The sequence below is a fragment of the Lygodium microphyllum genome, chromosome 22 (assembly GCF_053477565.2).
Source record: "Lygodium microphyllum isolate KBCC chromosome 22, Lygodium_microphyllum_v1.1.10, whole genome shotgun sequence".
NCBI lineage: Eukaryota > Viridiplantae > Streptophyta > Polypodiopsida > Schizaeales > Lygodiaceae > Lygodium > Lygodium microphyllum.
The window spans coordinates 121,031,396-121,103,484 of record NC_141156.1 but is presented as its reverse complement, the minus strand read 5'-3'; positions in this window follow the sequence as shown (position 1 = coordinate 121,103,484).

The following is a 72,089-nucleotide window of genomic DNA, read 5'->3' as shown; positions in this document are numbered from 1 at the left end:
TGGCTAACTAAATAGCACTCATAGAATCCGAATGTGGTGTAGGGATAGCATCAATACCAAGGACGTGAACCAAAAGGCCTAACCATATGGTCTCTTTGCAAGCCTCAGTGGCTACAACATACTCAGCCTCAATGGTGGAAAGAGCCATACACTTCTACACCCTGGACATCCAAGAGACAACACCTCCAGCATAGGTGAACACATAGCTATTAGAATATCAAGCTTCCATTACTCTCCTGTCATTATATATAACCGACATTAGCTTTGTCCAGTTGTATCAGCAAGTGTGGGACATTAAATAATTCGGTGGTCTTAGATCCAATGTGAATGGTCCTATGGACCTTAGTACTATTGTATACACTTATGTTATGTTAGTAGTCTATGAAATAATGGAAGATGATGAACGACCTGAAGGTCAGGTTGCTGCTCCATTACATTGTCTCTCTCCCTCTCTCTTCCAATATGGTATCAGAGCCATCATGGATGGGCTCTTGAAGGCATGAAGCTATGAGAAAGACCTGCAACTTGAAGACTGAGGGTAGTGGTTGAAGAGAAGCAGGCTGACAGTGTGCAAGCTGTCATTGTATCTGTGAAGGTATGCATTTTGTCATTTTGGGTTGTCATTATACAAGAGGGTTGTCGTGGCCTGTTTGAAGCATTGTAGAGGCTTCATTGAGCACTCAAGAGCAATCAACTATCCTTGTGGAGTATACCCGCTACTAAAACCCCCAGGGCTGCTGGCGTGTTTGCGCCTGATCTTGAATGGTCATTTTTTGCTACTAATGAAGATATCAATCACTACCTAGTTGATCTCCAGCTTGAAAATGCTTCTTGGAAGGCCCTTTGATGCCTTGATAAGCCATTTCTTGGTCTAGAGCTGATGCATGAGCTGGAACAGTGAGCTTCAGATCTGAAATACAATCCAGGTCTGTTACAAACAGGGAATACACAGTATATATGTATCTCCGACATGAGATTTGAGCATAGATATGCTTATGCAAACATATGTATTGGTTGGTATGATTATGAGCTGAAGTCTTGGTGGCAAAAATATTCAAATCTAGAATTTTATAATGGATGGAAACTATCATTGAACAGGGCAGCATACACTAGAGTCCTCCTGAAGGTTTGAAGCCATTTGATGAGCATTTTGAGCTCTACTGGAGTGAGGGTTCATTCACGAAGCATATGTACTGAGTTTGATGCATTTGGGTTACATTTTACTAATAAAATAATCAGATCTGAAATTTTATGACAGGCTAAAAACTGTCATAAAACTGTCATCATCATATACTCATTGCCTTGAAGAAGTACATGCCTTTTGTTACCTATAGGGAGTTGTATGGTACGGGATATGATTGTTGAATGCTATGAGCATTGAGATGAGCATTGAAGGCTCTTAAAAAATGAAATCTGAATTTGGAAACAAATGTATTCACAAGGTATTGGCTGGTCATAAATAGTGAATGCATTATATGGCATTGCCTCTTACAGATAGAGTGTCTGCGGATGCTTGTTTGGTCATGTATTGACCTGTACACACAGTGGCATATGTATGAAGTGGCTTGAGGATCTCTTGGGCTGAAATACATCTTGGTTTGACAGTTTATTGGCTGTATACAATCTGTGAGTAGATTTATGTCAATTGTACTTGCTAGATATGCATTGTTTTGTGCCCGTATGACTATGTCTAGTTTCCTACATATACCAGCAAATGTTTGGGAAAGTTTGGAGCATGTATGACATGATTTAAAGTGGTTTTTTGACAGTAAAATCACTGCTGGTTACTGAAAAATTGAAGGTTTCAGACTGCGTATTCTCTTTACTGCAATAAGCTTGCATGACACAGAGTTACAGTACCTGCGAAGTCTATGTACTGACTGATATACCTACGGATTATACCACATGTTTGTGGATGTTTTTGAGGTTGTAAAGGGCTGAAATACCTTGGTTTTTTGCAGAGAATAGTTGCAGAAAACTATCATAAATAGTCAAGGACTGAAGTTGGTCAGAGTGACTTGTTGGCTTGTAGGAAGTCAGGCAGTGACTAGATATTGTCTGGTACAATATGGCTAATGCAGAAAGGACTGAAAACATAACCCAGATAGTGGGGGAAAAGCTTGACAGTAACAATTATGCCATATGGAAGTTCTGCATGGAGGACTTCTTAATAGAGAAAGGCTACTGGGAGTTGGTGACTGGAGTAGAAGCTGAACCTGAGCTCCCAGAGTGACCTACGGCTGATCAGAGACGACTACACCGAGCTTGGACAGAAAGAGCTCGTAGGGTGTTGCACTGGCTGTCTCTATGTATATCAGATGCCATGGTAATGTAGATAATGAACTGCAGCTCTCCTAAGAATGCATGGGACATTTTGGTCAAGTACTATGGCACAACCACAAGTGCGAGAAAGATACAGTTGAAGCAGAAGTTCAACAACATGGAGAGAAAGAGCATATCTATATAGGATTATGTCACGGAGGTTAAGACCATTGCAGATCAGCTAGTATCTATTGGTTCACAGGTTGAAGATGAAGACATGTTTGCTGTGACTTTGAATGGCTTGGGGCCTGAGTATAAGTCTTTTGACACTTCTGTGTCTGTGCGGGCTGAAATGCCTGATTTCAATGAGCTGGTTGCATTGCTTATCCATGAAGAGGTTAAGCTTGGCTTGGCTATAGGATCTAGCTGTTCTAAAATCAAGGATGCAGTTTTCTATTCCAATCAATGCGGCTGTGGCAACTGTGGTAGAGGCTATGGATCTGGCAGAGGAGGCCAGCAAAATGCATCCTATGGCAGTAACAACCAACAGGTATCAAACACAAGAGGTGGTGGAAACTTTAGAGGCAAGGGGAGATCTAGCCCTAGAGGCAGAGGCTCCTAGCCACAGTAGTGTCCATCTGATAATCCGAATAAGGATAAGGATTGTCATTACTGCGAGAAGTATGGTCATATTGCCAAGGACTGCTGGAAGAAGCAGGGCAATCAGAAAGGCAAACAACATGGACACTTTGCTACGCCTAGTCAGGTAGATGATACTTCAGGAGATAGATTGTTTGCCATGCAGTATGTAAAAGACAAAGCTGTTGAAAAATCCACTTATGATGCAGTTTGGTATATTGATTCAGGGGCATCAAACCACATGACCCCTCACGGTGATTGGTTCACTGATATGGTGACTGAAAAACATGGCCATGTCTGTACAGGTGATGACACGCAGCATAGCATTGAACATAAAGGCAAAGTGCCTCTTGTGGTTCATGATGGCAGAAATAAAAATTTGCATGATGTACTGCATGTTCCATCGATTACGAAGAACTTACTGTCTGTCGGTCAGATGAGGGAGCAGAACTTGCAGGTTAGATTCAATAAGCATGGTTGCTTTATTGAAGAGTTTGGAAATGGATGCAAGTTGATAGCTCACGCTCACAGGAATGGCAGAATGTTTACTCTTGATGCTACTTTGCCAGAGCTGAATTCAACTATGTTTGCCCATGATTCTGGCACTATCAGAGATTTGGAAATTTGGCACAAGAGAGTGGGGCATGTAAATTTGCAAAGGCTACAAACTATGCAGAAAAAACAGCTCATTATAGGTTTACCCAAGTTCCAATACTCATATATTGGTCATGTATGCAATGCTTTCCAGTTTGGTAAGCAATCCAGGTTGCCATTTGTTAGGCATGTAAGATACAGTACACGTCCATTGCAGTTAGTGCACTCTGATGTTTGGGGCCAGCCCATAATGCATCTATGGCAGGCTTGAAGTATTATATGACATTCATTGATGATTACAGTCGCTATACTTGGGTGTATATCCTGAAAAAAAAGGATGAGGTGTTTTCTGTTTTTCAGCAGTTTAAAAAGCAGGTTGAAAAGGAATTTGATGGCTATATCTCTTGCTTGAGATCAGATAGCGGTGGAGAGTATGTGTCAAATGAGCTTGACAATTTTCTAGCTGAAAATGGCATACGCAGGCAGCTTACCTGTAGCTACACTCCTCAGCAGAATGGGGTAGCTGAAAGAAAGAACAGGGTCTTGATGGAAGTTGCTTGTGCCATGATGAATGAGAAGAAGATGCCGCTCTATTATTGGGCTGAGGTTGTTATGACAACCATGTATATCTTGAATCGGACTCCCACTGTAGGTATTCATGAGATGACACCATTTGAGAAGCTGTATGACTATAAGCCGGATGTAACTCACATGAAAGTCTTTGGCTATCTTGCCTATGTGCACATTCCAGATGAGAAAAGGAAGAAGCTGGATCCAAAAGTGCATAAATGTGTTTTCATTGGATATTCACAGGAGAATAAGGCATGCAAATGCTATGATCCCTCTACCAGGGAGACTTTGGTAAGCAGGGATGTTATCTTTGATGAGATGGGTTCTTGGTATGTATCACCGACTTCAGTGCCATTGGATATGCCTTCTACTCATGTATCTATAGTTGATTCATAGAAGAGCACTGCTATGACAGGTCCCAGCGGTCAGACAGTATCCCCATGGATAGGATATTGAGGAGTTCAGTGTCCACTGACACCAGTATGTTAGTGAGGGGGAGATATGATGTCTTGGATAGCAAAGGAAAAGAGAAAGCTACTGAGGATGCATCTGGTATGATGACACCTAGTAGAATGACTTCTGGATATGAGTCTGCTGACACTTTAGATAGTGAACTTGGTATTCCAACTATCTATACGCATGAGGCAAAGCAGGTACATTTCGCCTCATGAGAGAGGGGAATCTAGTAGTGCACCACAGCCTAGATGCTCGTAGAGGGTCAGGTACCTTGTTGACAGGTTGACATACAGTGGCTACTTTGCAAAGCATTATGCTTACATGACAAAAGTGATGGAGATCAAAGTACCAGGTACATATGCTGAAGCAGTGAAAGATGAGAACTGGTGTGCAGCTATGGACGAAGAAATGAATGCCTTGGCTGAAAATAAGACATGGGATCTTGTACCACTTCCTGAAGGGAAAAAGACCATTGGCTGCAAATGGGTCTACAAGATCAAATGCAAGTCGGATGGCAGTGTGGAAAGGTACAAAGCCATGCTGGTTGCTATGGGGTATGCCTAACAGTATGGACTTGATTATGAGGAAACATTCAGCCCTGTTGCCAAGATGGCAACCATACGCATTGTGATTGCTTTGGCTGCTGCTAAAGGCTGGAAATTACAGCAGATGGACGTTAGGAATGCATTTCTTAATGGTGACTTAGCAAAGGATGTTTATATGGTTAAGCCTGAAGGGTTTGTTCACCCTGATTTTCAACATTATGTATGTAAGCCGAAAAATGCATTGTATGGGCTGAAGTAGGCTCTGAGAGCCTGGCATGCAAGGATCAGTAATTACTTTACAGAGCCTGGGATTTGCTGTTGGTAGGGCTGATCACAGTCTGTTTATGAAAAAGATAGACAAAGGCTTGGTAGTGTTGGTTATCTATGTTGATGACTTGATAATCACAGGTGATGATGATTTGGGATACAGCATGTTATGCAGATGCTGAAATTTGAATTTGACATGAAAGATCTAGGTGAATTGAAGTACTTTTTGGGTATTGAGGTGATCAAGGTTGAAAATGGTTTATGGCTGATGCAGAAACATTATGCCATAGAAATGCTGAAGAAATATGGCATGGCTGATTGTAAACCATTAGATACACCTCTTGATCAGAATGTCAAGCTGGACATTAGCACTGGAGCTGAAATTCAGGATGTGACTATGTACAGGCAGATGGTTGGAAGTTTGATCTACTTGACCATCACTAGGCCGGACTTGAGTTATGTAGTTGGGCTCATAAGTCAGTTTATGAAGAAGCCCATGAAGCCACATTTGGATGTTGTTAGGCGGTTTATGAGATATGTTAAGTCCACTATAGATTATGGGCTGTTCTATGTGAGAGATAAGCCCTTGAAACTGGTTGGATACACAAATGCAAATTAGGGAGGATGCTCATATGATCGCAGATCTATGAATGGTTATGCTTTTGGCTTTGGAAGTGGCATGATTAGCTGGAGCAACAAGAAGCAACCAACGGTTGCATTGTCTACTACTGAGGCAGAGTACAGGGGTGTTGCATTGGCAGCATGCGAGATTTCATGGCTACTCAAGCTTATGGCTGATTTGGATATTCAAGAGGATGCTCCAGTGACCTTATTATGTGACAATCTCAGTAGTGTACTCTTAGCAACAAATCTAGTATACCATGCCAGGACAAAACACATAGAGGTACACTACCATTTTATCAGAGAGATGGTTCTTGCAGGGAGAGTAGATCTTATGCATGTGAAGACTGATGAACATGTTGGAGATATCTTTACTAAGTATTTGGGTAAATATAAGTTTAGTAGTTTCAGACAGCTACTTGGAGTTCATAAGATGATTTGAGCTTGAGGGGGCGTGTTAGAATATCAAGCTCCCATTACTCTCCTATCAGTATGTATGACCGACATTAGTTGTGTCCAGCTGTATGAGCAAGTGTGGGACATTAAATAAGTCGGTGGTCTTAGACCCAGTGTGAATGGTCTTATGGACCTTAGTACTATTGTATACACTTATGTTACGTTAGTAGTCTATGAAATAATGGAAGATGATGAACGACCTGAAGGTCAGGTTGCTGCTCCATTACATTGTCTCTCTCCCTCTCTCTTCCAATAATAGCTAGAAGTAGACTTCCTACTATCTGCATGTTCTACATAATTAGAGTCAGTGTACCCCACGACTCCTGTATCCTTGCTACCATAACATATGCACATATCTATAGTGATCTTTAGATACCTTATACATCCCAATGCTTCTTGCCATGTGTAGCCATATAGAGTGCCACAACACCATTTGTAAAATAAATATCTAGACGAGTGGCTATCATGGCATACATAAGACTGCCACTGCGGATGCATAGGGAATCTTGGCCATCTCGGCCCTCTACTCATCTGTCTACAAAAAATCATCATGTGATACCTTCACATAAGAAGGCAATGGATAGCCAATAGTCTTCACGTCTTGCATGCAAAAGCACTCAAGGACTTTATGAATGTACACTCTCTGTGACAAGTAGAGGAGTCCCTGATGCGTGTCACATCTAATGTGTATACCAAGTACGTGAGAGGCCTATCCCAAATCCTTCATCTCAAAGCTCTTCTTAAGCTAAGCCTTAAGAGCATCTAGATCATCATGAGCTTTCCATGCTAATAGCATGTCAAACACATAGAGTACCAAAATAAGCAAAGATCCATCATTAGCTTTCTTCATGTACAAGCACGAAACTGTAGCACTACTGTTGTAACCCTATGACTACATAAAAGCATCAAACTTATGGTACCATTCCATAGGTACCTGGTTCAAGCTATAAAGATGTTTCTTCAGCCTCTATCCTTTGCTTGAAATTGGGTCAATTGACCATGTTTTGACTGTGGCTATAGTTCCACATGTATTTCTTTGGTATCGTCACCTTGGGCACATGTCTTTGAAAGGAATGAAAATGCTTACCAATTGGCAGTATCTTCCATCCACATGTCTTTGAAAGGAGTGAAAATGCTTACCAATTTGCAGTATCTTCCACCCCTATGCAATAAGTGTTTTGAGTCTTGTGATCATTGTTTATATAGCAAGCATACACATATTATGCGTAAGAAGTCTGGCATCAAGCGCATGGATGAGCCTTTGGTTCTTTTTCATTTGGATGTATGTGGTCCCATGCCCTATTAGTCGCTAGGTGGTATGAAGTACTTTGTCACATTCATGACGATTACACATATAGGGTCTGGGCTTATCCTATTAAGCAAAAATTAGATGTCTTGTCTACCTTTCAACATTGGCTTGCTCTTGTTGAGAACTAATGTAGGTATAGACTGAAATGCCTAAGATTTGAAAATGGGGATGAGTATATCTTGAAAGCTTTTGAGAAGTTTTGTAATGAGAGGGATATTAAGCGTTACTTGACTACCCCATATGCCCCTCCCCAAAATGGTATTTTCAAATGCATGGACATGACAATTCAAGAGAGATTCCATAGTTTTCTTATCTAGGAAAGCTTAGCAACAACACTTTTGAATTGAGATAGTTACTACTGCAATACACTTGATTAACTGGTCCCCTTGCACATCTCTTGATTGCTAGGTTGTAGTGGAGGTTTGGACTAGAAAACCTCCATCCTATGCTCATTTGTGTGTCTTTGTCTGTGAGGCATTTTTCCATGTTCCCAAGGACAACTGTAATAAGCTAGATTTTAAGTGTGTGAAATGCATCTTTCTTGGTTATGGGGATGCAAGTGAGATGGGCTATTACCTATGGAATCTATAGGCTTGTATGGTTATCCATAGCCATGATATCATTTTCCATGAGAAAAAGATACATAAGCACCTTGAGAATATGGTTGAGATACATAGGGTGATCTTTCAGGAGGACCCTATTGGTCATATATAGCTAGTTAGACAGCCTGCAACAATTGATACTCTAGTGGCCCAAGTCATGTCTATTGTGCAGAATTAGCTTGCTTTGAGGTGCTCTACTAGAGCTAGATATTAGCCTAAGCACTTTATGCCCTCCATGAATTAGTTATGATGATAGATACAACTAAGTCTCTCTCTTATGATGAGGCTATGGAAAAAGATGACAGTCACTCATGGGACAGGACTATACAGTCAGAGTTTGACTCCTTGCAGACTAACCATATATGGGATTTGGTTTCTTTGCCTAGTGGCAAGAAGGCATTGCCATGCAAGTGGATATACAAGCTAAAAGAAGGTATCCCTAGATGCCCCAAGCTAGCTTATAGAATAGATTGGTGGTTGAGGATTTCAAGCAAGAATATAGTGTTAACTTTGATGAAGTCTTTTCTCCTATGGTTAAAATGATGACCCTATGCTTGGTACTTGTTGAGATGGCAAGCTCAACACATGCGGACATTGATGATGGACCGCCTGGCTAGATGAGTTCGCACATCTACACTTAGCATGTTGGTGGTCATTATGATAGTCACATGGCCATTAACTTATCACTTATTATATTTAATTTGTTATACCTACCTATAGCTGGCAAAGATATAACACCAGTCGATTAGTGTAGTTAGTTATGCACTGTTTGACTTAGAAGGCCACTTTCCTTTATGTTGTATCTTATCTATACTTTATGTACATTGTATAGTGTGTGGAAGAAGAAGAAGAAACCAGCAAGAAAATGTTTTGGCCTCCATCTCTCTTCTTGTGTTCTTGAGTGAGCTTCCTCTTGTGTATACACTTGTGTATATAGTGTGTGTTTGGCGCAGCAGCTCAAGCAAGTCCCCCCACCACGCGATTCTTAACATGGTGTCAGAGCCACGCCACTAAGAGAGGCTGACTTTGAAGGCTGAAGTGAAGGAGAAGAAGCAAGGTTTGAGCAAGCAAGAGACGGGTAAGAAGCTCTCCAATTCTTCCACTCTCTCTCTCTTGAATAGTGCCTGTGGAGGTACCGGAAGCAGGGTAGAGAAAAAATCTAAGATTGCTGTGAGATTTGGTGTGCAAGAAAAGCACTGTATATTTTGTATATCAATCCTTTAGGGCTATCCCACTGTTATTTTGGCCATCTGAGGCCGTTTCAGGCTCTATTTTGGAGCCGTAAGTATTGAGAGAGGAAAACGATTGAATTTTTGGTTTATTTTTGTTGTTTTTGAAGGGGTTGAATGGTTGATTTTGATGGATTTTGAGTAATGTTTAGTTGTTTTTCAAAGTTTTTGAGTGTTTTGGATGATATCGATTATTTTTTGGAAGTTCCTGATGATTTTCATTAGAAATATGAGGCTCTGCGATGATCTGATAGGTTCTGCTGAGATTCTGATTGGTTCTGATACCTTCTGTATGGCTTCTGTTTTGTTTTGATTTTCTTCTATATGAAGCATGGATTGATGATTGATAAATGTTGAAATATTTGGGAAGTTAATTGAATATTTTTTAATAGTTTGGAATGGTTTTAGTATGAGTTATGAGGATATGCTATTCTCTGATGAGCTTCTGTAACCCTCTGTAAACCTTCCGTAGAGCCTCTGTCTCTGTTCTGTCTCTGCTCTGTTCTTGTTCTATTCTATTCTGTAGATCTTCTATAAGTGTTCTATAGAATGTATGTGTGACTTTGGAAAAGTTTTCTAACTTTTGGAAAGTATGAATCTAAATTCAAATGAGCTAAAACAACTGGAAGAAGCAGCTGCTAAAGACTGAAGAGAAGACTGAAGTGACAGTGACAGTGACAGTAGTGAGCTATGAAGAGACACTGTAGTGGTTCTGGTGCCCTTTCATACCTACCATACCTCTTGGGAGGTGCATCCACGACCTAAGAGGGATTATTAAGTGCCATTATTGAGTATTGTAGTGAGGATATGATGTATTATTGAGAGTGTATGAGTGTGTGAGAGATCATATGTGAGGGAGAGTCAAATCTATGAAAACAATGTATCTTTCTATGAGAGATCAAGAAAGAAAACTATGAAGACATTGAAGATGAATGCTACGTGATTAATTTCCATTCAAAAAATGGTGTATTGTTTTATGTTCTTTGTTCTATTGATGGATTTTATGAAGGTGTTGAAGATTATGGTTGATTCTATCAAACCCGTGGGAGATATCTACTATGGTGCTGCATGAAGATTTGTTGTTTTCTTTGTTTTGGTCATCAAAAGTATGAAATAAAAGCTTGTTGATGTTACAAGATAGATTTTCTTGTAGTAGAATCCACTTCTCCTTGGTGTTCCTCTTGGGGCTCCATGTTTTTGGTGCGCAGCTGGGGAAACTTGCCATCAACAAGCATCAGAAGAGGCTGAAAATGAAAGAAATGGCATTGCCAAGAAGAGGAGAATTCAATGGATGCTTCCAAAGTTCCTTCTTCCATTGAAGAGTTAGAGATTATTATTTCCAAAGCCACTTTCCACAAGAATTTCATCCCACAATGTTGGAAACATATTACCATCATGATGTAAGCTCTATGTGGTGGACTATTTCCTCTTCTTGTTGAAGAAACAGAGACGTGCATCTTGGTGGCAAATTGTTTGGAAACAAACTGAAGAGAAGAAACATAGAGAATGACCATTCATGGAAGATTTGGCATTCATTGAGAATTTTCCAGACATCATTAAGTGGGAGATCATGAAGAAGCTTCAGGAGTCATGGCTTGTGGAGGTTCACAAAAACAAGAAAGAAAAGAGTTGCAATTTGTTTGTGGATGCTCAACAACAAGATACGCGGGATGCTTGGTGCATTGACAACCTTTTGTTTGTCCAATTAACAACCCACTGGAAGTTGGTAGACAAAGTATTTTTCACAACATACACTATTGAAACCATAAGAAGCTGGCATTATTACAATGATGGCACAACAACAATCCTAAGAAGAATGAGTTTTGATACTTTCAGAATGGAATATCTCCCCCTTTGTAGTGGTTTGAAAGACGAATTCAGAGATATTGAAAAGAAGGAAGTAGAAGAGATGTTGGCCAGAGAATCCCCTAGAGACTGAAGCCCTCTCTGATTCTATTCTATTGTGTATAGACCAACTGATTGGAGCCAACCCCCTGATGAATGAAGCAATCAAGAGGCAAACATTAGAACGAGTCTAGAGGTATGTGAGAAGAGAGAAGGCAAGAATTAAGACTGAGAAAAAGCTCGCAGCAGGCAAAAGCCTCCTTTGACACCCTAAAAGCACTCTTTACAGAAGTCACCATGGTGACTCAAGGTCCCCTTGTCAAGATTGTGGGAGAGAAGGAAGGAGTCTCACTTGTAGCTTTCTTGCTTGCACAATGGGGGAATACACACAAGGGTGGAGGCTGAAAACAATTTTTCTCTTCTTAGTTGTGTAAGCCAAAAGAACTCAAGTACAAAGAAATAGAAGAACCCTATATATGGGTCTCAAACCAAACTCAACTAACTAAGGTGGCATACTAACTGAGCCACGAACTAGAGTAGATAAGGATAGCTATCATGTAGCTATTATTCATGGGCGGTGTACCAACCACGTCTGCAACTGACAAGTTGGTGACATAAATACACAACGGTCACCCTGGCGTATCACGAGTGGAGCTCGATATCTCAACACCCCTTCCTAGTCAGATTCGTCCTGGAAATATTGATGACAGGCCAGCAAATGTAGTCCCATTACCAATTTTTAAGGGAGAGTAAAATGAAGACCCTGATCTTCATTGTAGCAGAGTTTATGGTAGCATGTGTGGCTAACAATGCAAGAACCCCTGAGCATTGGTTAGCAATCTTCCCCGCCACTTTCAAGGGCGTGGCGTTTCAATGGTATGAGAGACAGGCAGCAAGAACTTTTGGCACATGGGATGACTTGAAGTTGGCCTTCCTTGGTAAATTCAAGCGTGAAGGTTTTGAAGAGCGGATGAGAGAGGAGTTCATGAACCTAAGTCAGTCCTCTGGAGAAAGAGTAGAAGCTTATGTCTTGCGAATGGAATCCATCCTGAAGAGATGGACTAACCATCATCTGGATGAAGGTATCCAGAAAGGAGTGTTCCTGATAGGCCTACAACCAAAAGTTTGCAAGTTCGTGGAATTGAGAAGACCAGCAAGCTACAGTGGAAGGTGCAAGATTGTATGATGAAGTTGAAGCAAGGCTGTCAATGACTCTAGGAAGAGGAGTCTTACCTCCTCCCATGCTAGGAATGGTATACCCACCAAATGCAGTCCCAAGGACAGTTCCCTACCCCTATCCCCAAATGCAAATAGTGCCGCAGTATAGTGCACCTAATCCACTGTGGTCGCCACAAACGATAGTGCCTCAAATGATGGTTCAACCACAACAACAGTGGCCTCAAACAGTTCCTCCAATGGGGACTCAATAACATTGGAACCCTACCAATTGGAATCAACAGCCCCAAGTCTCAACATGAGCTCTGAATCAAAACCAAAATAGAGGACCCTCTAGATCAATCCAACCAGTGTATGTAGTAATTACAGAAGCTTCCCAAAATCCTACTACAAGTACTTCAGGAGGTGAAAATATGAAGGATTACTTATCCAACTCAGTTTTGCAAGTATCAAGAAAGAGCTTATGGATGTGATTACAAAGCAGCTCTACAGACACTGAAGGCGAATACCGCTAATATATCCACCCCTGCGGGAGTTGGGAGAGATGTGATGCATTCTAATACATGGTGCAAAAAGTGTCATCAAGCGGGACATTTAGCCATTGAATGTACATGAAAACCAACTATTCCTGGAGCCTTTTGTTCCTACTGTTTGAGGAAGAATCAGACAGAGGATATTTTCTCTCTGAAAGAGATGCACGAATGAAGACAAAAAGATAAAAATGTAAGATTCAACTTACTAGAATCTAAAATGACAACGCAGGACATTTGACCAAAGCCTAGGGAGTTTGGTCCTAATTTTGGTCCAAGGAGGTTTCCCTCTCAAAGTTACAAAGGACGACAATCAAGCGGTGGTCAGAGATCAGAGGTGGAATGCTACAGGTGTGGAGAAAAGGGTCATATCTCCCCGAATTTTCCAAACCCTAGACGATTTGTGGATTAAAGGCCCTTATGCAATAGATGGAAAGGAGAAGGCCACACTGCAAAGGACTGTCCAAGTCCAGCCCCTGTCAAGGCCAATGCCACTGATAGCCAATAGAAGGCACAAGAGCCTACCTCCAATTTGGTAGAGTTGGAAGTTGCCGCTATCACACACGCCAAGAAGAAGGAACCAATTGTCTAGAAAGAGAGCAACTCCCTTGCCAAGAGTGTGAAGTTCAACCTACCAATAGAGGGACAAAGAAGTATAGGATAGAACAGTGCAGTACAAAGCACTGCAGTGCCACAGAGAGTCACAGAGACAGTACCAGAAACAAGATTAGAGGTCCAGTAGATAGACGATACAGAAGCGCCTCCAAAAATAGAAGAAGTGCCGATGCTGCCATTGCTAGAAGAAAAAGGAAAGATGAAAATGGGTGTAGCCCCATTCCCCAATAGGCTGGAGAAGCTTGTAGATCCTATCAAAGATTATGACTTGGTCAAAGACCTAGACACCTTTAAACCAATCCTTGCACATACAAGAAGTGCAACATTTTTTCATTTGATTGGGTGGGTAGACATTCATGCTCTCAAGACTTTCAATCAAGATGTATAGCTCTATACTATGGATGTATTTTGTCTTAGCCTACACAATTGTTCAAGTTATTGGGCATCAGTCTGGTCTAGCTAGAATCGCAAATAGAATGCCATTTAGGCATTATTAAACATTTCCAGATGTTTTCAATTGAGATTCAAGTTCAAGAGTTAGTTACCAACACTGGTTCTATTTAGATGGTTGTAGACCTAGTTGTCATCATCCATGTGTGTTGTAGTAACTGAGTCGATCATACTCAATTGCAATTAGTAGTATGGTCAGTTTTTAGTGACCTAGTTCATTTATTCATGTGTGACTTAGACCTTTGTGTGTTACTCAATTGAGTATGATGGAGGAATAATGGAAACAATGAGAGTACACTACTCTCTCTGTTGGCAACTCCATGCCTTTGTCTATGTCTTTCCCTCTCTCTGAACATGGTATCAGAGCTAGAGAGCTCGAGTTGGTGGTGCACGAGAGCTAAAATTGAAGGAGTTAGAAGTTTGAGAATGACTTAGATTTGTATAATGTGGAGAAGATTGACTTACATCATTGAAAGCCATAGCTTGAACTTGGAATGGTATGTATCAGTGTTTTGAAGCCTGGGGCACTAGTATGAGGACTTGAAGCTCAAATCTGAAGATGTATTTAGAGGCAGGGTGTTGTCTTGAATTTATGATAGCTTATACTTGACTTTTTGAAGCTCATTGAAGCTTGGTTGGTACCCTACAGATGCTTGGAAAGTGACACATGAGTTGTGGATGGTTAATGAAATGCAATGAGAAATGAATGTTCAAATATAGATTGAGATATAGCTAGTTATGATAGAGAGTTGGCCGTTGATAGCCTATGAGAGGTCTTTTTGATCATTGCTACTAGTTGTATGGAGAAGCATTGATGCTTCTATGGCCATGTATTGACTCCCAAATGCTGTGGTACACACCAAATATGTTTTGAAGCTATTTTGACCTGAGAATATCTTTTTTTTAGCAGAGAATTCAATGCTGGTTATTTCTAATTGTTGTCTATCATTGGTTGGAAGACCTACATTCATGCCTACTATGTAGACAATGAGATCTACATGCAATGTTACTATCCTTAGATGTTAGGAAAAATGTTTGGAGATGTTTGACATGCTTGTGGGCTGAAATATCATTGGTTATTATAGAGAATTTATTGTCATAAAATCTTGGATGACTAAAACTATTCTGTTTGAACAGTGAGCTATCTATGCAACTCGAATGGAAGTTTTTGGGATTCTCATTTGAAGAGACTGATATCTACTACATGTATTGATGAGCTGGACTAAACTTAATGCAAAGTACTTGCAAATACACTTGTGTTTGTTAAATGTTGTGAAAGCACTTTATCACTAAAAATAAATATTGGATTGTAGGGAGTCACACATTGATGGGTTGAATACGACATCAAATACCTTTAGTTGTGCAAATATGGAAAATGCTACAAGTACCAGTATATCACTCAAATTGTGGGAGAGAAACTTGATAATAAGAACTTTGCTCTATGGAAGTTTAGGATGATTTTTTTTTAAATCAGAAGAGGCTATTGGAATTTATGTATGAGAGTTGAAGATGAACCCAAACTGATTGGAAAGAAATCTAACTCTTGATTAGCAAAGGGATCACCGGCAGTGATCAAAAAGAGGGAGCAAAGTGCTATAGTAGTTTTCTTTATGCATTATTGATGCAATGTCTATGCAAATTACTAGTTTTTAGTCCTCTAAGGATGCTTGGGAAATCATCATGAAGAATTATTGCAATGATACTCATGCACAAAAGATACAGCTAAAGTAGCAGTTCAATAATATGACAAAAAATGGTAAGAGTATCTAGGCTTATACAATGGAGATTAAAACCATTGCAAACCAACTTGCTACTATTGGTTCTAAAGTTTCAAAGGATCACATGATTGCAATTACATTAAATGTCTTGGGTAAGGAGTATAAAGCCATTGACACATCAATTTTGTGAGAGCAGATCCCCTTGGTTGTGGGATGAATTACTTGCATTGCTAATACATGAGGAAGTCAAGCTTGGCTTGAATACAAATTCACGTACCTCTCAAAGTAGAGATACCATCTTTTACTCTAATCAGTGAGGTAGAGGTGGCAATGCTCATGTATATTTTTGAGGTTGTGATAATGCTCTACATACATATGGACAACAACAACAAAATTATGGCAGAGTTCAAATGCACATGGCTAGAGAGGATATGGAGCCTTTAAAGGTAGGGAGGGATCACCTAGAGGCAGAGGTGGTTTGTGGAAGTTGCATGATTAGTCAAACAAGGATAATGATTGCCATTACTATGGTAGATATATACATATAGTAAAGGACTATCATAAAAATCAAGCTCACATGAAAGCAAAAGGCACACAACATGGTAGAAAGAACAGTGTGTATGATGTAATACATATGCCATCTATCACTAAGAATCTACTATTTTTTGGATAGATGTCAGAGCAGAATGTGCAAGTTAGATTCAATAGAGATGGTTGTTTTACTAAGGATTATGGAAATGGTTGCAAATTGATTGATAAAGGCAAAAGAGAGGGTAGGATGTTCACTTTGGATGCATCTATTTGTGAGTTAAAAGTAGCCATGTTTGCTTATGATAATGGAGCAATTGGAGATGTGGAAATATGGCACAAAATCATTAGTCATGTAAATATTCAAAGGTTGAAAAATATGCAACAAAACGAAATTGTACTTGGGTTGCCAAAGTTCAAGTCTAGGACATGTCTATTCCACTTGTGAGTTTGGAAAATAAGCGAGGTTTCTATTTGTTAGACGTGTCAAAAAAAATTCTTGACCTTTGCAGTTGATACATTTGGATGTATGGTTTCTTTCCCATAATGCATCTTTTGGTGATGCTAGATATAATGTGCCATTTATTGATCGAAAAGCCTATACGTGCTATAATCCATCTACTCGTGAGACTTTGATCAACATGGATGTAGTATTTGATGAGTTGGTATCATGGTATGGTGGTCAGAGTGCAGTGGTTTTTTATGGACCAACCAACCCTAATCCTACTAAAAATCACCCTTTTGTTAGTGTTACAATGAGTGGACCTACATGTGATGGTTCTTCTACTGTTAGTCCTTGGACCTGACAACTATGTAGTCATGGTTCCAACCACCCACCACTAACACTGATATGTTATAGTGAGAGAGAGATTAGATAAAGGAAAAGAGAGATTTGTTTAATGATGTAACTGGCATGCTTACATCTAGATGTGAGACACTTGGTAGTGATAGTCTTGATAGTGAATTGGGCACACCATCAGTTATGATGCTTGGTGTAAGGCATTGGTGTAAGGCAAAAGTAGGGATGCTTCACCTCATGAGAGGAAATTGCATAGTGAACTACAGTTAAGAAGGTTAGGAAGGGTCAGGAAGCCTATTGATAGGCTAACATATAGTGGGTATTCAGCTGACATTTTTCCTACATGACTAAAGTGATGGGTTACAAAGAGCCTACAAAGTGTAGTGAGGAAGTTGGAGATAAAAATTGGTATGCTGCCATGGATGAGAATAACATAGCATTGGCTGAAAATGACACATGGGATTTGGTTAGTCTACCTGAAGGAAAAACACCCATAGGTTGTAAATGGGTTTACAAAGTGAAATGCAAGGTGGATGGATTGATGCAAAAGCTAGACTAGTTGTTGTTGAGGGTTATGCTAAGTAGTATGGTTTAGATTGTGAGGAGACTTTTAGTCCAATTGTAAAGATGGCAACCATAAGAACTATCATTGCTTTAGTAGTGTCTAAGGGATGGAAGATTTGGTAGATGGACATTAAGAATGAATTTCTAAATAGAGATTTGATTGAGGAGGTGTATATGGAATAGCATGAGGTTCATGTATACCCTCATTACCCGAAGCATGTGTGTAGGCTGAAAAAGGCCTTGTATAGACTGAAACAAGCACCAAGAGCATGGAATGCTCGCAGTAGTATGCATTTATAGTAGCTTGGTTTTCAAATGGTTCATGTAGACCATAGTCTCTTTATAGAGAAGGCAGAGAATGACTATATATTCTTAGTGATTTATGTGGATGACTTGATCATAACTAGAGATGATGACCATGTAATTGTTGAAATTAAAGTAATGTTATAGGCTAAGTTTAAGGTAAAAGATTTGGAAGAGCTGAAATATTTCCTTGGATTGAGGTTGTGTCTACACCTAAAGGTATATGGTTGCTACAAAAATAGTATACTTAGGATATGTTGCTGAAAGATGGGGTGATGGAGCATAAGCCTATGAAAATACCATTGGATTAGAATATCAAACTTGCAGTTGATGTTGGAAGTGAAATAGAGAATATCACTATGTATAAGTAGATGGTGGGCAGCCCAATTTATCTCACTATCACCCATCCTGACCTCAATTATTCAGTGGGGATAATTAGCCAGTTCATGCAAAAGCTTGATAAGCCACATTTGGATGGAGCTAGGAGGATTATGCGATACTTGAAAGATACTACTAATTATGGGTTGTTTTATAAGCATAGAAAGTCACTTGATGGATAGGTTAAATAGATACTCATTGGGCTGGTTGTGCCTATGATAAAAAGTCACTTGATGGATATCCAATGGATGACCAATGGATAGGTTAAATAGATACTCATTGGGCTGGTTGTGCTTTCAACTTGAGTAGTAGTATGATTAGATGGAGCAACAAAAAGCACACAATTATTAGTCTCTCTAGCACAAAGGTATCATTAGGGCCAAAAACGCTTCAAAAAAGGAAATTGTAAGAAAATGATTAAGTTGCTAATTAGTTGAGATTTTGGAAGAATGAAACCACCAAATTTGGTTGCTCAGATGTGATTAATGAGTTGAGATATATCCACCAAATCATCTTCGTCTGCTCCCGCATCTTATTTTCACACACCAACCACTCTTTTACTATTCTCTTTCATCATTCTCTTATTTGTGCTTGCTTTCTTATCATTGTGAGATTCATTTGTGGTGATCTACTAAAATATTTAGCAATATCTCTGCAAGTAATACAGATGCGAGCACATGTAAGTACAAATCTACCATCCAACTAGATCCAATTTATTCATCTTGGAGAAGTATACATCATTGAGTACTAATAAATGAGATGGAGGCTAATAGATTGTGAACTCAAGGAAAGAAACATATAGATTTGTGCGTGGATGGAAATATTTATTCCAGGGATCCTTCCATAGGTAAACCTACTAATTTTTTAAATATTCATAACTATGTAAGATATGTTAGGGAAGGTTATAATGGGATGCTTGACTATTGTACAAGGTTATGCTTTGCATCTTATACATATATGGCTCAAATAAATGAAATGAGAGAAGCATTGTTAATTGTATAAACAAGCATTTTTTAGCTTACAAATAAGATTGAAATTTTGGAAAATGCAAATAAGTCATTACAAGACAAGCTAGCACACTTAAAGGAAACTCCAATTGGATTGAGAGAGAGGAATAGACCATTAAAAAATATAACCAGCTTGTATGAGAGAGTAAAGAAAAGAAGATTGAATCTTGCAAAGAAATATATATCTAACATATGAAGTATTAATATTCAAGAGTGAGGAGAGAATCAGCCTTTTAAAAGAGACCATGAATAAGAATATTATTTTGAGAATTCTTATTTCACCTCACAATGTGGATTTGAGAGGCCCAACTCTCAAAGAACTGGTAAAGGACTTAAAGGACACAATAAAACCAAACAAAATTATAGAGATACGTGATACGATGGGTATTAGAGAAAAGGTTATCATGCTATCTCTAGATTATGGTTTAAAAATCTTAAATGTAATAGAATAATACATTTGGATTACCTCAAGCCCTTGTAGTATCGATTGTAAGGACTACTATGAATTGTAAGATTCCACATATTTTTGGAGAATACATTCATATTGAAGTGTCTATGCCATATGAAAAGAGAAAAAGAAAATCTAGTTTTGAATACAATGCATTTAATAATATATGGGTTGATCTAAGAAGAGTGTAGATTGCAATGGCTCACATGTATAGACTCACATTAGAGGAATGCCACGATGTTTTGAAGTTTACCTTGAGTTAAATGAATCACATATTCAAAAAGGACAAAAGATGGAAAGAGTCAGCATTTGCATCATGAATAGGGTATTGGAGTACAACAATGGTAGGGGTCAAGCACCAGTGCATAAGTTCCAGTTTGAGATGGAGATTTGGTGGGTTGGTGTAGCTCAAGTACTAATTGAGAATAATCAAACATTGAAATGTTTGTTCACTTATATAGGTATTCCAAACATTATTAAGTCTCAAAGTGAAGGAGAAATATTGGTGGTTGATGGGGTTGTTTGGTAATTTTAACGTGGAATGGTACATGAGCACCAACTTGAAAACTATCAAATATATGCTTGAATATGTAATGGAAAAAATGCAAAATATCCTTGTATTTATTGCATGGTGAGAACTGAAAAGATGAGTGGGTTGCCTCTTACCCACCCAGCCTCCAATCCTCACTAAGAGAGCTAAAGAAGGGCACCACCTAGCCAAAGGGAGGATGGGCTAAGACATCCCTTTCCTAAGTGAATGGAAAGAACCAAAACACAACTTCACAAGAGAGAATTGGTAGCCCACCTTAAGGGAAATGAAGATGACAGAAAATTGAGAGAGGTGATGGCTCCTAATTTCTCCCATGAACATATATATAACATGAGGAAATGAGGATTTCCCACCAATAGAGCATATGGTAAGTCTTACTTAATAAGTTTAAGTATGAATGTAGAGGGAGAATTAGAAGAGAGTACATATTATCTGGACACCATATGATCTAGACGTCATATTGGAATATGAGAGAGATGGAGAGAGATGAGAAGAGATGGAGACAAGAGGAGAAGAGATAGAGGAAGCTTGCCATTATGTATTCATGGAATGCTATATAAAAAAAGAGACTCACTCATAGCTTACCTCAAAGAGATGGACTAGCATGAGAGTGTTGCATAATGTGCTCTTAGTGGCTTCCCTTTGGGCTTGGTGATCTAGAGTGCTCTCATGTGCTTGTGATTGTGTCTCTTTACATCTCCATGGGCATCTTATATATGGAGAATAGTGGATGGGATAAGTCCCCACCTTGGTCATCATGCAAGAAGCCAAGGGTGGTAGTAGACAAGCTAGAGAAAGGGAGCTAGATTACAAGAGATGGGTGTCCAAAGTACATTATTATAATATACTTACAAGAAGGATAAAATGGGAAGTTGATGTGATAAGGGTGAAAGAGAGAAGAAAATTGCCTCCAGCCCAGTAGTCTATGTCTTTGTAACTTCAAATCGGTGAAGAATCTGAAAAAAGTTTCTTCTGCAAATTTGTAGAACCCAGGTCAAAACTAGTCAAGCAATGCATAAATTTTCTTGAAATTTGATTTTCCCTGGGATTTATTAAAATTATTAAAAAAGGCTTCCAAAAGCTACTTTGACTTTAATTTCTTATATATATATAAATACATATAAGGATGTGACAGAGGGGGTCCATGCTTGTAAGCTTTTGTGTAAGATCCAAATGACACCATGATGTGGACATTGACTTGTGTACAAGGGTGAGGTATCCTATAATGATGGTGATAGATTCCAAATCTTGGTGATGCAGGTGGAACCCAAGTGTAGATGGAGGCTAGTTCTTTAAAAAACTCTATGCACTCACTCAACCCCTAGGTGTAATCCATTTCCATCTTCACTAAGATAACCCATCCCTTTTACCCTTTACATTGACATCTCTCCTAAGAACTTATTTCTCCACTTACTAGAGTTATCATAATCGAGAAGCAATGTAGCATACCTAGTGCTTGAAGAGTAAACCCAAAGTGATAAGATGTAGGGTTTAAGCTATGGGTAAGGCTCTTGATAGGGGTTTTGGCCAAATTTTGTGGTAGAAATCCGGTTTGTAAAAAACCCGGATCACATGGAAAGTGTTGGGTTTAAAGATTGGAGCAACTTGTGTCCTACAGGAAGAGCTCTGACTAGAGACTATAGATTTGAGTAAATTTAAAAACAAAGAAGATATATTGGATCCCATTCTTTCAATTCCTCTTAGAAATGTTCATATATGTACTTTGCTTACAAAGATTAGAATAATTGACAAAATTCTAAGGCTGCATCTTGACAATGCATAGTCAATTAATCCCTTGTCTTTATCGGATGAGTGTATTGATAAATGTGAGGCATTCTCTTGAAAATAGATTTTCATGGAGGTCAAGTTCACTTAAGAAAAGATCCAACACTTTTAGGGAAAACAAGAAATATCTTAGCTAATGTCTTGAGTGGTGATTTTTGACTCCGAGAAGTGCTTAAAAATGGCCAAAAAATTCAAATTTCAAGGGAAAATGGACTTTGTTAAAGGCAACAACTGCAAGCAGTACGCTTTTAAGCAGCTAAAGTGGTTTAAAGACCCACCGAGCAATGCTTGGGGAATTTTCATAATTTTTCCAAATGTCCGATGAGACTTCAAGAGATGCTCGACAGTGGGGGACTTTGAGATAGATGTGCTGGATTTTTCAGATCGTGATTCCGATACCGAACAATCAAATGGGGGTGCCCAGGGTCCAAAGCCTAAAAGGAACTTATGTGAAAAATGACTTAGGGGGCTTAAGGGGATAAGAGGGGGTGTGAATCTTGGGGACACCCTCCCAAAATTTCTGTGTAAAGGGGGGGACCATTTTTTTCAGCGCGGGTAGAAAAGAAAAGATGCCATGGCTTCCTAAGCGATGGTTTTTTTTTTTGGAGAGGGGGGGGGGAGGCTATGGAGCCTCAATGTAACCCCATAAATCAATTACATCCCTGATCTTCTTGCTTTTTTCGCTCTCCATCGCCGCCTCTCGTGCAAGCAATGGCTACTCGGACATGAAGAACCAAATCTAGTCTTTCTCTCTCCTCCAAATGGTGCTTCACATGGCAAGAATCAAGAAGAGAATGCGATGACGGATGCTTGTCCATGGCATAAATCTGATTGCTCCAAGATCAAGAGGAGACTGAGGGGAGATGTTCAACATTGAAGATTTGCTACTCATTGGTCCATTTGGCGGCCCAAAAAAATAATCAAAAAACCCGCACCATGCAATGTTAACCCCAAGTCAAGATGGTGGAAAAAGGAAGAAAAAAGCATTAAAAAACATGGAAAAAAAGCAAAGACACACAGGTGACCTCCAAAGCTAAGCCGGGGTAAAAAGCGCAATTTTAAATGAAAGGCGCCTCAAAAAACTTGGAAAACTCTTGTAAAAGAGTGCGAGGCTCCCTCCTGTGCCAATTGTAAAATGTTAGACGGGTGTAGGCTAGAGGCATAAGGCTAGAAGAGGGAAATGGAAAAAGGACCTTGCCACAATCGCCGGTCATGTAAAAAAGGGATGGGTGCCCATGGGATTTTAGGGCTTGTATATAAAGTTCAGAAAATGAATGGAAGATCATTCTTTGGTGTGTGGCTAACAAGAGTTCTCTTCTTCTTCTCTTCTCCTCATCTTCTTACTTGTATGTGCTCTTGAAAGAAGGAGTGTGAGAGTGTGAGGGAGTGAGTGTGTGAGAGTGAGGGATCAAGAGGGTGAAGCTCTTCACCATCTCCTCTTCTCTTCTTCTCTTCTCTTCTCTTTTCTCGCGCGTGCGGCTATGGAGGATGGAGCTTGGAGATGGAGGAGGCTTGAGGATGCTTGAGCTCGCATCTAGGATCGCGGAGCTACCGGGGTGTGCGAGAGAGGAGGCAACTCGTATCAGCATCAAGGTAAGCTCACTACACTCATAGGATCAATGGCGCTTCGGCTAGATGAGAGATAGCCATTAGAGCTCGCTTGAAACGCTTGAAGCAATAAGCAGTCTGTGGGTCTTGGTGGTTGAGAGTGAGCTCCCACTACATTTTGGTTCCGTTGCTGGGACAACGAATTCAAGCTTTAGCACTTGTGCGCCTCACATTGAGCATCGAAGTAAGGGATTCATCCCCGAAACAGAGCTTGAGATAGGTAGGAAGTTTGGGTGTTTTTGATCTTCAAAACAAGTAAGTATTTTGGGATATTTTGTTTGTTTGATGATTGGGAAACATGGAGAAATTATTTTAGTTTTTTGCTTTCGGTTCTTGTTGCATTTAGCGTAGGTTAGGATTAGGAAATCACACCGGAGAAGGGTAGGGTTTACTGTTGCAAAATAGGGCAAAACAGGGAAAAAATCATGCAAAAAATGGTAAAAAGCTCGTTGGTGATGCCTAAGATTAGCAAGTGAGTGATTGGGAGCATCAACACCATACCGAGAAGGGATATAAGAGCCAAGAGGCCAAGGGAGAGCTCATTTGTGACCATTTCAGAGAGAGAGAGAGATCCATCGCACGATTCGATCCCCGATCGCACCATCAATGAGCCTACCGCTCTATTTAGGTATATGAATCCCTTCCCCTATCCGCCTAGATAGGGTCTGGAGGTTTATGCTTGCTATGATTGATTAAATTGCAAGAATCAAGCAAAATCGACCTCTCGCTGTAGTCGTCATGCCGCGTTCTACCCGTCCGAGCAGTCACTTCTAGACCGAGTCCCAGAATCGGCCCTCGACCCTCTTTTGTTTGGCCCACTCGGCCCGAAACCCTAATTGGCCCTCGGCTGTCGGCCCGCCCAAGTCGACCATTTGGACCATTGACTAATTCGGCCTATCCGAGCCATAGGATTCGGCCCTCGGCCACATGTCATATTCGGCCCTCGGCCCAAGTGCCTAGGCCGGTCTGAGTGACCTCGTCCGAATTGACCATTCGGCCCGTCTAAGTCTACCCTATCTGAGTCACAAATTTAGCCCTCGGCCCATGTACCTCGGCCCGTCCGAGTGACCCACTTGGACCCTGCAATTTAGACCAGCTAGGCCGAGTGTAAATTTTTATCAAATTCTCAAAAATTTGACCTGACCCGGCTAGAGCTTAGCAGCGCAAACTGTCGAAAGTCCTTCTGATGCTCAGAACTTGATTCTGACACACAGAATAGACGAAATCGTAGGGAGCAGCTGCTTAGCAGCTTGAAGTAGGTAGCAGCGAGACCCAGAGACCTAGATGCAAAGCGCTGAGCAGTTAAAACCTGATTGGCCAAAAACAAACGAGGCAACATATTAGAAAAACCCTGAACCCTGTCAAGGCGGCCAGAAAATTGACCAACAAGCCTATCAGGCCCAAAATAAAGCGAGAGTGCATAAGACACTTGGAGATTGTTTGCTGAACTCACCTTGAATTTCCGCACTTGAATGTAGTTAAGGAAATTGAAAGCCTGATTGAGCACAAGTGCAGGAGAAGAGACACACACACACTGAGTGACCATAAATTGAGGATTGTATTCAATAACTGAAGGAACTCACTCAGATAAACCACTCAGGGAACCCACCAGTAGGAGAGGACCCAAGACGTAGACAAACCATCAACGCACGAAGTAGGACCAAGCAGGTGGCGTCAATGACGTGGATTTGACAAATCTACTCAACCTAATCGACAGCTTGGTGGAGCACGACAACACGACTATGGTAGAAGGAGGCTCAGACCATAGGTCTAATGAGGAACTCGACTTGAACATCTTCTCGGAGGCTATTTAGCAGCTGGTCAGCAGCTACGATGCACATGCCCAGTACGAGCACCACGGCAGGATGGCAGATGGTATCATCGCAGACCTAGAGGAAGAGAGAAAACTAGCCCACAAGGCTTTGCAAAGCATAATCGAATACAATAGGGACCACTAGGCTAGGAGCCAAAGGCAAAGCACGGAGTTGCATGAGGTACAACGAGGGCTAAACTTAGCAGGTAGAAACCGAACAGATCATGAGAGGGCCCTAGAAGGAGACTTGACATTGAGCGAGCTTCTCATGACGCTACTGCTAGATAACATGGCAACAGAGCAAAGTGCCGCGGCACTAGCGACATCGCTGCTCGTAGGATTAGGGGTGAACCAAGGCTCAAAGAGCCAGTCTAAAATCCCTATTGTTGCCAAGCAACTCAACAAATACCAACCCCACGATGATCCATACAGCTTTGTAGAGCAGTTCGAGCAAGTCTGCGAAGCCAATGGCCTTAACGACTTGACTCAATGCTCTCAAGCATTCGGGCTCTGCTTAGGTGACAAGGGAAGGACTTGGTATACAAGCCTAAATGCCGCAGAACAAGCCAACTTCAGTGGCCTCAAGGATCTCTTCATTAAGAGATTTGCCGAGCCCGGATACTTCGATAATCTGCTAGTATGCTTGATGAATGTCAAGCAGAAAGAGAAGGAGGACATTTGCGACTACGTAACCCATGTGAGGAGTCTCTTCAAGAGAATCCCTATGGGTGAGTGATCGACTAAAAGAGTAGTTTTGATTGTATTCATCAGCGAAATTTGAGACGAAGAGTTATATAAGGCTTTGGCAGGCAATTCAAGCTTGCAGCGAGATGTGTTGGCTAGAGTGTTTGAGGAAACCATCAGAGTCGATGATTAGCTCAAAGAGTGGAGCTCCAGGAGCTCGAACCTAGAAGAGACCAACTCGCTAAGCTCAGAGAGAGTGTTAGCCTCTAGTGAGCGATCAGTCCCATCATCCCAAGATAAGGGGAAGGCCACCGAGACAAACCAAGACTTGGCTGATGTAAAGATGGAGTTAGCCAAGTTGCAAGACATGTTGAGACGACCAACGCCCCCACACGTCCAATGCATGTATGTGGCAGAAACCACTTGCCAGCCGAGTGTCAAGACCCTAGGTCAAGACCTTGTGCTAGCTGCGGTAGGTTTGGTCATGACGTCGCGCATTGTAGATTACCAAGAAGACTTTGGTACTCGCAACCCTACGGCCAGCCTTACCTAGCGAACAAGCCACAGCCATTCTTCGAAAGGGGAGCCCCATTGGCCCTTCCTACGCCTAACGACATTAAGCCAGCTATTCCTAGGATGGACATAAACCCTACTGGCATATCCAGACCACCTGGTCCTTATGTGACCCATCCATCGAGCGATGCTCCAGTCCACTACATGGAAGAACCAAATGAGGGAGAAACTTACATATGCCCTTATGTCTCACATAACGATGAGGGCAACGCTATCCTCATGGATTATCGCCCCGTGCCGATAATGGCATTACAAAGAGGACGAGGTAGAGGCCTAGGAGGGTAGATGTAGGATCCAATCACCTGTTGGACTTGTGGTCACCCAGGTCATGTCTCATCATACTGCCCTGAAAGGGAGCAGCAAAACAGAGACAAGGCTGACCAAAGGTGTGCTGAGTGCGGAATCACTCATCTCTTCGTCGATTGCCCAAAGAGAAAGCCATCTTCTAGCTCAGCCAACGTACCATCTATCCCATTGGGGCTATTTGGTGTCGAGAACCTCGATGGGGAGGCTACACCTATCCCATTGCGGGTCATGACCTGTGCCTAGACAAAGCAAGCCGGCATATCACTACCAGGACCTAGCAACCTTGGCATAGCTTCGATAGGGAAGAAAAGTTGCAGGCGGAAGAAGAAGAGGTCGGAAGCTAAAATCTCACTAAAAATGGAGAGTGCTACAACTCTGCCTGCTGGAAAGAAGGTCTCTGACACAGAGGCAGAGACTTCAACCCCTAGGATGGCCAAAAAGGGAAGTGCTAAGGTAGGGGAATACTGGCATTCGAAGCGACAATTAGAGGCCATAGAAAAAGTGAAGGAATGGGTGAAGGAGGCTCAAGAGCATCTAAAAGATGATGAGACCATCATAGAGGACAAGATCGATGATCTCTCCAGCATAAGCATGCCAATATCACCTCCTCAACCAAAGTCGGGAGAAGTAATTGCACCACAAGCAGTGCCGTTAAGGCCAAGCCTTGATGTTACAGGGCCGCAGATTAGTCACACGGCCATTGGCCAGGACAATCCAGGTTAGGAGAAAGACGAGCACCCAACGATCTCTTGACCACATTGGTGACTACCCCTATAACATTTGGCCTGGGAGATTTGCTTAGGTAGCATCCCACCCTATGGGAAGATCTTAAGTAGTGGGTTGACGGGTCACGAGAGCAGGTCACGGTAGACCCTCATGACCATGATGCAGAGACGCAAATACCGAGTTTGATGTTGCACTCTATGCCTAAATCCTTACACGTCAATGTCTTCTGTGAAGGTTCCGAGATGCATGCAGTCTTACCGGTTCTAGCCCTAAGCGATACAACGAGAAAGGGAATTGTGGACATGGGAGCTAGGGTTAGTGTGCTTAGCCACACGGTGCTTCAGACTTGGGGAAACCCGCCTGTCGAAACTGCTAGGTTTAATGTCACATTAGCAAACAGTATGAGAGTCAAGCCATTCGGGGTGCTTAAGAATTGGCCAGTGAAGATGCAAGTGTCCAATTCTCTGTGGACTTTATAGTCATGAAGGGAGTGGACTATGATATCCTATTAGGCCGACCCTAGATGCGCAATGCTAGAGTCATCAAATATTGAGTTAACGGCTTGATCTTCCTTGGCAATAGAACAGATGCCGTAAGAATAGAGATAGACACTTGGAAGACCTCACCAGTTGACTTAGATGCCATCTCTGCTATGCTCAAGGGTAACACTCAGGTCAAGAATTCCTATGGGCCCTTGACCAAGTATATCCCATGCCTAGAGGACGAGCGGGATTGGATGCACGTCCTTGCTACAATCGACTTGCCGTTCTCACATCATGAGGCATACGAGCAAGCCATCAAAACAATCGGTAAGTCTAATGACATACCCTCCATACCAATCTGCATGATGGCAGAAACCCTTCGTGGGAAACCTAAGCCTGTCAACTTCCAAGTCCCAACCAACAAAAGGGAACTCCAAGAGATACTGGAATACTTAACGAACAAGCTAGCTGGCAATCCAACTGCAAACTTCAAACCACTCCAGGATCTCTTAGATGAATCCAAGTGGCAATGGACCAGAGTGCATGACTTAAATCTCATGTATAACTGGGCCCTAGTTCCTGACCAATGACAAGAGATATACCAAGCCCTAGGAGATGACGAGTAGTCTGATGAAGAGGATTCTAACGGCGAATACAAAGACTACCAATCCTTTAGTGAAGAAAGTGAGGGTGAGGTAGATACCGTGGAATACGACACTGAAGGACAAGAAATAGAGCAAATACGAGTAGACTCCAAGCTGCACAAAAAGAGAATCTTCAGGATAGAGCGAGGAGTCATGCGCATGGAATGTGATCGTGCCTGGTTGGAAGAGATAGGAGCCATAGACCTTGAGCAAGCAGGCCTAGCTCAGCCAGGAATGACATCAGTGCTTAAGACAGAGTCACCGTCTGAACTACGCCCACCAGGGGAGACCACCTCTTCTAGTGAGGACAGGGAGTTTGACTCTGAGTCGGAGGTTAGTTCGGATAGTGATCTAGAAATCCCTAGGCCACCCATGGCGAGACATGTTGAGAATCAGCAATCACACTCAAACAGCCTCTTTGTATGGAGTCTCAGGGTCAAGGACATGCAGGCTAACTTATCCCATATGCACAATGGTGCCTACTGCAGTTTCCTACTTTCCTATAAAGCATTGTACTTGCTTCCTTTCTTAATGCAATGATAGTACTCTTTTCATTTCAGTAAAGTGTCAATGTCATTGTCCACATACACAAGATTGTGTTTATGAGTCCAAGTCTCAATCTTGGAACCTAATTCACTTGTGTAACAAACAGTGTCCATTCCATCATGAGTCTACACTTCTCCTTCCATCCTCCATAGCTTTTGGTTATGTCATGCTCTAGATCCCGCATTTCTAACATGGTATCAGAGCCCAGTTGGGCATGGCATTGCTTCTCCAGCCTCTCTTGATTCTTCTGAACCTCCATCCAGCTCAGTGTCAGTGTATGACTTCTTTTCTCAACTCTACTCTCACTGAAGCTTCCATGGCAGCCATAGCCAGCAGCACCCTGTCAGATTGAACTGCTTATATCTCACTCCGCAGGTCAAATCTCTTGGAGCTTCCTTCTGGAAAAGTATTCCCCAACTCATAAAGCTTCCCTGTATCACATCAATCCAGGACATTGGACCATCTGGAGCTCAGCATTGTGAAAATCCCCAATCTCTGTTCTGTGTTTGCCATAGCCAGACAGGACCTACCTTGCTTGGAGCTTCCATAACTCTTCAACCAGGCAGAATTTCAACACGATTTCTTCTGGAGAAATGTTCCTTGGCTCAGGGCGCAGCTTCCTGTCACTTTAAACACCAACATTGATGATCTACAGCTCCAGCATTGCTCAAATTCGACCTTGCTGTCCAGATCTATGCCGATTCTGTTTGCGGCACCTGCGCGCTATATACTGACCACGATGTTGACAATCTCCATGGGGCTTTGGTGGCCAATGACATAAGCTTCCTAGATATGTAAAAAGTTTTGAAAATGATGCACTGTAGCTCCTACAATCAGCAAAAAACCAGGCCCCTGTCTCAGAAACCCTAATTCCACCATAGCCAAAAGCTTCAAAATCTTGACATTTTTCACTGTTTCTCTCACTGAAGTTATCAACAGTGATTTTAATCACTGAGCAATACTCTCTGAAGTTCGTTAAAGTACTGTCACTCAGATCTAAAGGCATCAGCATCAAATCAAGAAGGGGAAGATCACTTGGAGTAAAAGACTTTTGCAGATTTGGTATTCATTGACACTCAGTTAGTGCTTTTTAGCACTTGTGTCTCTCAATCAATTCTTCTGTTGCTCAAATCTAATAAATTCTGAAGTTGATTTGCTACTGTTCCCGTAAATCTAACATGGGCAAAGACTCGCCAAATGCTCGATTCAAAGGAGTCAGATTCCACACTTGGCAAACCCGCATCAAGCTCATCCTGATGAAGAAGGGTCTCTGGGCCATCACAAATGGCAAAGAGAAGAAACCGCGGGACGCAGACCTTGCAACTACTTGGCAAAAGAATGATGACAGAGCCTAGGCCATTATCAAATTTGAGCTAGATGACAGTTATATCCATCACGTGGATAACTGTGAGACCTCACAGGATACATGGAAAAGACTTGACACCATGTTCGGTGCACAATCTAAATCATCAAAGTATGGTCTCCTAATTGAATTCTTCAGGCTTGAAATGAAGTCCAGCACATCACTTGCCACACATCTTAATTACATGGAAGGACTCCTAACCCAACTTGCAGGAATCAACATTAAAATGGATGAAGATGTTTGCATCGGTGTTCTACTTAAGAGCTTGCCTCCTGAATATAATAACGTATCAACAACTTTAATCAACATGCCAAATCCTGAACTTGTTGATATCCAGGCATCACTGTTAGAAGAAGAAAAGAAGCTAAAAACTAAAGAAGAACCAAGTACCTCTAGAGATGAGCATGCATTATATGTTGGCAACAGGTACAAAGGCAAGAAAGATCAGCTCTTTTGTGACTTCTGCAAAAGGACCGGACACACCGAGAAGTTCTGCCACACAAGAAAGAGATCCCAAAAGGGCTATCTAGTCGCAGTCAAAGAAGAAGAAGAAAATGAAGCAAAGGAAGATGAAGATGAAGATCACCAGGATCGGAAGGACAAGACTCATCAGTCCTTGTACTCTCATAATTCTGATAGACTGTTTTAATAGCCTTGTATTTTTCCTTGCCCTAATGCTTCCTGCCATAAGCTATGTAAACTCCTTATGTAACTTGGCATTACAGTCCCTGTACACTTTGTGAGGCCCCTGTTACAGCCTCTAGATGTCCACCATGTTTATGGTACCCACACTTAGCTTTTTCTGCGACAGCCTCTGGTGTTTTGCCATGTCTGTGGTATACCCACACTTTGCAGGTGGTTCTCATTACAGCCTCTACACACTTTGTGCCTTTCCTAGTTGTGATTGAGGAGGGGTGTTGAGAATCAGCAATCACACTCAAACAGCCTCTTTGTATGGAGTCTCAGGGTCAAGGACATGCAGGCTAACTTATCCCATATGCACAATGGTGCCTACTGCAGTTTCCTACTTTCCTATAAAGCATTGTACTTGCTTCCTTTCTTAATGCAATGATAGTACTCTTTTCATTTCAGTAAAGTGTCAATGTCATTGTCCACATACACAAGATTGTGTTTATGAGTCCAAGTCTCAATCTTGGAACCTAATTCACTTGTGTAACAAACAGTGTCCATTCCATCATGAGTCTACACTTCTCCTTCCATCCTCCATAGCTTCCGGTTATGTCATGCTCTAGATCCCGCATTTCTAACAAGACACACCAAGGGGGACCTACCTGTCCACCTGAGGTGCAGACAATTAAGGCAGAAAAAGGCAAAACAACCCAGGGATATACAAAGGGAAGAACAACAAAAACTGCAGGACCTCCCTAAATGATTTACGAAATTCAAAAAAGGGGATAGGGTAGTAGTTCTATTAGGTGCCAAGTGTCAAGAGAAAACGAGCAAACCGATCGTGGGACCAGCCAAGGTCAACGAGGTAAACCTAGCCCAGGAAGGGGAAACACCCCGACCGGTCTTCATTGCCAATGACTTGACTGAGGAAAAAGAAACGAGTCTTATCGCTCTCTTGCGAGAGTACATAGACGTGCTCGCCTGGTCCTTAGAAGAGCTTAAGGGGGTAGATCCGAGTTTCATGACTCACAACATACCTGTGACACCAGATGCAACGTCGGTCAAGCAGCCACTGTACCCTGTGAATCCAAAACATGCTTATGCTGTCAAAGAGGAGATTGATAAGCTGATGAGAGCAGGATTCATTTACAAAATTGAATACATAGACTGGGTATCCCCCATAGTCATTGTGATGAAGAAGAATGGAAAAATCCGAGTGTGCATCAATTACAAGAAGGTGAACGCTGCTACTAAGAGGGACAACTATCCATTGCCGTACACCAAGCACATGCTTGAGAGAGTGGCAGAGAAAGAAGCCTATAGTTTTCTAGATGGCTTCTCAGGGTACAACCAGGTGCAAGTGCATCCTGCGGACCACTGAGTGGGGCGTCTTTGCTTACATAGTCATGCCCTTCGGGTTGACTAATGCCCCTGCCACCTTCCAATGCCTCATGTGCACCATCTTTAAAGACATGCTTCGCAAGGAGTTGGAAGTCTTTGTCGACGACCTCTATGTCAACTAGACCTGGATCGAACACTTAGACAAAATCCATGCAATCTTTGAGCGGTGTTGCTTATATCGTCTCTCCTTGAGCCCCTTAAAGTGCCAGTTTTGGGTAAATCATGGATGCATCTTAGGGCACGTGGTGTCGAAGAACGGCATTGCCACTGACTTCTCAAAAGTCAGGGTTATTGTTGACCTTCCACCCCCAATCAACTACAAGGGAGTTCAATGCTTCCTAGGCCATACGGGGTACTATCGGCGGTTTGTACTGAACTATGAATTGATCGCTAGACCTTTGTACAAGCTGTTGATCATCTTCGAATGGACCAAGGCGTGCCAACGAGCATATGAAGAGTTGAAAAAGGCTCTAAACACAGCACCAATTCTACAAGCCCCAGATTGGACCATTACTTTCCACATGCATATCGATGCTTCTAAGTTTGCTGTGGGGGCAGTGTTGTGCCAACCTGGCGAACACAACTTAGACTATCTAGTGAGCTTTGCTAGCAGAAAACTCACTGAGATGGAAATAAAATACTCGACAACAAAAAAGAGAAGGATTAGCCATGGTGTTTGCTGTGAAGAAATTCCAACACTATCTATTGGCCACACCTTTTACCTTTTTTGTGGACCATCAAGCCCTGCTCTATCTAGTAAAAAAACCTTGTGCTACAGGACGCATAGCTTGGTGGCTCCTTCTGCTCTTGGAATTCGACTTCTCTGTGGTTGTACGAAAAGGAAAACAACACTACATAGCTGACCATATGTCATGCATTCCCACGAGAGAAGCCGTTGGACAAGGCATTGTTGACGAATTACCCGACACCCATCTATTTAACCTGTCCAACGAGAGAGATTTATTCAAGGCTGATCTAATGCCATATTGGGCGGATGACATAGTCCAAGTGCTTGAGCACAGATACCCTGATCGACCAATAGAAAAAGCCTTAGGTGATTAATCCTTAAGATCTAGCCCTATCAGCTGATCGCAGGCAAACTCTATAAGCTGGGGCAAGACAGATTGTTGCGCAGATACGTATACGAACATGAGATGCACGATGTGCTCTCAAAGACACACAACGGCATTGCTGGAGGGAACTTTAGTGGATATATGGCAGCACGAAAGGTGTTGCAATCTCAACTGTGGTGGCCCACGCTTTTCTACAATGCAGCGAAATTCGTCAAGCATTGTGACGAGTGCCAATGGAAAAAAGTCCCGATTCGCAAGAATCAGATGGAGTTGACCCCAGTTATTGCACGACAACCCTTCGAAAAATGGGGAATTGACTTCATAGGACCCATCAGTCCTACGGCACAGTATTCACAGGCCAAGTACATCATTGTGAGCATGGACTACCTCATGAATGGGCAGAGGCAAGAGCGACACGAAAAAACGACGCTAGGACGACTACCAAGTTCTTATGGGAGCAAGTGATCTCGCGATTTGCCTGCCCCATCGAATTGGTCAGTGACCAAGGCACACACTTCATCAATGAAGTGATAGCGCATCTCCTGTCCACCTTTCTCATAATCCATTGCAAATCCTTGCCATACTACCCTCAGACAAATGGTTAGGTAGAATCCACGAATAAGATTCTTGTCAATGTCCTGACCAAGGTGGTCTCAACCTCACATAGTGACTGGGACAACAAGATGATGGCAGCTTTGTGGGCTTACCGCACAACTTATTTTGTCGGTCAAACCCCCTTCAGGCTGACCTATGGAACTGAAGTGGTTCTACCATTAGAATTTTTCATTCCTAGCCTGAGAATAGCACTTCAAGAACGATGGGAAGGGAAGGAGACATGGACGCAATGCCTGGTTGCGAGCTCGAACGCCTCTCAGAGACTTGCCTTCTAGCCACCCATGCACTTATATATGAGAGGCCTGACACAAGAGTTGGTTTGACAAGCATGTCAAGCAATGCGACTTTGAACAGGGCAATTTAGTGCTCCTCTACTCAGTTAAGGGGCATAAGCAGAAAATGAAATTTAGAGGTTTTGGACCTTTCAAAGTTCGTGCAATCAGCCGCACAGGCAATGTCGAGCTCGAGACCTTAGACGGTGAGGGCATAGGCTTCTTCAATGGCAGTCCTGTCAAGAAGTACTACCCTCCCACCCATCCTTTGCACGAGCCCCCAATGTTAGAACCGCCTATCAAGATACGAGTGGCCATAATCACTGAGATTGATGATGAGGATGAGAAAGCCGTAGAGCCCGCATACCTCCATATCACGATCACTGCAAAACAAACATGTGCTTTCAACACTTTGATCAATGAGGGAGTAGACTTCAATGTCTTAACTCACGATCATTGGACTCAACTTGGTAGAGCACCACTTCAACCCACTAATGTGAAATTAAGCTCATATGGGACCCATTCCTATGCACTTCTCGTCAAGTGCAGAGCCGCCGTTTCTATCGAGTCTGAGATTGTCCCAATGATTTTTTATGTGTTGCCAAATGCTAAAAACGCAGGCACGGAATCGTTGCTGGGGGGAACTTTCAAAAAGAAGACTCACTGCAATGTTGATTATGAGTCGCAGTACATCCACCTCGCAATAGACAATGTTCACATTGTCATAGCTTTCAGCAAGGGTTGCGCGATCTCATCACTGTCTGCAACGCCACCGGTAGAAATATCCGTAACCAAGTCCAAGGAGGGGGGTAGTGCGCGGTTTCCACCTCCCAGATTTCATGAATCACAGCCCACAACATCAAAACCTAAGGCCCAACAGCCTGGATTTCAATGGTAGCCTCAGCAACTGCAACCGCCGCCTAGGAGTTGACTCTCCTATACTCATAAAACCAAAAACTCTAAACCTAGGATGCCAAGATGCAGTCACAGAAAGCACCGCATGATCAAGCAAAGATGGATCCCTAAAGCCCTCTTGCATGCGGAAGGCTATTACGTGGACAACACCTGGCTGTGGATCCCTAAGGCCTACTCGGCCAAAGGCACTACTCATATGCCACTCTCAAGCTTGATCAACCCAAGTCCCATAAACCCTCCAAACCATAAGCTGCAGTGCTCTCCAAAACCAGAGCCATCTGACTCATCCACGCCTAAACCCAAGAGAGTCACACAAGCCTATCGGCCCAAACAATAGACTCCGTCACAAAATTCATCACCTGACCAAGTCAATCCAACTCCCCAAATCCAACCTGAATGCAGCAGTCTGTTCATCGTGGCTGCTCCTAATCCACCCATAATCCAAGCACCCCAACCGTAGACTCAAGAACACTCCCAACCACAACTCTTCGTTGTCACAGGCTCTAGTTCTAGCAAACCTCGACCACCCATCGGCCTTACGCCCTCCTATGAATGCAAATCCTTTTTAGCGTTGGCCGACGACCTCGCCGAGGACACTAAGGATGAGGTGGTGGAACGCATTAAATGACTAGACACCACCTTCATGTTGCTAGCACTAAGCTACGACCGCTTGGACTTAGGACTATTGGAGGAACCCTTTGCAACTGAAGTTAAAATGATGCCGTGTTCCTGGGAGACCTTTGAATTCGCATTGGCAAAAGCTTCTCGCTCCGCTGCTGAATTGCTCAACAGCGAGATCTCCAAGGAGCAAGACATCAAACAGCGCCTCATCACGTCATACGATCAGCGAACCACTTCTGCTATCATTGATCAAGAAATTACAACGTTATCAAAGCTCGCCGATACTGACTCCCTGTTCTTGAGGCATTGGTACACTCTTAGGCTGCAATGGGAAGTTGAAGGGTACCACATAATGACCAACGCTGAGTAGTGCCACACTATCAAAATAGTGGAATACGACCCCACATATGTCGCGCCAACCTCGTGTAGAGTGTTAACCACTCTTTGGGGCCAACCCATGGAAGAACATATCAAAGGACACCCCTACCTCAATTGCTTGTTGATTGAGGAAGAGTTACACATTGCTAGCCGTGTCAACTCTAGTGACTTCCTAACAGATGTTCTCACATACATCACGCAAGTGGGGATTTGACCCTTTGATTTGGACCCCGAAGCTCACTTAGAATACAACCCCCAGTTCTATGATTGGTTCCTTCACAAGTAACTCCTACACCACCATGCCGAACACCCTTGCCCTTCTGACCCTAAATCCTAGAAAGGATTCTTCTCAAGCTAGAAGGGGAGGGGGTAAGGTGAATCAAATCAGGCCAATCAAATCAAAATTAGTGAAACACATAAACATATACTATGAAAAATGGATGGGGTAGGAAAAAGGGCATGGAAACTTTGAACTAAAGGGCAAAAAGTCAAAGTCTGAAAAGGAAAATCTACATTGGTTCTTAATGAATTCATTAAAAAAACATAGAGTTTTTCTTTTTCAGCAATCAGCAAGTTACTATGTGGAAAGCACTAATGAAAATTACGTTTAATGACAGGAACATAAAATGTCGCAACAAGACCGTGCCCACCGACTCATGTTCATGAAGGAGGAAAGAGCGCAGTATGGCATATCCCTAGAAAACCGCACCTACAATCAATTGAAGTTTCGAACCATCCGGAACATCAAAGAAGTAGTGTCGAAGGAGGAAGCAGCCAAGAGGGTTGTCGAGCAGTGCAACCTCACCAAGTACCTGGAGAAATTTGAGCAAGAGCCTGACCACACGAAGTGTGTGGAGTTTCTCAGGACATACGACCCCAACCAGGAGTGCGGTACCGTGACGGTGGGAAGGGGAGAAAATGCTAAACAGTTACAGGGGCACTTGAATCCAGTCTTGGTGGAGAAGGCGTTGGGATTGGAACTGAAGATAGAGAAAAAACAGAAAAGGGATGTCTACACCATGCTCAAAATGAAAAGAGAGGAGGTGCTAACCAATGACGGTATCAGGATCCATGACATCCCTGATGCTGAAGCCAACTATAGGCAAAGCTAGTGCACGTGCTCTTCTCCAGCCAGGGCTACAACGCCTTAATGCATCGAATCAGCGTGCCTGTGCTGGAGAATGTAGCAACCCACACCTTAGATGAAGTCAAAGTCAACTGGAATGGGTATGTCTACAAAACCATCGACCAAGTGGCTAAAGCACTGGCTTTGGGAAGTACGCCAACAGGTGGAGAGTCTCCAGCTTCCAAGGCCACAGAAAGAAAGAAGGCCTCGTCCAAGGCCTCATTTATCAGCTACGAAAGCATTTTGACTGCGCTCATCCAGGAGGCAGTAAAGGAGACACATAATGTAGAAGAAGGAGAAGGAGAAACGCCGGATAGGTCACCCCCTCACCAGGACAGAGAAGGGTCCACCAATAGAACCGAGATCGAGGAAGAAGGGGAAGAACAGAAAAGCAAGAAGACAACCAAGAAACCCAAGAAGAAAACAACCCAAAGGAAGAAAAAGGATGACGAAGGCCGCAAGAAGGAGAAAGAGGACTTGGAAAGGGCCAAAAAAGAATCCCTTAAGGAGGCCAAGGAGAGGGAGAAGAAGAAGAAACGGGAAGAAGAAAAGGAAAAGGAGGAATTATAGAAGGCAAAGAAGGCATCAAAATAGGAGGCTGAGGAGAGAAAAAAGAAGGAATAGGAAGAAAAAGACAAAAAGGAGGAAGAACGCCAAAAACAAAAGCGGAAAGGCAAAGAAAATCTGCTGAGGAAGAAGAGGAACTAAGAAGAAAGGAGGAAGAAGACCTGGCTGAGGCTACACACTGGTCTATCAAACAACAAATCAGGGCAGATGAATTGGGGAATATGAGCCGACAAAGAGAAGAAGGGCCTGGTTCTAGCACACAGGGGCCGGAAATCGTGCCGCCCGCTATCATTGAGGGCAAGGGAAAGGCCCCAATTCACCTAATTCCTCCCCTCATGGTGCCTCCCACCGAACCAACCACCATCACCCCCAGCATCCTGACCACTGCCGATGTTTCGAATTTCATGGCATGGATGCAATACTTCATCAACAAAGAAATGGCCCAAGGACAAAGCATCAAAACTACAGCCACAGGGTAAAAGAGGCCAACCACTGATGCAGAATCAAGGCAAGACCCTAAATGGCAGAAGGTGGAAGCCTTGGCATCACCAATCCACACAATGATGACGCCATCAACTAACTACGATGAGTATGCCGCCGAGCTACTCTCCCAATTGGAGAAAGCTAAGGAGGAATGAAAGATAGCTATGGCTGAGTTGGCGGCTAAAAAGGAGTCAGTAGCTGCCTTCCAACTCGACAGAACTAAAATGATAGCCATGCAACAAAGGGAGATCTCAGATCTCAAGCAAGAAGTGAAGGCTAAGGATGATAGGGAAGAGAACTGGAGGCAGCTACTAGGCAATGAAACACAGGAACTTGTGAAAATGTAGAGAGAACACAAGCTCCTAATCATGCAGTATGAGGAGCTCATTGCAAAAACCGTCAAAGTCAAAGTGCTTATGACTGAGCTCAATACCAGGGATGAGGAAAGAAAACAAAACATGGAGGACCCATCTACAGAGAGACAAGCCGCACTTAAAGAGAGACGCAGGAAGTTAGTCGAAGAAGCCAAGAAGCAGTTAAGGGCCAAGATAGCCGTGCAGCCGTCCGCACCCCTCCCACCTTGCCCTGATGACATCCCAGCTGGATTCCATGCAGAGCAAGTGGTTTGGGAGAGATAAGAAAAAGAAAAGGATCCATTCACCTTTAGCTTTCTCCTGCCCAACAACCTGCGGAGGGTCTTGCCGCTTAAGATGATGGAGGAGGTGATCGCGATTGGTGGCCGACTAGGGAAAAAGTGGCTAGAAGAGAGAGAGAAGACCCCCACCTCTTGGGGAACTGAAGAGGCCGACTATTGGAAAAACAAAGATTTTGAAGTTCCACATACAGTACAGGGCTATAAAAGCCAACCCCTGTGGAGGAGGCGAGTATGTGAGATTAGTATGCTCGCCTGGATGGCATTTTGTAACATATTTCCCTTCGAGAGGAACAACCCCACATACATGGCATACCGTTGAAGGGTAGGTGTGGATTTTGATGCCATGCTCCACGGGCGTTACGACTTTCCCATTATCTATAACTCCAATGTTGTATCCTTCGAACATGCCCTCCTCTTTAACTTAGAAAGCCTAGATGACTCTATGACGCGCTTCCTCGCAGATTTCTCTTCATGCCCTAATCCAGCTTTTGTAACTACATGTAACTACCTTAGATTACTTAAGCTATTACTTAAGCAGGACCCGACTCCACAAGAGCGCGGCCTGCCTCCCCTCTTCTTCGACCCTAACGCCATTGACAGCTGTGCCATGGCTCGTCTAATGATGAGGGCTAGTCTCCTCCCCTCTTTTTGCCTAGCCCTCCTAGAAGACATGAATGACAACCAGTTTACTAGATGCAATCACCCTTTCCTCTCCACCACCTCTCTCCACGTCCGTATGAATCTGAAAGGATACATGCAAAGCTACCAATTTTTGAGCAAATCCATCTGACCCCCTTCCCCTCTTCATTCAGATGAAGAGAATTAGGCCTTGGTTGTCATTCCACTACTGTAACCTTGAAAAAAAAAAGAAAAAAGTAAAGTAAAGTAAAGTAAAAGCGAATAAAAGAAAATCATGAAAGGAAAAGCACGAAAAACACTCTCCACTGACTGGACAACATAGCCCACTTGCAGAAGCACTTACCACCACATAAAGCACGATCACTGCACCTAGGGGTTCTCAAGTTAGACGTGCTCGGTAGCTTTGGTTGGCCGGCTCCACTCCTAACCCCTTGGCCCTTTTGCTCCCCCACTTCACGCTTAGGGCACATCAAGGGCAGGACATACCTAGGGAGGTAACACTCGCCTATGGTTAGACCTGTCACCCTAAGCCACTTGCACCACACCTCCCTTGGCACAAATGGGGTCCTCAACTGTGGGACATCACCCAGGCTTGCTTGCGGTTAGACCCACCTCCCCATTTCACTAGCACGAGCACAATGCACTAACACAATGAGGTAGGCACTCCCCTTAGGAACAACACCACACCTTCTCCTTTCAGGCATCACAAAAAGCAACAAACCACCAACTTTGGAGGCCCCTGTCAACCACGCAATATCCATTTGGTTTCTCCAACAAAAATCATTTCACAGCTTCCATAAGCACCTGAGTCTCCAAGTGGCCCTTACCTTTACACCACTTGGCCAATTGCCTGCCAACCTACAACAACACAGAAGTGCCATGGGACTGGCACCCATCTAGGAGGGGGGTAATGTTAACCCCAAGTCGAGATGGCGAAAAAAGGAAGGAAAAAGTAGAAAAAAAACATGAAAAAAGAGCAAAGACACGCAGGCGACCTCCAAAGCTAAGGCGGGTCAAAAAGTGCAATTTTAAATGAAAGGCGCCTCAAAAAACTTGAAAAACTCTTGTAAAAGAGTGCGAGGCTCCCTCTTGTGCCAATTGTAAAATATTAGACGGGTGTAGGCTAGAGGCATGAGGCTAGAAGAGGGAAATGGAAAAAGGACATTGCCATAATGGCCGGTCATGTAAAAAAGGGATGGGTGCCCATGGGATTTTAGAGCTTGTATATAAAGTTCAGAAAATGAATGGAAGCTCATTCTTTGGTGTGTGGCTAACAAGATCTCTCTTCTTCTTCTCTTCTCCTCATCTTCTTGCTTGTGTGTGCCCTTGAGAGAGGGAGTGTGAGAGTGTGAGGGAGTGAGTGTGTGAGAGTGAGGGATCAAGAGGGTGAAGCTCTTCACCATCTCCTCTTCTCTTCTTCTCTTCTCTTCTCTTTTCTTGTGTGCGTCGCTATGGAGGATGGATCTTGGAGATAGAGGAGGCTTGAGGATGCTTGAGCTCACATCTAGGATCCTGGAGTTACCGGGGTGTGCGAGAGAGGAGGCAACTCGTATCGGCATCAAGGTAAGCTCACTACACTCATAGGATCGACGGCGCGGCGGTTAGGTGAGAGATAGTCATTAGAGCTCACTTGAAACGCTTGAAGTAATAAGCGGTCCGTGGGTCTTGGTGATTGAGCGTGATCTCCCACTACATGCAAGTAAGCGGTATGCGTCATTTTTACAAAGGAAATTTGATTCTTTTTTATGTTTGATGGTTGAAATGGAATTCATATGGAACAAAAATTTATTTGGATCTTTTTTGCATTATGATTGAGGGATGTGCATAAAATAAATGCATATCCGTAATGATAAATAGTCGTAATAATTAAATTATAGCTCGAAAAGTACATTTTTAGAGAAAAAATGAAGATTTTATTGGTTTCGGGTAGGAAAAAGAGATCTGCATGGGATAAAATTTTGATAAAAGCCATTTTCAGCTATGATAATAAGTCACTAATCATGTATTGGAAAATAATCTATTTTTAGGCACAAATAAATAGAGAAAAATAGCTAAAAATGGGTTAAAAATAGGATTTTTACGTTATAAAAATCTAGAAAATTATGATTCCTGGTTGTGGCTATATAACAAAGCTGAGGCATGAAGTTTGGCTTTAATTTGGAATTTTATATGTGTCATAGTTCATGGTTATTTCCATTTTATGCAAAAAAATACATACGAAATAAAACCCTACACCTATGCAACGCAACATAACCTAAATGTTAGAGGGAAGGGGTGATGTTAAGAGATTAAGAGGTTTGAGAGGGTTTTAAATATTTGAAATATTTGACTATGTGTTGCATTTAGAATTGTGATAATTCAATTTAAGAGGCTATTAACACGAGGAATCGGTACTAGTCTCCATGCATTGAAGCATACGTTTAGTAAAGATCATGAAAGGGCTGTTTTTTCACATCACAAAATGTTGATTTGATAAATATTGTTTGTGCACTAGGATCATATGTACTATGCATAACGCATGACATGGTATCAGTCTTGGTTGCATAGCAATCGTCTTCCTAGGATATGACTTATATGTGGAGTGGAAAGGAGGCTTTGTTGTAGGGTAGTTGTACGCTTTCATTGGGACTGTTTGGTGAGGATCTATATATTCCTAGATTGTAAAAAACAAGAAAAGAGTGGAGTTTGTGCATTATGTTTTATATTTTGGAGCGATGCATCTTGGGGCCAATCCTCGAGGTGTAGGAGAGTCACAATGGAGCCGCGGCAATCAATTGAGGGGAGCTTCCTTATGTTTGTGTTACGAGACACTAAGCCTATATCTTATGGGATCTCCCTTTAAGGAGCAGCGAAGGTAAATGTTGGACTACATATCAGCTATAAACGTATAATTAAGCCTATCTAGTGTACATTGGCGTATTACAGATGCTCCTGGTCTGGGAGGCCTTCTGGTGGGGTTGTCTATTGTGTGCATGAGGTCCGCGGCTAGTGCCATAGCTAGTGCTAGCCCATTTTAGGTTCCATCAATGGTGCATTTATCGAGAGCCGCCAATAAGTGGTGGTTCTGGATCTAGGGTTTCTAGGGACCGAATATTTGGTTTATGTCCTTTGACAAGAATTGTCAAGTCGAAATACAAAAAGTGAAACGTGCTGAGAGGGCTAGATGGTGGTTGGAGATTTTAAGGCATTATTCTCCTCAAAGGAGAAGCGCATTACGCATAAGCGGTAGTGGTTCTAATAACCTAAGTGACATAAGTAGCCCTTTGAGTACAAGTGGAAGTCTTAGTACTTCTCCGCTTCTAGTCAATCAACCCACTTCAAGTGGGGTTGTAGTTTTACCTACACAAACTCTTGTTGCCAATCCGGTTGTAGCCATGGCACAACCCATCGCAATTCTAGCAGCAACTATCGAACCCAAGATGAAGGACACTTAATGATGTTTTTTAATATGACGTTAAAAGGAAGGACATCAGTATGGTATCACGGTCGAGAGGCCAAAACCATAACTAACATTGACCAATTCTTCATGGCCTTCCATAGAGAGTTTGCTCCTGAGAGGGGTGGACAGTATTGGTTGCGTGTCTTGAATGTAACATGCCAAGAGCCAAATGATAATGTCCAGGCCTATGCCAAGAAGCTAAAGCAAGTTCTTAGCAAACTTAACACTTATATCCCCATTCCATCGGCTACACAGTTGCAATATTTCCTACATGGATTAGATTTCAATATCCAGGTGTAGCTTAGTAGTATTGCTTTGGCCAACATTGACACTGCTATCACCCAAGCAGAAGGAGTAGAGTCGCGCTTGCAAGCGGCTTACATAGCAAGGGTAAATTGGAATGGTAATAATTTGGCATTGACCAATGGGAGTTAAGGAGATCCCATGTCAAATGCAAATGGCAGAGGGAGTATCATGCCGAATCTGCCTATGTTACCAGCTCCTCCCAGTAGTAGTATGACTATGCCTATGGCTAGTCAGATGGGCCCACTAAATGGTGGAGACCAAATAACGAATCATAATGTTGTCTCGGTAGGTCAGCAGCCAATTCCTAATCAAGTGGTTAGGCTATTGGGACGAAAGACAGATGATCATGGCTATGAGTTGAGTGCCTATAATATCTTGGGCGAAGTTAAGGACATGATGAAGCACTATACCAATATGAGTTTTGAACAATATAGACAAATAGCTATGGATGCTAATTTTCTTAAGAAGTAGCAGAATTTGGTAGGGAGTCGATGCCCTGAAAAGATTGCCCCCTCAATATTCAGTTGTAAGTGGTGTGGTGGCCAATATTTCCCTAGGAATTGTCCAAATGTCAAATGCGATATTTGTGAAAATTCTGGCCACTTAGCTGCTACCTGTTGGAGTAAGATTAGTTCTCTCCAACAAGGGAGTAAACTGCTAGGTCCAGTTAACCATCGCGCACAAGGGAATAATCTCCAGCAAGATGATGGACCAAGACAAATACTACAACGAGGAAAGGCTATTGTAGAGGAGTCGCCTCATGGCAGTGGAGTCAGTCTTATTGAGGTTGTATGTGTCAATGATGCTAAAACTTCTAATCTACGAGCCGTAACAAGAGGTCAAAAGATTAAAGAGGGTGATAAAAGAACTGTAAAACCTATCGAGGGAAACCTTAAGCAAGATGCTAGGGGAAAGCAAGTTCTGAATTCTAATATGGAAGGTGGACCTCTAAGGCCTGTTGATAGTAAAGTTGATCCCGAGAAGGATAAAGGATTGCCAAGAAAGAAGAAAAAAGTTAAAAAAGAGGCATCAAAGCCGATCCAAAGACCAAAGGAGAGAATGGTTTGGCACGAGAAGAGAACTTTGGCATACTACCATGACTTTGATCTAGCAAGTTCTCTTTGTGAAGTTAAACTAGACATGAATCTCTTGTAGTTGATTAAACTTTCTCTAGGAGTACGCAAGGAATTCAAAAAAATCCTGCGTATTGGGTATATTGTAGAACCTTTGGGAATAGCATGCGTGGGAGAAGATTGGTTCGATCATGCTGAAAAGCATTGCCCTAGGATTCCAGCATGCGTGGACAGAATATTAGTAGAGCACGCTATCGTGGATACTAGATCCTCTGTCAATATCATGAGTTCAGACTTGATGGAGAGGCTAGGTCTAGAAATTCAAAAAGATGGCTCCACACTTCTTAGGATGGCGGATGAGAATCTAAGACAACTAGAAGGTTGCATCACTAAATTCCACGTTACTATTGCAAGCATGGAATGCTATCTGCACTTTAGGGTGATAAGATTTGCAGGACGTGTTAGATATGATCAATGCCCCACCCTCATTAGGTGCTACCAATGATCCATGGTGCTCAAAGTTGTAAGGCCCCCATTATGAGGAGAAGCCAAATGTGAGCCCGGACATTGGTTGAGTCCTGACTTGTATATCAGATGAGGTCTATGTGACCGGATGGCAAAAAGGTGACCGTTGTGGGTCTAATCTTTGGGTTAGACGGAGTGGTTAAGCTGGTAGCAACTCGAGGTGCATTGCATCGAGTTGCGGGGCAAGGGAGTTAAAGGGGGCCCGGGGGCAGTGCCCCCGGCCCGATGGTAGAGGGAATATTCCTTGGAATATTCCCTGGCCGACTAGTGGAGGCTTATATGGTAGGTCAGTCAGGCCAACCTCACGGCCTTCACAGGCTATAAAAGGTAAACCCCTTCACAGCCACCATCGATCACTCATCTTTCACCCAGTCACAGTTGTTGTTCCAGCTAGCCTTAAGCTCTTCACCTACCTTCTGTCTAGATCGCCATCTAAGCTTCACATAGTGGAAGCACATGGGTGGACAGAGCCATCTTTGTATCAGTTGTTTGGAGTTAAAGAATTTACTGATTCTCCTCTTATCTATTGTGTACTCTCTATCTCTTTCTCAGATTCTGTTCGTTGCGCCGTGTAATATTTTACAGGACATCCTAGCTATCAAGTTTTGATAGGTAGGCCATGGATCTTACGAGCAGACTAGCAAGTCGATATACTCATTGGTTGAGTGATTCTAGGTAGAGGTGTCAATCGTGTAATAGTGGATGCTTACCCTGAGTCTTCTCAGAGTGAGAGAGCTCCTTTATCCTCTACTGAACTAGAAACAGTAGTTGATCCATCTGGTAGTGAGATGTCATTTAGTGATGGATCTAAAGAAGGGTCCACTACAGAGGACATTTATAAGATAACATTGAATGAGTCGATAGAGACTCAAGATCGAAAAAGAGACACAGACGTTATTGAGTTGGACCTTGGTATGCCTAATGATTCACGCCCAATTAAATTAGGTTCCATGCTCAGTTTGGAAGAGGGAGAGGACTATGTGTCCTGATTCAAGAGTTTCGTGACATCTTCACTTGGAGCTATGAAGAACTTAGGGGCATTCCCCCTAGTCTGGCTGTGCATACTATTCCTGTAAAGGAAGGTACTCGTCCTATATGTCAGAAAGTAAGGCGCATGCATTTTGAATTAAGGGACGGGTTTTTTGAGGACCTATAGAAGTTGTGAAAAGCAGGTTTAATCTTCCATGTTTAGCATACTGAATGGTGTTTGCTAGTTGTGATTAGAAAGAAGAAGAAAAATCAAATCCGGCTTTGTGTAGACTTTAGAGAGTTGAATAAACATACTATTAAAGATTACTACACCCATTGCCCTTTATTGACCAAATTTTGGATTAAGTAGTGGGCAGGGAGATATATTTGTTCATGGATTGGTTTGTGGGGTATAACCAAATGGCAATTGCTGTGCAAGTCAAGCTTAAAATGACATTTATTACTAAATCTTTGGTACCTTTGCATACCATGTGATGGCATTTGGTTAATGTAATGTAGTTGGTTCATGGCAAAGAACAGCCAACAAGACCTTTGGTGACATCTTCCTAGAGGAGTTGAAGTATTCATTGATGACTCACAAGAAAAAGATAGTTGATTATTTTGCGGAAGTATTTTGAGCAGTGTAGACACTTTGTCATAGCTCTTAACCCACAGAAGTGTGTCTTTGGAGTGCCTTATGGGATATTGTTAGGCCATGTGGTCAGTTTAGTAGGGATTGCGGGTTGACCCTGAAAAGATCAAGGTCATAGTTGCTATGAGTCCGCTGTGTACCCCAAAGGAGATGCATAGCTTTTTGTCATTAGTAAGGTGTTATCGGAGGTTTATCAATGCCTTGGCAAAAAGAACGTTGCCATTGATGAACCTATTGTCCTTTTACTATCAGTTTGCATGGAGTGATGCTTGCAAAGTATCTTTTGATGATGTGAACTAGGAGCTTGCCAAAGCATCTGTTTTAAAAGCACCTAAAAGGGGCTAAATGTTCTACATATTTTCAACAGCCACCATGTATAGTATCAGATGCTGCTTATTCTAAATTTGGGAGGAAAAGTGATACCATCTAATAGCCTTTGCTAGTCGAAAGTTGGGGATATCAGAAATTAACTCTTCCTATATGGAGAAGTTATGCCTTGCGATGGTATTTGCGACCAAAAAGTTCAAGCACTACATTCTCCATGAGATGGTGGTTTGTTGCTGAACAAGTTATAGCTAGTGGATCATTTAGGAAGTGGTTAATCACTTTGCAGGAGTTTGATTATGAGATCAACAGCAATCCACCAAAGCTACAGGGCATTGTAGAATGTATTGTGGATTTCAAAGAGCCAAAAGAGGTCTTGGCTAAAGGAAGTGACATGAAAACATTGTTTAAGGTTGATACAACATCTATTCCCTCTTGGTATGCTGCTATAACACACTAATCCAGGGGAGAGACTGGAGCTACTCTATCCAAATCCGAGAAGAGGAAAATTAAATAGTAGGCATTGAAATTTTCCTTTATCGTAGGAACACTATATCGACAGGGTGTTGATGATATCTATCGCCGATGTGTGATGTTTGACGAGGTTCCATTTATCTTGGAGGAGTGCCATGACTCCGCTTATTGAGGGAACTTTGTTGGGCAGTTGACGACACAAAAGGCTTTAAGAGTTGGTTATTGCTAGCCATTTATATTCCAGGGCTCATTTGAGTATGTTAAGAGATTGGATACATATCAAAGACATGACAGTAGAGAGAATAGGAAGTGTCCACTTATGCCTATTGTGGCCATACTTCCATTTGAGAAGTGGGGCATTGACTTTGTGGATCCTATTACCCTGTCGTCTACCACTCAGAAGAGATACATTATAGTAGCCACTGATTATTTTACAAAGTGGTCAGAAGCACGGGTGACAAGGTAGGACAATGCAAAAGAGACTGCCAGTTTCCTCCTTGAGCAAATCATCTGCCGTTTCAGTCCACCAAAGGAAATAGTATTGGACCGTGGAACCCATTTTTTGAACAAGGTAATTAAAAGCCTAACTAAAGCATGGAAGATCAAGCATAACAAGACGACTCCCTATAATCCGCAAGCCAATGGACAAGTTGAAAGTACCAATAAGCAACTTGTGGGTATCCTATCCAAGATAGTCTCCGAAAATAAACGGGACTAGGATACAAAATTGTATGTGGTGGTATGGGCGTATAACACGACATTTAAATGAGCCACTAGCTACACCCCATTCAAATTACTTTATGGGGAGGAGTGTATCTTGCCCTTGGAAATTGAGTTGATGACCATAAGATTCGCAATCAATCATTCTTTGTGTGAGGAAGATGCCCTATTTGAGCGTTTTACGACTATAGCCCACTTGGATGAGCTCAAATTGTAGAGTTTGTTGCACCAAGAAATAGCTAAGCATCGGATGAAGCGGCTGCATGATCTAAAAGCGAAGAAATATACCTTTAAGAAAGGGCAACTAGTTCTATAATATGATGCGCATAGGGAGCTATTTCTAGGAAAGATAGAATCTAGATGGGATGGCCCTTACAAGGTAGTTAGGATAGGTAAAAATAAGTCTAGATCTTTACTAGCTGATCTACAGGGAGTGGAATTTAAAAATAAGGTTAATCTTAATAAGATTAAACCTTATTATTTCTAAATATGTTAATGCGCTAAATGCATTGCAGGTCCACGCTGGGGTTGATTTGAGACCTGCAAGAGAGCTTAAACTCGTTGATGGGGCAGTTAATCCCTTATTTGGAGCACCCATATCTAGAGCAAATATATCATCAAGGGAAGCTTATCTAGTGGAGCAAAGGATACAAATTGATTGAGCACAAAGACGGTACCTTTGTGTGGGAGATCAAAGTTTTCTACCATTACTGTTTACAAATTTTGACAAGCATCCTTGTTGAGTTTAATGAAGAAGGTGGGATGGAGCCATCAGTTCATCCTCTAAATATGTTGAATTTTGACTATCATAATTATGAATAGGGGAGTTTTGGATGGCTGGCTATGTAAACCCATTGTGGATGTACACATTATACTTTGATGGAGCATCCCGAGGCCCTAATAAAAAAGGGAGTGTTGGAGTAGTTATCCGAGATCCCCGACGTAGAGTTACAATAAAATTAACCGCTTATCTCAGGGTAGGATTCACTAACAACATGGCAGAGTATAAATCCTTGATTATGGGACTAAATATTGCCAAGTAAGGTGGTATTTGGCGGTTGTTACAAAAAGGGGACTCCTAGCTGATCGTAAATCAACTAAATAGGACATATATAGTTTGGAATCCTATCCTTCGCATGCACCATCGAATTGCTATGACCCTACTTGATGAATTTGAAGGAGTATCTCTTCAGTTGATTCCATGTTCTTGGAATCAAATGGTGGATTCATGAGCAAATTTTTCTTATGAAGAGGATCTCTTCTTCAATTGTGGTCCTAGTCTGGATGTTGTTATTAATCATGAGAGAGGACCTGGTCACTTGTGGGGAGTTTTATCAGACCACGCGTGATATGGGAGGCGATGGTTGATATGGATAATGCGAAGAGTTGCCGAGACCCATCTGCCACTATTATCTTGGACCCATAGGTTGATTAGACGACATGTTATGCGTACGCCTCTTGCTATATATGCAAGATGGATGGGTCACAACTTGATGCATTTAGTTTAGGGCTAAGAGCCCTATTTTTTCACTTGGAATGGAGTGTATTTTTGTATATCTGCCTTCTTTCAAGGAGAGATCTATATGAGCTGGTTTGCTTGATTTCTTTAGGCCAAGAGGGTCAGTTTCTTTCAGGTTTTAATGATTGATTTCTTTAGGCCAAGAGGGCAGTTAATTTGCAGTACAATGTGCTATTCCTTTAGGCTAAGAGGGTCATGTGTCTATTTGGTGCAGGTACGTTCAATGGTTTGTTGTTTTAGTGATTGCACCATACAGGTTGATGAAGTCACTAGAGGAAGCCTTTGCTACGGAGGAGCTTCTTGTGGCCATTCCAGGTGGTTTTGTCCCCTTTTCGAGTCTTTCTCCCTTAAGGAATTAATTATATATGTGTCTGTAAGGGTGCTTTCTTTTTGTTGGTTGGGGACCATCAATCAAGGCATGAAGTCCTAGGTTTAGGTTATGTATGTCTAGGGGAGGTCTGAGTAGTTATTACCTCCTGTATTGGCATTGTGAGGCACTGAAAGACCTCTTTTAGATGGGAGTTCTAGTGACCCTGTTTTGCTGACCTGCTATAGGTGGCTATTCTAGGAGGTCCTGTTAGTGTGGGGCAGTTAGAGAAGCCTACTAAAAATAACCAAAATGAAAAAACTCTAAATATCTGAAAGAAAATCTATGAATATACAGAGGTGTGTAAAAAGGTTTTCTAACCCCTATAAAAATAGAGAAGAAAGAAAAATCTTTGAGCAGTTGTTTATCGCCTTGCGAAGGTCTGATAGGTTCTTGGGGATGAGAAAAGACCTGGGGCTAATGCCTTGTCTTCCTAGGGGTGGCAACTAGTTGAAAAGCAAAGAAAATAAAAGAAGGTTGGAGCAAAAATAAAAGTGAGCGTTAGAAAAGGATTAAGTGTCTCCTCGCAAGGGCTTGGTAGGTTCTTGGGTACCGAGACAGGACCTGAGGCCGATGCCTTGTTCTCCTTGGGTCATTACGCTCAGCTCCCTCCTTTTTACATGCCCAAGTATGGAAACCTATATAAAATTGTGCCAAAAAATGATACTACTTTTTGATCAGGCTATAGGAGTCCTCGCCTCGTAGGAGCTCCTCGTTGAGTTGTCCTTAGTTAGGTAGGTAGTTCAGACCACCACTTAGGATGACCTCTTTGATAGTTCTTTTTGGCTTGGCTGTGTTGGAGCAGCTGGTTAGTGACTAGCTTTGGGCTTTTTGTCAGATTATGTTAGGTCTACTCCTTGTATATTTCTTGCCTTGGTTTTGTTATGGGGTAGGGTGAGAGCTGTGATGTGTTTTGTTGTGTATCTATTTTGTATCAGCTTGATGCTCTTTGTGGTTGTGTTTATGTGCAGCTCTGTTCGTGGGATTTGATGGGTTGAGTCACCCTATCCCGTGATTGCCAATGAGCGGTGATTTTTGACTCCGAGAAGTGCTTAAAAATAGCCAAAAAATCCGAATTTCAAGGGAAAAATAGACTTCGTCAAAGGTGGCAGCTGCAAGCAGTACGATTTTAAGCAGCAAGCCCCTAAAGTGCTTCAAAGACCCATCGAGCGATGGTTGGGGAATTTTCATAAAATTTTCAACTATTGAATGAGATTTCAGGAGATGCTCGGCAGTAAGGGACTTCAAGATGGACATGCCGGATTTTTCAAATTGTGATTTCGACGCCAGACAGTCAAATGGGGGTGCTCATGGTCTTAAGCCCAATAGGAACTTAAGTGAAAAAGGACTTAAGGGGCTTAAGGGGGCAAGAGGGGTTGTGAATCTTAGGGCCACCCCCCCAATTTTTTGTGTGAAGGGGGGGGGGGGCATTTTTTTTAGCGCAAGTAGAAAAAAAGAGATGCCATGGATTCTTGGGCTATGATTTTTGTTTTTGGAGGGGGGGAGGCTATGGAGCCGCAATGTAACCCCATAAACCGATTACATCCCTGATCTTCTTGCTTCCTTTGCTCTCCATTGCCACCTCTTGCATGAGCAATGGCTGCCTAGACATGAAGAACCAAATCTAGTCTTTCTCTCTCCTTATCTCTCTCCTCCAAATGGTGCTTCACATGGCAAGAATCAAGAAGAGAATGCGATGACATCCGAATGCTACAAGTTTAAGAGGAGGCTGAGGGGAGATGTTCAGCATTGAAGATTTATTTCTGGTCGGTCCATTGGCAACTTGAAAAAATAATCAAAAAACCCGCAACACACAAATAAGCGGTATGTGTCATTTTTACAAAGGAAATTTGCTTCTTTTTTATGTTTGATGGTTGAAATGGAACTCATATGGAACAAAAATTTATTTGGATCTTGTTTTCATTATGATTGAGGGATGTGCATAAAAGAAATGCAGATCCGTAATAATAAATAGTCGTAATAATTAAATTATAGCCCGAAAAGCACATTTGTAAAGAAAAAATGAAGATATTATTGGTTTCGGGTGGGAAAAAGAGATGCGCATGGGATAAAATTTTGATAAAAACCATTTTTTAGTTGTCATAATCATTCACTAATCATAAATTCGAAAATAATTTATTTCTAGGCACAAATAAATAAAGAAAAATAGCTAAAAATGGGAAAAAATACGATTTTTGCATTATAAAAATCTAAAAAATTATGATTCTTAGTTGTGGCTATATAAAAAAGCCGAGGCATGAAGTTTGGCTTTAGTGGCTTTGTTTATGTGTCATAGTTCATGGTTTTTTCCATTTTATGCGAAAAATACATATGAAAAAAAACCCTACACCTATACAACGCAGCATAACCTAAACATTAGAGGGAAGGGGTGATGTTAAGAGATTAAGAGGGTTGAGATGATTTTAAATATTTAAAATATTTAACTATGTGTTGCATTTAGAATTGCAATAATTCAATTTAGGAGGCTAGTAACACAAGGAATTGGAGCTAGTCTCCATGCATTGAAGCATATGCTTTAGTGAAGATCATGAAAAGGCTGTTTTTTCACATCACAAAATGCTGATTTGATAAATAATGTTTGTGCACTAGGATCATATGCACTATGCATAACGCATGACATGGTATCAGTCTTGGATTGCATAGCAATTGTCTTCCTAGGATATGACTTATACGTGGAGTGGAAAGGAGGCTTTGATGTAGGGCAGTTGTATGCTTTCCTTGGGACTGTTTGGTGAGGATGTATATATTCCTAGATCGTACAAAACAAGAAATGAGTGGAGTTTGTGTGCTATGTTTTATATATTGGAGCGATGCATCTTGGGGCCAATCCCCGAGGTGTAGGAGAGTCATAGTGGTGCCGCGGCAATTAGCTGAGGGGAGCTTCCTTGTGTTTGTGTTACGAGGCACTATGCCTATATGTTATGGGATCTCCCTTTGAGGAGAAGGGAAGGTAAACGTTGGACTACATATTAGCTACAAATGCATAATATTGTCTATCTAGTGTACATCAGTGTATTACAGACGCTCTTGGTCCGCGAGGCCATGTGGTGGGGTTGTCTGTTGTGTGCATGAGGTCCGGCTAGTAACATAGCCAGTGCGGCCCATTTTAGGTCCCATCATGTCTCAATGGGAGGCTCAAAAGCCAAATGCTTTTTAGGAAACCATATAGGAAAACAAGTGAGTATTACTAGGGAGTATTGGAGAGAGCTATGTGGGATAATGACAAATGTTGCAAGCACACCGCAACTTGCATTTCTAAGGATGGAGGTTTGGAGACACCTCGATGTCTTTCTACAACCCCTTAAGCAACAAAAGACAACCTATACATATCCAAAAGAGTTCAAATGTTCGATTATAAATCTTATTCAAGTAATAAAGGACGCATGGGGAGAAAAGGATATTACATTTTATTTGGTAAGAGAGAATATTTAATCCAAGTTTTCTTTGATAAATTTTCCAATGGTGTAAAATGATTGGTACTCTCTTGTATTTGCAGCATATCCTTCATATCCATGGGCCTTACTTTATGAAGGAGCAAGGCAAATAATAAATACTAAAGATGACAATGAAACTTGAGAATTCATAGTATTTTTCAATATAAAAAAGTATGAAGCTAGCTTTCAAGAGCCTTTACATCTTTCTCCTCCTTAGGGATCTTTCCTCTATAATGTAGAAATTTTCTTCTCTTATGGTTAACTATTGATTTTATATCAGTTCTATTTTTTATTAAAGCATAAGATGAGAGGGCCAAAAAGTATCGTGCTCTAGAAGTGGAGAAACCAGAACCATAACCAAAAATCCTAATTACTACTATCTTCTCCAAAAACATCACCTTGTGCACATTATACTGTAACCTAGGGAAACCAAGTAGCCTTAGTGCCTTAATACATATTAGTATAGGCCATGTCACTTCCTCTAAGAAGTTGTTATGGAATACCAAGAAAACATGGGGATCAATCCTTGCCAAGCAATGGTCAAGTACAACATCTTTGAATGAACTAGCACCAACTCTCAACCCTTTCCCTTATCATCCCAAGAAGTTATCAAACTCTTCAATCTCCAATTGCAAAAAAGATGAATGTCAAATGAAAGTTGAAATCAAACATATTAATTTATCTTACAAAATTGGAGATAATAGTACCAATTGATTTTCATCATTCTCTAACTTTGTTAGATTCCATATATTAATTGATGATTTTGCCTCATTGGTATTTTGCAATTTTTTAACATACTCAGACTTCTCTCTTCCAAAATTTGAAATTCAAGTTAGTCTTGAAGGTAGCGAAACTCCTCATTAGCAATCTCCAACTCTTTCTCAGGATACTTTGCCTTGTTGAATCAAAGAGAAAGGGCATCCCCTTCATCAATAAAATTGACATCTATAATTTCAGTGTTTAGTTTAAGTAACTCTTCTTTTTATTCATTTTTGACATCAACAATGCCATTTGCAGCACCAAAAGCCTTTGCAATGATTGCTAAACAATAATCATCCCTAAGATTAAAGAGCCTTTGGATGTCTAATAGCACTATATATCCTTTTCCTTAATAGGGAAAGTTGGAAGAGAAGGAACAGTATAGAAAGAATGAGTCACATACAATATCTACATTTACATGGCTTTCTTCAATTATTGTCTCAACTTTGAATTGGGCAACATCTAGTTTGTCAACAATATATGCTTCTTGCTAGGGGTCGGAACATTCTTTTACATCCTTATCATTTGCCACTTCATTCAAAAGATCAAAGCTAGAACATTTTGGTTCCTTCAATTGTTGTTCATCAGATTTGACAAGATAGTTAACAAGAGTATACACAATGAATGCAACTACTTTTGACATAAGCCTGCATTTCTTAGAATGAGTAGAACAAAACACATTTGGTGCACAAAACTTGTCGAGAGAATGAGATCCACACTTCCTTGTGAGCAATGCCTTCTTTGAAGATGAGCTCCCAATAGGTATATGAACATATTCCTTTATATCCTTTTCAACCACAGGCAATGCAAGACTTTCAAACTGAGTAAACTCCTCCACAAATTTTTTTTTGCAAGAATTCAAGACATGGTCAATATCCCAATCAGGGTTGAAAATATCCTTTGTAGTTCCATAGTAAGATAACTCCATGCTATTTTGAAGAAGAAAGTCTAGGAGCCTTTCTAAGGGAGAAACCTTTGTGATTCGAGGCAATCCAAGAACCCTTAATGGTGACTTACCTTTGACCGAAGACTTCTTAGACATTCCCACACTTGCTACTAAGAAACAACGAGAAGAAGCAGTGGGAATTTTAGGAGAAAAGGTAGGACAACTAAAACCCCATTGACCATGAAGACAACCTTCCTCTTTTCCTCTTTGGAGTGACCACATCTTGGGAGCCTACAAAATATTTTGGTTTAGACATGAAAGAATGCACAATAGAGTGTGAATAGACAAAGGCAACCATATGGAGAATGTTTGCTTGCTTTGTATTGCTAAATGCCAATACGATTCCCATAACAACCAAAAGGAAATAGTACCCAAAATAGCACAAGGAACTCAGAAATAGCTTTAGAGGACTAAAACAATTCAAGTGCAAAATTTGGTAAAAAAGCAAACATATGCCTTGTAACATGTCTTTATAGACAACCGAAAGGATTTTCCACGTGGATAGCTAGCTGGATACCCATGGCAAACCCTATCTAATAATATGATGCCACGTGTCATGTGCCACACAAGTATATAAGACCGATATTGGCCTACATCGCTCATTTCAAACATCCTCCATATGATGCAAAAAACAACCCCTTGCATATTGTCTCTCTTGCTTGTCATGCCATATCTGCTCTACTTTGTGCGCACTTTTTTGCTAGTCAACGATATGGAGCAAGAGATCTCTTGCAGTGCTAATGCTTATCCTCTATTGTGCAGTATCAACTCCTTTAGGATACAAAGCAAGAGCACTTTTTGCAAAGCTAATACATCGTAGAGATTGCGCCATATTGTCTTCTCCATGATATTGAGTGAGAGAAACTGTTTTGAAGGTAAGAATAGGTTCAATCACATTGTATCAGCCTTTTCATCCTTGTGTCTTTCTTGCATTTGGTTTTTCACGTTCGCATCTATGATAGGGTGCAAATAGCTACTAAGACAACGGATATCACACTCCCATTGAGTCTCGCACCGTGATGCACACATATGTTCATGAGTAACTTACCCGAGTTTTCATGTGCTATAACTTGCACCTTAATTTTGAAATGCATGAAATTTATACCACAATCCAAGGTAATCTAAATGCCTATTGTATCTCCTATAATCAAAGCCCAAAGAAAGAGTTTGTCGTGTGATGTTATAACACAAAGACAAGGATTGGGAGCATACAATATACCTCATGGTATCGCCCTTATGATCATACTCTCTAGATTTCCAAAGCCTTCCTATAATGTTGTCTAGTTCCTCTTCTGTAAAATTTCTACTTAGCCAAGATACCTTTTTCTTGTGTAAATTTGCTATTTTGAACCACTCCATAAAGATATGCAAGAGTATAAATCATGACAGGCGTATTCTTCTTGAGATCCTTCCAGCTATCATGGACTTTGAATATCTTGACATATTTTGAATTTAAAATTATTCTTTGTTGCCTTACCTCCTAGAATCTCCCAATTTAGAGATGAAAGATTTGGCGATGGCAAATCCTTGATATGTTCATATGTATCTTCTCTGGAGGGAACCACATATTGTGCATAATATATAAAAACTATTTCCTCACTAAAAGAACCCATTGTTTCATCAACATAGATAATGTCTACTCCATAGGTTTCCATTCAGTACTTGTTGATAGAAAAATATCTATAATGGCAAGAATTCAATATTACTACTTGTTTAAATTTTAAAAAAATCATATATGTTATCAAATCAAGACTTACAATATCTCTACTAGGAAACAAGTTTTTTCGGAGGCAAGTGCATACCCTTGGCTATGTAAATATGTTGCACTTTAACAAACCACCCTTCATCCATAATTTTAAAAGTAATGATACGTCCCTTCCAATGATGTTTTATATCCTCTTGTTTTCTTCTTTTGCCTTATGAGAGCCCTTGTAAGAGGGTAGCATGGTAACCCAATTGTTTATGTTTTGGCTCCCAATTTTTGTCAACTGCTTGGCTATAGATGGTGCAGGAGTTTACTAAATGAGAAGGGTGCCTTCTAGGTGGCATACTTAGATTGAATTCACAGAGAAAGAAGCTCACCAAGAAAGAACACCATATTAGAGAATTTGAGAGTTTTCTAAGTCCCAATTTCAAATAAGTGATAAATATTTCACAATGTGGCTAAATCTTGATTCATATTTAAAAGTGGGATTTGGGAAGGTAGCTTATATAACATTTAGGGTATACTCCACCTTTAAGTGAGACAACAAGATTTGCCTATGCGGTCAAATAATAAATATATTGGGGGTTCCTAAAGTGCATGGAAATTCCCAAATTTCCAAACATAGTGTTAAAGGCAAATAGACTAAAAATGAATATTAAAAATACTAATGAAAATATATTGGCCACCAAAAAATTCTCAATTTTCAAAAAAGTCATTATTAACTTCACAACATCTTTATCATGTCCTTTGCTAGATTTTATAAGTAAACAAGGACATCGAGACTACCAAAACATGTCAGACTTTGGAGATTTTGGCTAAAAAGGAGAAGAGAACCAGGAAGTGGACTCTACTATCTCCAAAAAGGAGGAGACAAGAATACCATATTCTTGCACACATGGAATACTCTCTTTAGCTCTATTTTTAATCCCATGATTAAAAAATTACATTTTTGAAGTGTTTTTGGCCCTAATGGAATAGAGAGGTGCAACTTTAGCGGCTTGTGAAGCAGTTTGGCCTATGAAACTACTACATGACTTGGATATATAGTTGGACAAGAAAGCCAGATTGCATTGTGACAATGTGACTTGTGTGCTATTGGCTAACAACCTAGTCTATCATGCTAGATCTAAGCACATTGAGGTTCATTATCATTTTATTAGGGAAACGTTACTTGTAGGATAGATTGGTCTACTCCATGTGAAAAAAAAAGACTAGGTAGCTAACATATTTATCAAACCACCTTTGAAACCAAAGACTTGAGAGCCCTTATTCTTATAAAAAAGCTATTGATAAACCAAAATCAGTGTGCATATTCATGACTCATAGGAATTGCAAGCCCTAATAATCGCCTTGGAATGTGACCTCATAATTCCTTCATCCCCAATCTAAAAATATCGGGTTGCCTCGATTATCCCTTGTTATCTATGGATGTGAATAAAAATATTCCAAAAAAAAAGTATAGTAGAGCCTAGCAAACCACTATCAATTTTCCAATAGAGTATAAATTTAGGTCACTTAATACCTTGTAATAAAAAAAGAAATTTCAAGAAGTGGATAAGGTATGAAATCAAAACTTTTATGACCTCTACTTTAATAAGGGAATATCTTTAAGCAATTCATGAGCATTGTAAGTCATTAAAAGATTGTAACAAAAAGGTGTTTAAGACACTCACTTATATTTGACATCCTGTGCGTAGGAGAATTTCCATTTGACATTCCCTTTGGTATACAAGGTATGATCACAATGGAGACTACCCTTGCGAGAGCACATGTTCCATTTTGATGGCATATTTTTTTGTAGCACCCTACTATCAGTTCTTTTACAGTCGCTAGTGGATGCATTATATGGGTTGGTACTTGACTTCTATCAACTATTGCATGCATGTTGACCACATTGGCAACCTTGAGTACAAGATGTGGAAGATCCATCGGGTCGAGAGGCTCAATATGTTTCCACTTTTTCCCTTCTACCTAGGTTCTCCACATCCTTGTAGAGTACCATGATGGCAAGGCTATGACTCGAGCCTAGTGGGTGTATAGTAGGTTTATCTGAGTCATAGGACCATACTGAGCTATATTTTCTCCTAGATCCTACTCTTTTGGTTATCAAATGGAGAGATTTTCCAATCTCCCTACCAAGTATCTAGATTTAGATATCCTAAGTGAGCCATCCAAATATGGAGCTATCTCCCTTTAGCAATTCCATGGTTTCTTTTGTATATCATATAACTTTTGGGTAATACAAAGCCTTTATATATAAATAATGAAATGATAAAGTTTGTTTTCTTTTGTTTTCACTAAGTTGTTATGTCTCCAATATATTTATAATTGCATTAAATTAATCTACTTTTTCACATATAGATTCAAGGTTAACCTTAGCATAATTTCATGGTCTTTGAAACAATGTATCAATCCACTGTATATTTGTTGGAGTATACTTGGCAAGAATGACTTCATGAAGATCTTGGAAAGTGTTCATTTTCCTCCTAGATACTATAGAATGAGGCGATGAGCCTGGTATGGCACCTATTGCTTTATTGATGTTGAATGGTTGGTCTATCTTGAAACAAATCTTTAAAGAATTTGATAGATGGAGGAGCTCAAACTTGTTAAGATATTTTTGTTCGAAGGGCCATAAGTAAAAACTATTATAATTGTGAATAATCAAACTTGTATCCATCAAGATCAATATATCTAAGATTGAGTAACTGACATCTTATCTCTGATAGAATAGCTCACTTAGGTAGAAAAAAATGAAATGACTACATTGTTAAGAGATTCCCCGAACAATCAAGTCATTATCAACTTCTTAAAGTCCTTGAAAATTCTTTGATATATAAAGAAATACATGTGGTCAAGTTTCAATACTAAAGGCCTTATACAATGTATCAAAAAGCTCTTTTAAAAAAGCTACATAATGTACATATTGAAGAAATAAAACTTGATCTTTGATGGTGTGACTAATCTTGTCTAAGGTTACTATACATGTTTCTGGTACCCCTACCACAAATTTTCTTAGCTAATCAAATAGGAAAAGAAAATTCTATTAAAGTAAGTTAAACCACCTAAGTTTAATGACAATTGATTAAAGATAAAAACAAATACTGACATGGATTGAACAAATGGAACACTACTTTGCAACTAGGAAGAGCATATCCAATCAGGTTTGATCACCCGACTATGTCTCACCAGAGAAGCCCATTTATGGTGGAAACAATGGTGTCTTGATAAAGCTCTTATTGAGACATCTCAAACCTAGGAACAAATTATAGTAGGTGTATAAAAAACATACCTATCCCTATCATACCAAATCCATAGAATGGACGAGTTCTTCAGCTTAAGGCAATAAGGCCTAGGGATATTACTCCCATTTTTTTCCTTATAAAGTTTGCCCCAAAAATGACAATGACACAACAACTAGTTGGCTTCTATCAAGGCCTGAATCCACCCTTGAATGGGAAAATGAAGGCTATGAAACTCTCTAACCTCAAAGACACATTTCATTAGGAAATGCAAGGCATGAGAATAAATGGACTAGATTAAGTTGTCATAGTATAATTTTGATATAAACGGGTTAGAGGGTAAAAAAGAACATGAAAAATACTTAGATGCGCACATAATATGATTAGACACCACTAGAGATAGAAAATATCATGTTTTGAGAGGAGAGAAAAAAAGTCACTTTTTGGGATCGCCCTACTGATGTGGCAATTAGGAGGAATAGTGGAGCATAATGTAAGTATTGAGGTATCTACAGGGTTCGAGGTACCACGTGTATGTGTATTAAAAATAATAAATTGATTTGAAGGCCCTTTGATTTTAAAAAAGTGTATAGAAAATGAGTATTTCAACTTGCAATATGATTGGTCGCCTTGTGAGAAAAAGAAACCTATTTTTTGTGATAAATTATAAAAAGTCACTTTTTGGGACAAAAATAACATTCGAGTTTTTGATATAGCACTTTTAGAAGAGTGGTAGTGCCATCTTGGAGGATAAACTAATTTGGAGGGCCTTTAAAAAAAATTATATAAAATTGAGTATTTCAACTTACAATATGATTGGGTACCTTTAAAGAAAATGAAATCCATTTTTTGTGAAAATTTTGAGTAAGTCGATTTTTGGGGCAAGAGTGGTGGTTTCATCTTAGATAATGAAAAAGGATGATTACCAAGATGAAAAGAAAGGGAGAACCCCTCCTTTCTAGGTAGGGTCCACCACAAAAAGTGCATGGAGCTTAGGAATGTAGGGGGACTAAGGAACAAAAAGGTATGCCATGATGACCATTGAAGAGGGACTAATCAAGATTAAGAATTTCTAATTAATTTCTTACAACGCTCTTTTATAATCCATATTCTCCTTAATAAATAACATCAATGGCTAGTTGATTAGCATCATCAAATACAACATATATATCATGTACACCCTCCTCTAATACTACATCTGTAAACACAATCAATACATTTGTATCATTGGTACTACCTTGCATCTGTATTGCATACCCTATAATCCAATCTAATTATTTCCTCATATGTTTTCTTGGAATACCATAAAAATTCATCTGCATCATGTGATAATTTGAGATAGTTGGAGATCTCTCTCGGGGGGGGGGGGGGGGGGGGGGGGGGGAGGGGGGAGACTCATGAATATATGTATGTATAATGTGAGTTCAAAATAAGGGGTTTTTAAAAAACCAAGCGTATATATTTTTTACATACAGAAGGTTGTCATATAAAGGTATTACTTACAGATTGAATAAAAAAGGGTTGTGTTTTATTCTAGAAAAATTCACAGATTAGGATATTTATAAATAGGCCATGAACGCATGTTATATAGAGAATATATATATAGTGAACCCCCCGAGAGGTCTCTTTCTCCTCAAATTGACCCAATTCACTAACAACCACATGAAGTGTCTTTACTCCCACTTTTTTTTTCATGATTTCTTGATATATCTACATCTCATCTACATCTGAGTAGAACTCCATATCCAAACCCTTATGCCTTATCATAGCTATTATTATTGAAAATACAGATTACAAGTCAATCAATTGCTTTATCTCATTACCTGCTCCTGCAAAAGAACTCGAACATGATGCATCACCCATCCTACACCCTTTTGATAGCCTTCATGTTGGATTCACCTAATCTTGAGGGATAAAAGGATGAAGTTGGAACCACATGGATTTTAGAAGTGAGGATGCAAAGAGTAGTGATTGAAGAGAAAAAGAAGAAAGGAAGAATAAATGAATCACACACCAAATGAGTCTAAAGCTAAGCCTTTGTAGCACTATCAAGAACAATAATGTCCGATCAAATCAACCCTTACTAGGACAATTGATCAACTTAAAATCAATTACCTAGCATATATCGTGACCTTGCATAATAAAAGATGGGAATCCTATTGTACATAAACCTATCCAATATGCAAAAACATAAAATCTTAATACAAATGCATGAATTATGATAGGGAAAGGTCAATATCATCATGTGAAAGAAATACTAATAAGTGGGAATGATCAAAGATAGAGGAAACCTTGTAGGCAAGGGAATTTAATAAAAAACCCTAAGGACAACAATCATGTCCTAAACTTAGCTATCACTTTTTTTCCCCTATAACTTTGTAACGTTGCCAAAGGGTTTTCTATTCATGGCATAAATCATGGAGTTCTTATGTTTGCAGAAGAACTTCATTAGGATTCACATGAGAAACTTTAATACATAATTCAGTCATTATTCCCCAACATTTGTCTTAGATGCCATTTAATCTCATAAGTTCCTTTGTAACTTGACATGCAATTTTCAGCTTGTATCATGTAAATTGACAAAAAATTAAGTCTATGGGGACCTTCAACTTGATCAACAGGTGGTAATTGACAGTTTATAGGTTATGTCACATTGGTTCATGAGGTGTATTTGCTTGGAAATCAAGAAGAGTGCCCAAAAGTCCACTTGGTTTGTATGGGACCTGAAGTAATGGTTGTAAGAGACTTGTGTGAATTTTAAGTGACCTACATGAGAGGAGTGCAGTCCACATTTTTCGGTGCAATTTTCAGGCCTGCACACCTGTGGCAGACGGAGGGAGAGCTGAAGACTATGGTGCATGCTCCAAAGCATGCAAACACAGAGCAAACTGAAGATAGAGAGGAGATACAAACAAAGAAGGTGAGAGTCCTTTTTGCCCATCCATTTGGTATCACGAAAATGAGTGGTATGACAGTCCATAAAAGGGAAAAAATAGAGATAAAGTATTCAGCTTGCTCTTATGAACGTCTTCTTCCATTCTCTTACCGTATTCATGGACCATTGAAGCCCTTCTTGTGCCCAAGTACTTGAGTGACTTTGGGGCAAGTAAAGAGGAGATCTTGGAGGTGTATGGGACTAATTTGGACTGCTAAAACCTGTCATAAATAGGGCAGCTTACTGTTCTTGTCTTCTTGAAGGGAAATCAAGTGTTCTATGTGGTTGCAAGTGTTGGTATTGACCTCTAAACGTCAAGGCTTCATTTGAAAGTGAATAGAGAGGCATATTCTTGAGTTTATGTATGTTTTGGGGGCTTGTTTATGGGCTGGAAATTACTGTTATAAAATAGGGCTGAATTGAATTAAAAGCTTTGTCAGTGCATTTCAAGAGCTTTTGGTTTTATGTCTTGGAAGTAGTGGAATCTACCACTCAAATACTTGTACCTTGGAGTTGTGGTTCATTGGCATTCATGAAATTGTATCCATTTGGGCTTGCATTTGAAATATCTATTTGGATTAAATTTGAGATAAAATCTCTACATGTAATGGTCTATTAACCTCACAAGAATTTGATGTAATCGAGTCAAAGTATTTGTTGCCATTCATGTATGTTAAGTATATGAAAAAGCTTGAGGTCTTCTTCTCCAACTGAATCATCTCTAAAACCCAAGACTTATCAAACTCCATTCTTTTCTCTCTCTCCTTACCTTGAATCTCTCACTCCTCTTCTGCTCTAAACCCCGGTGGTAGACCTTCGACCCCCAACTCGACGACAACGTGCTTGTCTTCGACTACCTAAGCATGCTTTAGTGGTCCATCAAGAAATGAATATAAGTATCATTGAGTGGCACTCCCATGGAATGTTTTGGGGTTTGTCACTTAGGGTCTCCTGAGTCCGCCTCCCAATGGAACGTTCACGGCCAAACCCACTAGGATCGACCTAAAATCTGGGTTCCTAGGGGTTAAGGTCTCCTGACTACATATTCTGTCGTCGGGTCCTGGACATCCTACTTTATGCAGGGATACCCAAGCTGAAGCAGATCCATACTACACTTGGTTCAAAGAGAATGGGAAATGAGAGAGATGCACCGCTCAACCTCTCTGCCCATAAGGCATAGTCCCATTCCGGTCCCCTAAAACAACATGAATCGGGTTCTAATCTAATATTACCTAAAGGTGGTTTGTCTATAGAACCTTGTGAGAAGCCTCCCAGCTCTCTGGGACCACCCTTCCATAGGACAAACCCGTCAAGGGTTCCGCTCACCCGCTTTCCTCAATGGGCGTTCTTTAGTTACCTAATTAGGTCCGATCACATTTATGTGGGACATTTAAAAACACCTTCCTTAATTAAGCCTTTTAAGAAAAAGGGTTTGTTTATGCAACTTCTGGCATTGACACAGAAATAGTTCAAACAAGTTCTTTGGAAGTAAACTTTATATTATCATCTTAAGTAAAATACAATTCTTGTCCAAAAGGGGCAAATTCTGTGATCCGTGAGGATGCGTCTTATTTCCTCCAAGTATCCGCCCTTCTGTGATCCGTGAGGATGCGTCTTATTTCCTCCAAGTATCCGCCCTTGCACTAGTCTCGAGATTCTATCCCGAGTCACGTAGATTGCTTGAGTAGGATCGAGAGGCAAGGAATTTATAGCCAGAGCCTCCCTGGCATCCAAGCGTTCTCCTACATTCAAACTAACCTATGGAGAGATCTCTTGTGGTGGGTTTGGTCCACGTTCCCATCACAATTATTTGGAACCCCCTTGGCTAGGGTTGGCGAGTAGCTGGGTGTAGCTTGGCTCACCCTCCTTGAATTCAACCTGATTCATTATTCAATTTCCCATTGTGAGCTTGGGTCTTTCATTCCTTTCACAAACATTGAACCTAGATTTACAAGCACAAACAAATAGTGAAGGCGAGTGCTCTCAAGACATCTGCTAAGGTGGAGTCCTAATCTTTGACGCTAACGTCGCCTTTCTTGATCATTCCTACCTTTGCGTCATTTTCCATTATTTTTTGGGGGATGGGGAATACCCTTTGCTTGACCTCACTACTATCTATTAGGGTAGGGAAATTTTGCTATAGTTTTAAATGAGGGCTTCCTTGGGTTACTACCCTTTGATCCCCCCTATCTTAAGATCTTAGTCTAGGGTTTTGTTGGGTCGATTGTTAATCATCTTTTCCTACTTTAGAACTCTATCAGGTTCTAGGTTAACCCTAGGGTCTCCTCATCTTCAAGATAATGGATACTTATATTTATTCTTTTTTTTTCAAGACAATATAAACCAAGTCTACTTACCATTCCGAGATAGGTACGAGCATCAAATGTAGCTTGGCGAGTAGTCATTCTCCTTGTGGGTACTACATTTGAGCTTCCTTGTGTTAGTTTTGAGATGTTTCATATTCTGGAAATGATATACCTAAGAGTGTTTTGGGCTCATTATGCTTGGCTATTGGGGTAGAGACCAACGAACATGTTGGCTTCAAGTCAAAATATGGTCATAAGGACAAGCCAATTTATCTTGCGACTAGGGTCCTAGGTGGGTCGAGCTAAACCTTGGCTTTGCTTATCGGTCAGGACCTCATTTACCAAACTATTGTTGAGATATCGAGCTCCACTCGTGATATGCCAGGGTGACCATTGTGCATTTATGTCACCAACTTGTTAGCTGCAGATGCAGTTGGTACACTGCCCATGAATAATAGCTAGATGGTAGCTATCCTTATCTACTCTAGTTCGTGGCTCAGTTAGTATGCCACCTTAGTTAGTTGAGTTTGGTTTGAGACCCATATATAGGGTTCTTCTATTTCTCTATATTAGAGTTCTTTTTGGCTTACACAACTAAGAAGAGGAAAATTGTTTTCAGCCTCCACCTTTGTGTGTATTCCCCCATTGTGTAAAGTGAGAAAGCTACAAGTGAGGCTCCTTCCTTCTCTCCCACAATCTTGGCATGGTATCAGAGCCTGGTTCGTGATAAGGAGCTCAAGAAAGCAAACCAAGTTCGTGGTGTTCTGGTAAGAGGACCAGTGTTGCTTTCATTTTTTGAGTTTGGGAGGTAGCACAATTGGAAAGTGCAAGAGTGCATTGTCTCAGATTGAGACGCCTTTCACGGTGTAGCAAGAGGGCAGTATATGCCCTCTTTTTTTGATTCAAGGCCATTTCGGGGCCTGTTTTGGAGGCAAAAGTTTTTCGCACGCACTCAGGAAAAGGCCCTGTCTTTTGTTGTGCGACCATTGTTCTACAGGTCGGTGAAAAGTTACCCCAGAAATTGCATTGTATGCCTGTGCGCAGAGACATTGGAAATTACAGAATCATCATTGTTGCCTGTTGATGCAAAATTGTCACTAGGAAGTGACTGTGTGGTCAAATACCACTTTCATCAATTTTGCAGATTTGCCCTTGTGAGGCTGAAGTTGTGTTTCTTTTGCACTGATAGAATATTTTGCAGTGTACTGTAATGGCATCTGATTCTCTTTCATAGATTGTCACTGAAAAGCTTGACAAGAACAACTTCCAAGCATGGAAGTTTAGAATGACAATTTTTCTTATGGGAAAATGATATTGGAAATTCGTTACAGGAAATGAAGAAGAACCAGTTCTTCCTGATGTTCCCAATCAATACCAAATGCAGGCATTTAAAGGATGGCATGAGAGAGCCAGAAAAGTTATGTACTGGCTGTCTATCAGTATTTCAGATTCTATGTTGTGCATATTTAGGATGCAAGTACGCCAAAGGAGGCATGGGATACTTTGTAAAAAATGTATAGCACAAATACGCAAGCCAGGAAAATGCAACTCAAGCAAGAGTTGCACAATGTGCAAAGAGAAAGTATGAGCATCAATGACTACCACATGAAGGTGAAGAAGATTGTAGATGCACTTGCTTCCATTGGGTCGCCACTAGAAGATGATGATTTAGTGTCTGTGACCTTGAATGGTCTAAGAAAGGATTATGTACAGTTCTGGACATCCATTTTTGTCCGTGAAAGATTTCCTGATTTTGAGAAGTTGATTGCTCTTCTAATTTTTGAGGAGCAGAGAAATGGTGGTGCATCTTCTTCAGGAGGAACTTCAAAAGAAACTGTCTTCTACTCAAATGCTGGAAGAGGTAGAGGCAGAGGTAGAGGAGGCCAATCTAGAGGCCATGGTAGAAATCAGAATATGCAACAAACTCAAGAAAACCAGTCCTATGGAGGAGGACGTGGTAACTCTAAAGGCAAGGGGAGCCAAAGAGGTCGTGGTGGATGGCAAAGAGGCCAAAATGCAAACAACAATGTTGAATGCTATGTCAAGATTGTGGGAGAGAAGGAAGGAGTCTCACTTGTAGCTTTCTTGCTTGCACAATGGGGGAATACACACAAAGGTGGAGGCTGAAAACAGTTTTCCTCTTCTTAGTTGTGTAAGCCAAAAAGAACTCAAGTACATAGAAATAGAAGAACCCTATATATGGGTCTCAAACCAAACTCAACTAACTAAGATGGCATACTAACTGAGCCATGAACTAGAGTAGATAAGGATAGCTGTCATCTAGCTATTATTCATGGGCGGTGTATCAACCGCATCTGCAACTAACAAGTCGGTGACATAAATGCACAACGGTAACCCTAGCATATTACAAGTGGAGCTCGATATCTCAACACTCCCCCTCGAGCTCAATCCCAATTCCTGCACACCAAGCAAGTCTCTGAACTTGCACAGCTTCTCTGCGCCCAATGCCTTCGTAAATATGTCAGCTACCTGATCCTCTGTGTTGACATAAACTAGATCAATAAGACCTAGTAAAACCCTCTCCCGCACATAGTGATAATGCACCTCAATGTGCTTTGTTCTAGCATGATAGACTGGGTTATTTTCCAAGTGTATACTACTCATGTTGTCACAATAAATGACAACTGGCCCATCTGTAGGCTGATGCGTATCATAAAGTAGCTTATGCAACCAAGCTACCTCACATGCAGCCATTGCTGCGCCCCTGTACTTAGCCTCTGTGCTCAACAAGGCAACTGTATGCTGTTTCTTGCTGCTCCAAGTGACTGCAGCACTCCTAGAAGAGAACACATATCCATTGGTAGATCGTCTATCACAAATACTACCAGCCCAATCAGCATCAGTGTATCCATGCAACTGTATCTGAACCCCAGTCTCATAAAGTAGTCAATACTGCAATGTGGACTTTACATACATGAGTATGCGTCTAGCCGCATCCAAATGCGGTTTCCTTGGAGCCTGCATAAACTGACTTACCAATCCAACAACATAGCTTAAATCTGGCCTAGTAATAGTCATATAAATCAAACTTTCCACTATGCGTCTGTACATAGTAGGGTCTTCCAGAAGCTCACGTGCATCTGCACTCAGCTTCACATTCTGCTCCAAAGGAACTGAAATAGGCTTACAGCCTGTCATCCCATATTTGGACAGCATGTCCAATCCATACTGCCTCTGCAAGAGCCGTATCCCACTTGGTGATCTAATCACCTCAATGCCTAAGAAATAACGCAGCTCTCCCAAATCCTTCATCTCAAACTTCTGCTTCAATAGCATTTTCACATGAAGGATATCTTCATCACTGTCACCTGTCATAATCAAATCATCAACATAAATGACAAGTAGCATAATACTTTTCTCTGTTTTTCTCACATAAAGCGAGAAATCTACCTTGGAAATCTGAAAGCCAATAGTGACAAGATACTGTCCTATCTTGTCAGACCATGCTCTAGGTGCTTGATTCAAGCCATACAAGGCTTTCTTCAACCTGCAAACAAACTCAGGATGAACAGCATGCACATAACCTGGTGGCTGCTCCATATATACCTCTTCTTGCAAATCACCATGCAAGAAGGAATTCTTTACATCCATCTGATGTAAAGACCATTCCTTTGATGCAGCCATAGCAATGACTACTCTTACGGTTGCCATCCTTACAACCGGACTGAATGTTTCTTCATAATCAATGCCATATGTTTGTGCATACTCCTTGACTACTAATCTTGCCTTGTATCTGTTCACAGAACCATCTGCATTATGCTTCACCTTATAAACCCACTTATAACCAATTGTATTCTTACCTTTAGGCAAAGGTACCAATTCCCATGTAGCATTTGCTTCCAAGGCATCCATTTCTTTATCCATGGCTTTCTGCCATTTTTCTTTTCCCATGGCTTGCTCAAAAGAAGTGGGTTCTGGTTCCTGTATCACTTTGACCATATAGGCATAGTGAATGGCTGTAAATCCATCATATTTCAGCCTGTCCATAGGATATCTAGCTCTGGTAGACCTGCGCAAAGTAGGTTCACTCCCAAGTGCTCTCAAAACATCCCTGGTCTTCCTTACTCCAGGTGTAACAATAGAAGGAATACCCAACTCATCATCAATGCTCTGTTCTGAGCCACTGGATTCACCATCCACATAAGAGTGACCTGCATTCACATCAAATATGGGCTGATCCACCTTCTCTTTTCCTTTTCATGAAACCTACATACCACTATCTGCATTGTTTTGAGGAGATTCTCCTAATCTCAATCTGCCTGTCCATGGCAAAGAATGTGAACCACTGCTAGAGGACACTCCAGGTCCACTAATATTTTGTGACTGCTACTGTGAGTTCTGTGCAGCATTACCATTTTGTACATCTACATCATCAATCACATTTACTGGTTTATACCAGCTACTCATCTCATCAAAAACAACAACTCTGCTCATTGTAAACTTACGAGTAGAAGGGTTATAGCATCTATACCCTTTCTGCTGCAGAGAGGAATCAATAAAGATGCACTTCTCAGCTTTTGGATCCAACTTGGATAACTTATCTGGCACATGAACATAGGCAATGCAACCAAAAATCTTCAAATGAGAAATATCTGGTTTCCTACCAGTATACCTCTCCTCTGGAGTCATTCCATGTATTGCTGTAGTGGGAGTCATGTTCATTATGTAGACTACTGTAGCAACTGCTTCGGCCCAGTAAAAATCTGGCAAGTCTTTTTCGTTGAGCATGGCATGAGATACCTCTCCAATATGCCTATTTTCTCTTTCAGCAATTCCATTTTGTTCTGGGGTATGACTATATGAATATTGCTGCTTTATGCCATGCTCCTGTAGGAACCTTGCAAACTCATTTGAGATGTATTCTCCCCCTCCATCTGACCTTAGGCATTTTATTTGCAGGCTTGTTTCTTTTTCAACCATAGCTTTAAGAGTTTTGAAATGCCCAAAAACTTTACTTTTCTTTTTCATGAAATACACCCAAACATTTCTGCTATAGTCATCAGTAAAAGTGACAAAATAATGACAGCCTCCAAGAGATGCAGCTTTACTAGTCCACACATCAGAGTGGATTAATTCCAATGGCTTCTTACTCTCTTGAACATGTCTAGGAAATGGTTTCCTTGCATGTTTTTCAAATTGATAGGCTTCACATACCTTATGCATTTTTGCAACCTTGAATTTAGGCAATCCTCCAACAATATTTTGGGCTTGCATTGATTTAAGTCGTTGTACATTAACATGACCAATGCGTTTATGCCAGATATCAATATCTGCAACTACACCAGTCCCATGTGCAAACATTGCTCCACTCAATTCAGGCATGTATGCATCCAACGTAAACATTCTGCCCTTCTTCTTTCCTTTTGCTATCAAGTAACCTTTATTTTTCATATCCTCAACAAAGCATCCATGAGAATTAAATCTGACCTGCAAGCCCTGCTCAACCATTTGACCAACAGAAACCAGGTTCTTGGTGATATTCAGGACGTGAAATACATCCGACATGTATTTCTTTTTCCTATCCTGCATAGATAAAGGAATTTTTCCAATCTGCACAATAGGATGTGCAGTATCATCACCAGTCTCCACAAATCCTGGTTTTTCCATTTTCCTTGCATCCTGCATCCATTCTGCATGACCTGTCATGTGGTTTGATGCACCTGAGTCAACATACCACACATTGTTTCTTTCTTCTACACTTGTCACAGAATTGGTCATGTGCTGCACCATAAACAAATGCTCATTTCTGTCATCACCCTGTCTACTAGAAGATGCATAATTCCCTTGTTGCAATTTTCCATTCATGATGTCATTCTGCTTTTTATAGCAGTCTTTAACCATATGACCCATTTTACCATAGTAGTAGCATTCAACATTACTATTTGCATTTTGGCCTCTTTGCCATCCACCACGACCTCTTTGGCTCCCCTTGCCTCTAGAGTTACCACGTTCTCCTCCATAGGACTGGTTTTCTTGAGTTTGCTGC